The following is a 72,089-nucleotide window of genomic DNA, read 5'->3' as shown; positions in this document are numbered from 1 at the left end:
TTCTAAAAAGTGATAACCAAAAATAATAAATTGGAAATAAACCCAATGATAAGATAAAAGAACACCTATATGGTTAAGTGCAAGGGTGTGTGACTGAATGGTTAATCTAAGGGCATGGTGTGTGACCTCTTGATTGGAGTTGATATTACCACACAAACATAGCTTGGGATTCTTGATTCCAAGAGATTTACACTAAACTATATTCCCTACATAGTTACCCCATAGAGTGTCTAACCAATGACATGATGTACTACATTATCTTCGTGAGCATATAGATGCTAGTATCATATTTTTCTTATCATGTGTAAGCCATAGATGATTGTCTTATGTGATTGTGGCAAGGTAATTATCTCCATAGGCATGGCAAGAGTGGGCATGTAGGTATCATGTGGTTGGGAGGCATAGCTACCTATACCACTACTTGGGACCAATGTACAATGATGACCTACTTCTAGTTTGAGGCCGGTGCTAGATATTCACTTGGTACTTCTATGTATATGGAGTATGTTCACTTGTGATTTATGCTTTACTTTAGATATATTTAATACAATTTTTAGATGATTCTTAGTATGGTACTTGATGCATTATTTTATCATGATGTTGTATCTTATTTCTTAGTTCATGTTCTAACCACTGCTTGAGATTAGCAATACTACTGGTAGATTAGCATGTTAAATATACTTGTTTTGCATGATATTATTGATGGTTTATTCGTAATAAAATATCATAAGGAATCTATTATAATAAATATTTATGGTATTCTTTTGGGGGAATATCCATGCCTTGATGGATACATGACTCAAAAACTATATGTTGCACTCAATTAATGTCAACATACTGGTTATTTTGTGAAGACTAGCATAACAACAGACAATGATTGGCTTTGTGCAGTTTGAAAATTGATAATAAGATTATGCACAATTGGGTATATGTTTTAGATTATTTATAGATGCTACAACTAAAAGTGTGTGTGGAAATATGAACATTGAACAGAGTTATGAACAATTTGGTGAAGGCAACTTTCAAACAATGTTTCTGGAAAGTGGGTATTATTGTTTGGATTTTATCTCCTAATAGAGATTGACTCTAGTTAAGTAATATAATATAGAGGTTGAATACATGTTGAACATGACTTGGTTCAATGTGCATGATTAGATGTTCATCGTATAGAAATTTATGAAGGCTATGAGCCGAAAAATTTCTTGTAATTGTGAAAAGGTGTAATATTGCAATATAATGTGTAATGTAATATATTAAGTTTATCCTATATTATTATTGTAAATTGGAAAAGCCTCAAGGCCAACTCAATAATTTTTTTTAGGACTTGGTATAAACGAAAGGTCATTTCCTTGTGGATAGGTATCCATTATAGATAGAGTGATATGCATTGTATTGAGCAAACTTGAATAAAAATATCTTTTGGGGCAAAGCAGAGATTGGAGTAATTAAGGCATGATGAGATTACAAGGATTTGTATTTGGAAAGATAATTTTTTGTTGGGATGTTGGCTATGTACACTTGTATTATTCAGTGAGAATAGTACTAAAGCTATTTGGACAGTGGGTCCATCTGTTTTCCTTTCAACTCCTAATAGGATTGGAATCTCCTAACATGGATTCAAAGTCTCCTAATAGGTATATGTAATGATTGTATTTCATTGAATCCTAAAAAGTTCCATCCTTTCACAAGGAGATTTTATATTAGTATATCATCTTGCTGGCACAATTCCCACAAGGGTTTTTCTTCTGATCAAGGGTTTCCCTAGATAACAAATCTAGTGTTTTTATGTATGGTTGTTTTTCTATGGTTATTTCATCTACTATTTACATGTTTTATAATTAAGGAAGATATTGAGATTTATTTTAATTGTATAACTGATTCACTACCCCCAGTTATCTCAGTGGACTTTACTTTCTAACATGCTTGAAGGAAAATCTTAACAACTTAAGGAGATCTATGGTGAGTCATTTTAGGAAAGATAGTCCAAAGTTTGATAGAGTTAACTATGACAATTGGAAATGAGATGAAGAAAATAAGATTAAGGAAAGTTTGATAGAGTTAACTATGACAATTGGAAATGAGATGAAGAAAAGAAGATTAAGGAAGGAATTTCCCTACTTATGAAGAGAGAACCTAAAGGTAACAAAAAATTTAAGTGTTGGAATTTTTGTAATACCCCACTCGGAGATCCTTGGAACAAAGATAATTAAAAGCCAAAACTTTTTTTTTTGAAGTAATAAGCATAGATAAAAACAACTACTAGAGTGGGGTTACTGTTGTACCAAAAGATTGATCTATCAATGCTCGATATAACCACTCAACTTATAGTACATAGGAGGTGGTTAAGACGTCTTCACAAATCTCGAGGGAATTGTTGAAAAAATTTATAACAATCCCCCCCTCAGCATTATCCAAGGATTTGAGGATTCAAACTTGTGACCAAGCTCTGATACCACTTGTTAGAGTGGGGTTACTGTTGTACCAAAAGATTGATCTATCAATGTCCATTATAACCACTCAACTTATAGTACATAGGAGGTGGTTAAAACCTTTTCATGAAGCTCGAGGGGAGTGATGAAAAAATTTCTAACAACAACATCAACATGGAATTGATCGAATGATCACAATGGAAGACTTAAAAAAGAAATCTCAACATCCAACAAATCTCCAAGTTTCATTGCTTAACAAAGTGACCAAAACCAACTATGAAAGTTTATAGAAACACGAAATCAATAATCTCTAAATTGTCAAGGCCTAGAAAGGGGAACAACCCAAGAGAGTACACAAAACACCATTCGAATCTCAACCAAAAATTCTGAAGATAGCTATTGTTTGCATGAGAAAGTTTTTTGCAAAGAAATCAGGCGATACTTTTCTAGTGTCATACAATATTTCATAGTACTACCACGCGATAATTTTCCAGTATTGTACAGTACTTTCTATAACTATTGTTTGATACTTTTAGGCAATACACAATAGACCTTACTATTTCCATGCGATACATTTCCAATGTCACATGATAGAACTTAATACTGCTAGATGATACTTTCCAATATTGTACAACATTTCTCTCCAAGGCATGTGATACTTTTCCAGTATTGCCCAGTACTAGCCTTCTGTCATCAAAGTATACAAGGAAACAACCTGACAAACAATTTAAAAGGGGAAAAGAGTTAGAACCTCCACAATGGGGAGTATCAGATCCAAAATAATTGAGTAAACACTTGAAAGCATAAGGAAGATTGCATAAGTCTAACATCTAAACCGTAACATCTAATCCAAGAATCTAATGTAATCATGTAAAAAGAATTATCACAGTGAACATACATATGCATAAATAAATTATCTCTATGAATTGAAATAACATAAAACACATGGAAACATACTTCGGAAGATATAGAGAACCATGTGAGCATCTAGCTCTGAAACTAAACATGGAGGAAGGTCAACTTTGTACACTGATCTCTAGTAGTGGTAAAGGTAGCTATGCCTCCCAACCACATGGAACTTGTAGGCCCACTCTCACTATGCTAATTGATATAGTGATCCAATCTCAAACACACATAAATAAAATCATCCATGGCTAAAACTCATGACAAACAACACAGAGGACTAAAACCAAGACCATGAGACAATGCAATACACAGGTCCTAGACATACACTCTATGGGTCTATTATGTAGGGACTCTAGTGGAGAGTAGATTGCTTGGCATCACAAAGTCCAAGATAGCACCTAATGGAAACACTCCCTTGGGACGCCATAGTGCTATGCTGCTGGAAAAACTATGCAAATATTAGGCCCTCAAATAAACCAACGAGCACATACCTTTAAATGAGCCATACATTTAGGTAGTATTTTCTTATCTTAGTTGATTACCAATGAGTCTATTTAGTTATCACTTATTAGAAACTTCTACATGTATACTTTGTCAAGAACACAACTTGGGGTTACCTATTTTAATCACTCACTACATCATAAAACATCTCAAAACAAGAATGAAGTAAATAGCTATAGCATCAAATCAAAGTATCTAGAATCTAGTAAGTCCATCATATAATCATAAATAGAGTATATGTTTCAACCATATATCATCATATATCATCTTGTCACATTAATAAGTATCATTGTGTAGATGTGATCAAACTGAATAGCATAGCATCTTAAAATCTATGATACTGGTAAATAAAAATATAGTATCCGACCATCAAGTCATCTCAAATTTCTTCCAATACAAAATGAAAATGTGTGAGGCACTACATCCTCCCCCACTAGGTATAGGCTTACTCTTGGAAGCTTGCAAAAAGATAAGGGTACAAATCTCTCAACCATGTAGAATCTTCCCAAGTAGTAGAAATTTCATTGCTTGGGTCCCACAGTACCTTTCCTTGCTCTACGTCCTAACCTTTGATGGTCAGTCTCTAATGCTGAAGTATATAGATGGGCTCCAACGAAAGTTTCTTGTCCTCCACTTGTAAAGCATCCCAATCAAGTACATGGGTCAGATTGGGAATATACTGCCTCAAAAAAAAAGCATGGAAAAAATCATGGATGCACAATAGGCTTGGTGGCAATGCTAGTCAATAAGAAATAGGATTGATCCTCTCAAGGATCCCAAATGGTCAAACAAAATGTGGCAACAACTTAGAGCCTTTTCCATAACAGATGGGGCTCTTCCTTAGATGCCCTCTCAAAAATAACTTGTCACCAACTAAAAAGTGACAATCCAACCTATGGGCATCTTCATACTTCTTCTAAATATCCTGAGTAGTAACCAAATGTTTTCTAATATGAATAACTTTCTGCTCCATATCCTGAAGCATTTATGGACCTAAAATCACTCGATCCTCTAGATGATCTCAACTCAAACGGGTATGACATGGTCTACCGTACAAGGCTTGAAAACATGAAATGTTAAGAGAACCATGGTACCCATTATTAGATGTAAACTTCATAAGGTATACATAATCCTCCTACTTCACCTATCTTTCCATCACATACATGCAAAGGATGTCTTCCAGAACCTATTTTACTCTCTTTGTCTAACCATTAGTCTCTAGGTGGTAAGCCAAACTAAAATTGAGTTTTAGTCCTAAAGCATGCTAGAGAGATGTCCATAGTGATGAGGTAAACACTAGATCTCTATCTAATATAATCTATCGAGGTATTCCATGCAAATGAACAATGTCTTCCAAGAAAACATGTGCTATAGAAGAAGATGTGTAGGATGCTCTCATGGGTGAAAAATGTGCTACCTCAGACAACTTATCCACTGTCACCATGATACAACTGTGTCATCATGATAACATAGGAAACCCCATGATAAAATCAATGGATATAGTATCCCAATTCCACTATGGAATAGTATGCAACTGCAAAAGGCTCATCAGATGTTGATTCTCTGCCTTCACTATCTGTCACTCCAGATATTGAGAAACAAAGTCAGCAACATCGTGCCTCATCCCTACCCAAAAGTACAAATGTATAAGGTTACCATGTATCTTCTTGATATCAAGATGTGCAAAATATGGTGCATGATGTGCTTATGACAAAATTAAGGTACAAAGATCCCCAGACACTGGCACATAAATGCACCCCAAGTATCACAATAATCCATTGGACTCTAGAAAATATCCTAAAAACCTCCCCTCAAGGGTATGTTGAGACTCAATCTCTACCCTCACCTCTTGATACCATGCGTCACTAGGAAAGGTCTCCAAGATATGGCCACATAAATCCACTTCCAATGACAAAACTAATATCTCATGTCACCTTCTACTCAAGGCATCCGCAATGACATTTTCTTTTGCTTTGATATAGTGAACATCAAAATCATATTCAAACAAGAACTCCATCTAGTGATGTTGTCATGCATTTAGTTTGGTTGAGTAAAGATATGTTGCAAGCCATGATGATCACTATGCAACTCAAACCTATGTCCCAAAAGGAAGTGTCTCTAGCACACAAGTGCATGCACAACTGCACTACAAATTCTAAATCATGAGTGGGGTAGTTAAGCTCATGGTCTTTGAGATTTTTAGACTCATATGCAATCACATGACCATCCAACATCAACACTGCACCCACACCCTCCAATGAAGCATCTATGCAAACCATAAAATCACCTACAGGATTAGGCACTACAAGGACTAACACACTGGTCAATCACTCCTTCAGAGCCTCAAATTCCAACTCACACTAGTTTGACCAAACATACTTCTTCCCTTACTACTAAAGAGAAGTGATAGGATAAGCCACTCATGAGAAGTCCTTCATGAATTGATGGTAGTAACTTGCACATCCCATGAAACTTTGAACCTCTAAAATATTAGTGGGCATTGACCAATCTAAAATAGCTAAGATTTTTTCTGGGTCCACTACAATATCATCACCTATGATGATATGCCCCAAATACTTCACCTCAGACTAGAAGAATCTACATTTACCCAAGTTTCCATACAACTGACAGTCTTGTAAGCACTGCAATACCTAGCATAAATGGACCTCATGCTCCTCAATAGTCTTAGAATAGATCAATATGTTGCCTAAGAAAACAAGGATACACCAATCGAGGTACATGTGAAATACTCCATTTGTCAAACTCATAAACATCGATAACACATTGGTTAACCTAAAGGGTATAACCATAAATTCATAATTCCCATAGCGTGTACGCAAAGCTGGCTGATGAATTTCATCCTCATGAATCTAAAGCTAATGGTATCTCAACTTAAGATCAATCTTCAAAAAAACTCTTTCTCCCATCATCTAATCAAACAAGTCATCTATTCTCGGCAAAGGATACTAGTTCTTCACCATCACCTTATTCATTTTTCGATAATCAATGCATAAGTGCAATGACCCATCTTTCTTCTTTACAAAGATGACTAGTGCACCCCATGGAGATACACTAGGATGAATATGGCCCTTGGCCAAAAATTCCTCCAACTACAAATTGAGCTCACTCAACTCCTGAGTAGTCATACAATAAGGATCTTGTGAAATAAGCTCCACTCTTGGAATGAGATCAATGTAAAAATCAATGTTGTGTTCCAGTGACATTCTTGGTATCTCATTATGGAATACATCAACATACTCATGATGGAGTGGGTGATCATCCAATATCACGTCATGACTCAAACTCTTCTAGGTCACTAAAATAGACTATAAAAACCTATCATCAATGTTGTACACTCTACTTTAGCTACTTAGCTAAGATCATCCAAAGTGAGATTGGCCTCTAGACCCCTACAAGTTCCACCTACCCACTAGTGTCATCCACACACAGTACCAACTTACATTGGTAGTCTATAGTTACCTAATGGGAGGCTAACAAATCCATACCCAGTACAATGTCTTAAGACCCTAAGGATAGAATACAAAGATCAACTGTGTTGGTGAAGGTGCCCAAGTCCAACATAAAACCACTGGCTATGGAATTTACAGTCACCTTGGAACTTGTAGCTAACTCAACCTGCCACCTATCAACCTGTCGTGTAGCCACTAGCCCACATCGCTAAATAAGGGATGGTGAAATAAAAGAATATGATGCATCAAAATCTATTAATAATACAAAATATTTACCATGCAATGTACCTGTAATCTCAACTATGGTACCTTGGTGCTTAGCTTGATAGTCTTCAATTGCTGCAAATACTCTATGGGATCTTCTTGCATCACCCATGGTAGGTTCTGACATGGTCATACCTCTTTTAGGTCCTGAAGATGTCTTTATAGGACACTCCACTAATTAATGGTTGAGCTAAACACATGAAAAAATGCTCTTCTAAAGTTAGAACTAGACACACCCAACTTGGGAAGCACTAGAATATGGTGCACTACCTCTACTAGAGTACTGCTGATTACCCTAGGATGGAAGGCTCTGTTGGGACTACTAACCTTGACTTTGGTCACACCCCTTTCTTGATGTGGTACTTGAACCCTGCCCACCTTTCTATGGATGACATTGGCATCGTTGATCCTAACCACTGCAACCACCCTATGAGCGTGCTGACTGAGCTTGACCCTGCTCATCAACCTATTTCTAAGGGTGTGGTACACTCTCTCCTATGGATTGTATACCATGGCTCTAAGAGCCTGATATAACACTAAGCCCCCTAGCCACATTTCTCTCAATAATCCTTTCCTTCTCAGTGATGAGTGAAAGTGTACTAGGCTAATGAAGAAAGACATCCCCAATGATAGTCTTTATAGCCCCTAACAAAATTCCATTGTAACAGTAACTTGAGTACTGTCTTAGCCTAAAGAACTACCTCTCATACTGATCCACTATCAAGTTCCCTTGTTTGAGCTCATAAAACTCATCAACATGAGCCTCACAATACTATGGAGATAGGAATATCTCCCTAAACCTCTCCTCAAAGATATCCCAGGTGAGATCTACTATACTAATCTAGAGCTTCTCACTCTCCATATCCTACCACACAGATCCATGTTTTATCAGCTATGTAACATCACAACAGGCCTTCATGTTTCTTTGATATGGATGTAAGGATAACCAATGCCCCATATCTAGTAATCATGTCTCAACCTTGAGACCTCATCATAGGTCATCAAACAGTGGTGGTTTAGACCTTTGAAGGTCTCTCATCATGTCTATTGGGATGGAATATACATCATCCCAACTATGGCCTCTCTTACAGTCACCTCTACTACCAAGTGGTGTGCAAGAATGCTCACGTTCATGCCCATGTTCTTCTTCACCTCCATGCTTTGACGTGTGGGAGTCTCCATGTTGGGATCCCTCTTCCTAGCCATGGTCCTATAAGTTTTCCTCAAATTGAGGTCCCAACTGAGATATAAACTCCTATAACAAGGGAAATAGTGCCCTAACATCACCTTGATTGTTATAACCTTGTCCTCCTTCAACTCCCTATCATTCTTCCTTATTGTGTTCTTCTTCATTGTTATTCCATTAGTTGTTACCTCGACCACAAGGTCTACATGCAGGAAGCATCACTTCAGGAGTAACAAGATAAGGGTCAGAGCCATACATAACAATCATAAGTATCACAAGCATAGGCTAAAATAAGATACCATAGTACACAATTAAAAAAATATCACAGTGGGAGCATAACACAGAGATCCCAATGTTGCAACATGGGCTCTGATACTAGATATAATGCCCCACCTAGAGATCCTTGGAACAAGGATAAATAAAAGCCAAAAAACTTTTTTTTTAAGTAATAAGAATAGATATAAACAACATCAACATGTAATCAATCAAATGATCACAACAAAAGACTTAACCAAGAAATCTCGACATCCAACAAATCTCCAAGCGTCACTACTTACCAATGTGACCAAAATCAATTATGAAAGTTTACAAAAACACAGAACCAATAATCTTTGACTTGTCGAGGCCTAGAAAGTGGCACAACCCAAGAGGGGACCTAGAACACTCTTTAACTTTCAACCAAAAAGTCTGGAGATACCTATTTTTTTCTTGAGTAGGATTTTTGCAAAGAAATCAAGCGATACTTTTCTAGTGTCGTATGAAATTTCACAGTACTACAGGTGATACTTTTCTAGTATTGCACAAAAATTTCTATAACTACCGTGTGATAATTTTCGGTAACACACGATAGAACTTACTACTACCATGTGATACTTTTCCAGTGTCGCATGATAGAACCTAGTACTATTGGGTGATATTTTCTAGTATTGTGCAACATTTCTCTCAAAGCTGTGTGATACTTTTCCAGTATTGCCTAGTGCTGAACTTCTATCATTTAGGTTTACAAGGGAACAAATTGACAAGCAATTTAAAAGGAGAAAATATTTAGAACCTCCACACCAGGGAGTACCATATCCACAATAGTCAAGGAGTAAACACTCGAAAGCATAAGGAAGATCACATAAGTCTAACATCTGAACCATAACATCTAATCCAAACATCTAATTTAATCATGTGAAAAGCAACATCGTAATGACAATACATGTGCATAAATAAACTATCTATATGAACTAAAATAACATAAATCTCATGGAAATATACTTCAAAAGATATGGATAACCATGTGAGCATCCAACTTCAGAACTAAACATTGAGGAAGGACAACTCTGTACGCTAGTCCCCAGTAGTGGTAAAGGTAGTTGCACCTCACAACCACGTAGAACCTGTAGGCCCACTCCCATCATGTTGATGGAGATAATGATCTAACCTCAAACACACATAAAGACAATCATCCATGGCTAATACTCACGCCAAAAATATAGAGGACTGAAACTAAGATCATGAGATAATGCAATACACAGGTCTTGGATAGACACTCTATGGATCTACTATGTAGGGACTCTAGTGGAGAGTAGATTGCTTAGCATTGCAGAGCCCATGCTAACACCTAATGGAAACACTCCCTTAGGAGGACATAGCACTATGTCACCAAATAAACCACACAAACATTAGGCCCTTAGATAAACCAATAAGTACATACCTTTGAATGAGCCATACAGGTACATAGTATTTTCTTATCTTAGTTAATTACCCATGAGTTTATTTAGTTATCACTTATTAGAAACTTCTATATGTACACCTTGTTGGGAACATGACTCAGGGTTAAAAGAGAAGCCCCTTCACTAACTTACCCTACATACCCATGCTCATCACATAATGAGCCCTCATAGGCAATGCAGTTTCCCAACCCAGCCCCAATGAAGATAACTTAAAACTGACAAGAAATTAGGAGCTCAGGTCTCACAAGATTGACAAGTGCACACTCACGTGCTCATGTGTGGGCACATCAACTACATGATGATCATAGTAACAAGGGTTGGATGAGAAACATATAAAACATCAATAAAATAGATCACTCAACCGACCTCTATTTTGGGAGTATAGATTCAACACAAATCCCAATGCAAAAAAATACATTAAGGGTCTGATAGATATCCCTACAGATAATTTTGATCCACAACCAACTTCCATGCTAAGAAAACTCAAGAAAACTAGGCAACACACAAATCAAGGTGATAACTAAAAATGACAAAGACCTCAAAATTAAAACCCATTATGCTGTTGGGTATAAAAGTCACAATGATCAAATAAAATCTTGGTTCAAAGTCCATATGCAAAAAGTGCCAACACAACAACATGAAACCCAAACCCTCAAGTCCAAAAAGGAACAAATGCTCATACCTTCCCAACCAGGTAGAGCTAGCATGCAAAAAAGGAGGGGAACACTAGTTCTCTGCCTCCAAATAATTTACTACCATAAATAGAAAATCAAACAAAGAAAATAAAATAAAATGGGAGAGCCCTACCTCACAGCTAAAGGGCTAAAATAGGAATGCGTGCAATAAAATAATCACCCTGCAGTCACTACTAAAAATCCTGGCAAACAAAGGTCTCCTCGAGCTAGATCCAATGAGCTCAACCTTGTGATGATCTCACACCTGTAGATCCTATGATGAACAAAACAATAAATCCTTCAAAGATGATTTTGGAATTTTCTCTCCAAATTCCTATTTTGCAAGTGAGAAGTAAGGAAATAATTCCCTTTTGGGATATATATTTACTTGTAAAAGTGGAATATAATATTAGGGAATTAACTAGCTCACTAAAACAACCCCTTTTCAACCTAGACAAAATTAGGCAATTCCAATTAAATGGAATTCAACTACAGAAAAGCTGTCAGGAATTAAAATAATTCAATCAAACATAAATTTCCCTTAAACTATTTAAATCACAAAATTCCTTAATAACTTTTGTGACAATTGTGAACCTCTAAATGCATAGATAATCTCACGGGTCTAATCACATAATGAAAATGAGTTTGGATTTATTAAATCACTATAGGGTTTACTTAATCAATTAAATAGCATACGTCTACCATACATGGATGACATTAGCTAGGTAAGAACAACCAAATCACTAACTCCATGTGCCACTGTCAGGGATATAAGTCTTGCACACTACACAACATGATCAAATGCAATTGCATAGAGAAGTGATAAATGTATTAAACCACATTAATAAACATTATTTAGTCATATTAAAATCATCTATTTAAATCACTCACTACATCATAAAACATCTCACAGTAAGAATGAAGTAAATAGTCATAACATCAAATCAAAGTATCTATAATCTAGTAAATCTATCATATAATCATAAACAACGTATATGTGCGAATACAAAATAACTAGATATCATCATATAGAATCATGTCACATCAATAAGCATCATCATGCATATATGATCAAACTGAACAACATAGCATCTTAACATCCATGATACTGGTAAATTAAAATATAGTATTTGACCATTAGGTAATCTTGAATGTCCTCCAACATGAGTACCAAATTATCTCTGAAAAAAAACATAACAAGGTGCACAATGCAAACATAGGAGGTGCTATAATTTTAATGAAATTGGTCATTATTCTTCTAAATGTCCCAAGAGAGTAAAGAAGTTTAAGCCTAGAAAGCCATATAAATCAAGAGTACCTAAGGATTTATTTTATGTTGATGAAGATGATGATCTTAATTTCAAGATGGTAGACTTCTTGCCTGAAAGTGATGATGAGGATGATGCAATAGGATTTGTTTCTTTAAGGAAGAAAGTCCTAAAAAAGAAGAAGGTAGAAAAGAAAAAGCATTAGTATCACAAGTTGAAAAGAACAAATCTGATCGAATTAAAAATAGTGGTTTTTCCCATCACATTACTAGAGATATGACTAAATTTTTTGAGTTCAATAGCTATGATGGAGGAGTAGTTAGAGTTGGAAATAATGTAGCCTATCATATAGAAGGGAAATAATCTATTACACTTGATGGAAAAAAATAACATTAATGATGTTTACTTTTTGGATGGTTTGAAACATATTTTTTTGAGTTGGATAGGTAGTGGACAAGGGATATAAGTGGTAGTTTATAGAGAAGACTTGTATAATCAAAGGTAAAGATGGCAAGCTGATTAGTACTAGTACAAGGACAAGAGGTAATGTATTTCAATTGAATCCTATTAAGATGACATGTTTAGTTGCAAAGGTCAATGATAGTTGGTTATGAGATAAGAGATTTTGTTATATCAACTTTTATAACATTTGAATATTAGTACTACATTTGTAGTTAAAGATTTTTCTAAGATTGTGAAACCTACTAACATGGTGTGTAAAGAATATGCAGTGGGAAAAAAAGCTCATTTCCAAGAAAGAAATTTACCACTTCAACAAAATTGGAAACTGTGCACACATAATTGAGTGGTCCTACAAATACAAGAGAATTCTATGGTGGAAGGGATTTTATGATTCTTGTTGATGATTTCGCTAGAATGATGTGGGTTGCATTTCTTAGAGAAAAATATGAAGCTTTTGAGAAATTCAAGATATTTAAGAGTAGAGTTAAGAATGAATATGGTTAAAAGATTAGATACTTGAGATCTGACAGAGGAGGAGAGTTTACTTCAAATGAGTTAATTTTTTTTGTGAAGATAATGGCATAAAGAGACATCTTTCATCCCCTAAGACACCTGAATAGAATGGGATAGTAGAAAGGAGAAAAAACTAGTGATAGAGGCAACAAGAGCAATGATACTTGGAAACAATGTATCAAAAATCTTTTGGAGAGAAGTAGTAAATACAACAATATATACTTTAAACAAAGTACAAATCAGATAAGGCATTAGTAAGACACCTTATGAACTTTGGTTTGGACATGCACCTTTTATAAAGTATTATAGAATCTTTGAAAGTTAATGTTACATTAAAAGAGATGATGATATTCAAAATTTTGATTCAAGAAGTGATGAAGGTATGTTCCTTGGATATTCATTGAAAAGGAAAGCCTACATATGTTTTAATAAGAGATCTAAGACTATTGTTGAGAGTGCTAATATGAAAGTTGATGAAAAGTTTAGAATTAAGGAAAGGATACTTGATTATAATTTTGATGAATAGACTAATCCAATAACTAAAAAATAAAGTGTTGAGTAACCTAAGTTATTTTATGAGACCGGCATTGATGTGTAGATTGAAATTTAGAGAGAAGAACCTAGATTTGAACCTAGAATAGAAGTCATAATTGAGACAATGACACCTAACAAGAATATGCAAAAGAATAACCCTACTAAATAGATCATTAGGAGTAGAGATAAAGGAGTGATGGCAAGAAGCAAGGTACAAGAAGAACTATTTTTTATTTCTCTATTTGAACCTAAAAATGTCGATGAAGTTTATAAAGATGGTTATTGGATACAAGATATGGAAGAGGAACTAGAGAAAATTAAAAAAGAACAAAACAAGAGAATTGGTTCCTAGACCTAAGGATTAGAATGCTATTTGAAATAAATTGGGGTTCAGAACAAGATGAATGAACAAGGTGAAGTTGTAAGAAACAAAGCAAGACTAGTATGTAAAGGTTATTCATAGAAAGAAGGAATTGATTTTGAAGGAACATTTGTAGTACCTTTTGCTTGATTAGAAGTAGTAAGAATGTTTTTGACATATGCAGCTAACAAGAGCTTTTTAGTTTATAAAATGGATATCAAATCATCTTTTCTAAATTAAGATCATAAAGAAGAGGTATACATTGAGTATCATGATGGGTTTCCTTTGATAGAGAAAGATGGTATGGTTTGCAAATTAAAGAAGGCCTTGTATGGACTAAAACAAGCACCAAGAACTGGGTATGCAAGATTGGCTAAATACTTGACAAATTTGAGAATTGTGAAAGGTAATGTTGATAGTAACATGTCTCTAAGATAGAATGATAAAAGAGAAGTGGTCTTTGTAAATGACATAATTTTTGGAGGTAATGATGAAGCAAGTTAGGCATTTGCAGAGAAAATGAAGGAAAGAATTTGAAAGGAGTATGATTGGTGAGATGAAATACTTCTTGACATTGAAGATTGTACATAAAAAAGATGGTATCTTCATATCACAAGATAATTATCTAAAATATCTATTAAAGATATTTGGATTGGAAGGTTGTAAATCTATTGGAATACCTATAGTTATTGGATGTAAATTGTCTAGCAAAGATAAATCCCTTACCATTGAACAAAAAAAGTACATATCTATGATTGGTAGATTGCAATATTTGACATGTATACTAGACTTAATATAGATAATGCATTCAAAATTGTGGCAAGATTTTAGGAAGATCCTAAAGAGAAACATTATGTAGTAGTAAAAAAATTCTAGTGTGACAGATCAACATGATTTTTCTCTATGTGCATACACTAATGTAGATTGGGCAGAAAGTGTAGATGATAGAAAGAGTAGTAGTGGTGGAGAATTATTCTTAGGAGGAAAATTGGTTTCTTGGCTAAGCAAGAAACAAGATTGTATCTCACAATGTACAAAAAAAGAATATTATGTAGCACCCACAAACAATTGTAATTTGATTATTTGGATGAAGCAGATGTTGAAAGACATTGGGATTGATTTTATAGAGCTTATTATCACACATTGTGATAACATGAGTACAATGAGTATGTCAAAGAATCCAATATTGAATTCAAAGAAAAATCATATATCTATTAAGTATCACTGTTTTAGAGATAAAGTTGTAGAAAAAGAGATTAGATTGGAATATATTAGCAAAAAGGAGAATATAGAAGATATATTCACGAACCTTTGGATAAGGAAACATTTGAGTACTTGAGAGGTATTATTGGGGTTATGCCCCAACCTACTTTTGAGTAGATGTAGAGATTGTATCAGTCCATTGGTAGGAGAGCACTATTTCTTTATTTGGACTGGATGCTTGATGCTTCACCTATGGGGGAGAATCTGTGTTTAAGTTGAGTCATAAAGGACTCTTGATACTGATATTTAATAGTATCTTTGGACACTTGAGTTTATTGTAGATCATACTTAGATAATTGACATAATGACACCTTTTTCATTAATGTCAATGGGAGAGTTATATTTACATGAAAAACATCCTTTGATATGCATGTTTGGGAAGAGAAGAGTACATTATACATGATACATTCTATGTGTGAGAGATGTGACACAGTGCAAGGCATGAGAATCCCCAAAGGAGATATCTTATCCCCCAACAAATAACCACACAACGTAAACACAACAACAAAGCAAGATTTGATACCAAATCACAACACTTAATTCATAAAATAACTGATTACATGCAATGTGTCAGACTGTAAGGCCTTCTTGATTACAACTAATTAAAAAGAAAGTAATAGTTCTACAAGATCCCTCAAGGTCCAATCCAAACCCTAGCTAGTCTAGATCCACAATTGGATAAGAACACCAAGAAGAGTCTACACTTGTACCCTCAATTTTACCAAGAAATCCTTTGGTTCTCAAGCTCCTCAACTACTAGCCCTACTTACAAACTCACAACTCCACCACAATCCTATTGTAAACTACTTCACATTTAGTGCTCTACCCATAGACTCAAGAAAACTTGCCCTTCAACTAGCCTCGCTGAACTCAAGATCCAATCCTCTGAATGAATGAATCAATGCCCAAAGACTCCATAAGACCCCCTTACTTATACCCAACTAAGCCACAAGTTAGCCCGGTTCAATAAAAATTAAATTAAATCCTTACATTAAATATATGTTGAGCCACAAGTTGGCCTCTAATAGATATTAAAGACCAATTTTACTTAGAAGGCTTACAACAAAAATTAAATGCACATAGGAGAGACAACCAAGACCCAAATAGGTCCACAAAAACTCCTAGATCAATCCAATCACGATAACATGCTATATGCATTAAATGCTCCAAATTGATCAAGAAAACCTACAAGAACTCCAATCAGCACCAACACACTGCTAAGTGTCAACAAACTCCCAAGAATTGTCGAGAAACCAACACATGCCAAGTAGCCAATACGTGTCAAGAAACCAATACATGTCGAGCACACAGTGAGTGCCAAGCAACATAAGATGTAAAGCTCCAACAATGACCGAGCACCACAACAACTGAGTACCTTTAGTGACCAAGCACCTTGACCAACACTACACCCAATAACGACCAAGCATCCACCCTTATTCTTTGATTGAGCACCAAGCTTATCCACCAAGCACATTCGGTCAAGCTGCCAACTAATAAACACCATAGAGATGACTGAGCACCTCCAACTTTCCATAAAAATGCTTGAATTTTCAGGAACCTCAAATGCCCCTGCATCAAGATGTAATTAAGGGAGAGATTCATATTGATTGGTGAGGAGGATTTGAAATATTTTGATGTATGGGGGAGATTAACACATTTCTTGTGTATGTTTCTTACTATATTGTTATACTCATCGGCAACATGAATGGGTAAGCAGATGCAAATATATTTGGTATTCATGGAACTTAGATGTTTTTCACCTATGTTTCCATTAATGCCAAACAGGGAGATTATTAGCATGAATTCTAATGGTATTCCTATGGGGGAGTATCCTAGTAGTGTTGGAGACATGAATTAGAGACTATATGTTGCATTTATGATAGAGTTTGTCATTAATGTCAACATACTGGTTATTTTATGAAGTCTTTCAAAGCAACAGACATAGATTGGCTTCACACAGTTTGAAAATTAGCATATGTGAACTTGGGATTATGTTTCAAAGTATGTCTAGATGCTATAATTAAGAGTGTGTATAGAAATATGAATATTGGATAGAGTTATGAAGAATTTGGTGAAGACAACTTTTAGACAATATTTCTAGAAAGAAAGTATTGTTGTTTATATTTGATCTCCTAAGAGAGATAGAATTTGGTTGAGTGAGATAAGACAAAGGTTGACGACATGTTGAAGATGACTTTGTCAAATGTGCATGATCAGATGTTCATCATATGGAGGATTATGAAGACTTTGAGTTGACAAATTGCTTGTAATTGTAAAAATATGTAATATTGTAATGAAATGCATAATGTAATATCTTATGTTGGTCCTATATTATTATTGTAAATTGGGAAAGCCTCAATGCGGACTCAATAACTTTTTTAAGGACTTGGTATAAAGGAAAGGTCCTTTCCTTGTATAAAGCATAGGTATCCAATGTGGATAGAGTGATATGTATTGTATTGTGCAAGCTTGAATGTGAATATGTTTTGGATCAGAGAAGAGATTGGTGTAGTTGAGGCACAATGAGCTTACAAGTAACTATATTTAGCAATATAAGTTTTTGTTGGACAATTTTTGATGTACACTTATATTATTTGGTGAGAATAGTACTCAAGTGGTTTGGGTAGTGGGTCCATTTGTCCTCCTTTCAACTCCTAATAGGGTTGGAATCTCCTAACATGGATTCAATGTCTCTTAACAGTGACTCATATGTACTAATTGTATTTCATTGACTCCTAACAGGGTCCATCCTTTCACAAGGAGCTTATATATTAGTACATCATCTTGTGGGTATCATTCCCATAGATTTTTTCCCTCTGATCAAGGGTTTCCCTAGTCAATAAATGTGGTGTTATTGTGTATGTTTATCTTTCTATGGTTTTTTATATATTTATTTACATATTTCAAAATTAAAGAATATATTGAGAGTTATTTTAATTGCATAACTAAGTCAACCCTCCCCCTAGTTATCTTGGTGGACTTTACTTTCTAACAACAACACCAATGATCTTGTTGGCAAGTTGAGATTTCATGCTTGGGGTAAGGTTAGGTCCCTTGAAGTCTCATGATGTCATTATGGTAGGGAGGTAATGAGCATGATGTTTTTAGTTTGGTTTCTTCTTTGTTTGTACTTTTCCATCACTGTGATGTTGCTTATGTACATTTTATATTACAAGGATGTTTGTTTGATGGTTAGATGTTGTTTGGGATCCATAAATTGGTATATTAGGGATGTTAAATTTCTTCTACACTCTTGAGCGTTCATTCCTTAATTTACATGGATATGGTACTCTCAAGTGTGGAGGTTTTCCCTTATTTCTTGCTTTCATTTGGACTTTGTGATTTTATGTTGCCCTGAGGTTGTATGAGATTGCAAAGTCTTGTACTAGGTAATAAATCACTCGTACAAAGATGTAAAGTCTTGTATGAATCTTTGTTGAGACATAAAATCTTGGAAGGTCACTCATATAACTTGTTAGGAAAGCTTGTACTAGAGACACCCTTGATTCGTACGAGACTAACAAGTTATTTGATCATATGGAAAACAATGAGTGTTTTCATGCACTTCAAGAATATACAACTTTTAATTTAGATAGCCTTTTGGGACCCACATATCCGGATATCATAACATATCTAATATCGAGTGTGTTTCAAAACTTGGCCTTTGGTTTTTTTCATCATTTTAATTGGAATGAACTTGTATGTTCTCAATCATTTAGGAATTGTGCTTTGGGTTTTAAAATGAATGAGTTGTAAGTGACAAACACTTGGGGATGTTTGGTTGATTTGTTAGTGAAGTCTTCCATTCCAATCTTTGGAATATTTTATTTGATCATAGTTGCTTGTGTTTATGCTTTATCCTAAAAAAAACATATGTTTGTCTTTGTTTATCTTTGTTTCCAGGTATCTTTGAATGGGGCATTATACCCATGGAGTGACACAATTACCCCTTGAGAGGCTTTATATGAAGACTCTTTGAGTGAAGCCTGCCCAAGGGCTTCCTTCAAAGGTTCCTTTGCACAAAGGCACCAAAAATGAAAATTTTAATAGAATCCCTTAATTTTACATCAATTTTTTCTCATTAGAGGGCTCAAACAAGGGCTAAATAGGTCCATATTCTAAAACCAAATTATTGTACTCTAAGAAAGTTTTGAAATCTAAAAGATGTGTCATATTCTATGGTTCACCTACTACAATTAAATTAAAAAATAAATAAATATGGTAATATTTTGAATTAGTTAAGGTGGTAAGACACAAGTATATTTTTATTTTGAAAACATTGTAGTATAAAATTCATAATTAATTATTTTCTTGGAATAAAAATACCAAAAAATATGCATCACATCTGGGCATGAGTCTCTTTCTTATATCTAGACAATTATAAAAATGCTAGTATTTGATTTTGATGAAGGTGGTCAAACATACACCTACTTCTTATTTTTGTCCTGAATTTTTTGTACTACAAAATTAAAATACAAATTTTTAACTGATCAGATTAAATTATTTTTAGATAAGGCCTAGTATTTTAGAAACTAAATTCAATTTTCTACAAATTATATTCTTACAAAATTTTTAATTTTAACTTCATAACTAGCTCAAAACTGCACATCAAGTTGACATAAACTTGATTTGGTGATTTTACACTGCCACTTAAAGACATAGTTTGACACACCATGATCCTACACATACCCTAAGGTAAACCCTTTCCTTTTTTTTTTCACATTTATCTATGGGTAGAAGATAGGTGACACTCATATAAAAGAAGCTAAAAAAAAAAGGATACAAATTAATGGGGTTTTCATAGAAAAGTGAAAGGTCAAAGTTGACTAGAATTTCTCTTGATCACTCCTAACTTCTTGTTTTATTCTAAAAGTTTGTGTGCAATTTAGTCTTTCTTTTTACTTGCAAAATCAAGTTTCAAAATACAGTTATCAATCCATAGCTTCTCTTCATTATAGAAATTTATCTTTCTTTATCTTACTATAGAAATTGTATTATATATTCTCATATAGATAGTCATCACACTTTCAAGGAAAGTATTGAAATATTTATAAGTAAATACATGGAGATTATTTTATTTAAATAAGGATAAATAATAAGGATTACAAGAATAAGAAACCTCATAATTGGACTTATTTATTCAACTTATTCTTGCTTCAAAATTTACTAGTTCTCATAAATGATGTTCTAGAAAAACTTTAAAAGTGTCAACTTAGATTCTCAAGGCTTGATTAGAATATTGAATCTAGGCTTAAAACACTCTTTTAGTGAAGTTGAAGTTGCTACATTGAGGAAGAGTTATTCTTTCAAAATTGCCCTAACATTATTAATGGAGATATGTATATTAGAAATTTAAACCACATAACACAACAATATAAGTAGACATAGTATATCTTTATTGATTTGATCAACTTCTATCTTGAAGCACATTTTACTTCTACCAACTCTTTCACATTGGATTCTATCAACATGTAAGGATGTTTATTATTTGATAACAAATTTGGTAAAACAATTAGATAGCCTGACCATTCATTAGAATACATTGAAGGGGTTACAATAAAAGCATCTTTTTTTTAATCCCATCTTACCTTCAATTGTTGAACACAATTTCATTAGTATGAAAATCATGTTTAAATGACCCTATACAATATTTTAGGTTCAATTTTTTTCTTTATTTTAGAAATACTCTTGGCCAAAATGTGAGCCAAACTTATGACATGATTAAATTTAAGGACACTTCTTATAGATGTCTATAACTATTTGGTCAAAGATGTCTGGACTAATCTAATATGTAAATCTCATTCATGACTTCTTAATAACATCTTAAGATAACTAATACATGAAAGTGGATTCCAATAAATGAATCTTAAATTTAAATTTAATTACACTTCGTCTATAACTATTTGGTCAAAGATGTCTTGACTAATCTAACATGTGATTCCTATTCATTACTTCTTACTAACATCTTAAGATAACTAATACATGATAGTGGATTCCAATAAACGAATCTTAAGATTCCTATTGTATATGACACCATTTCTTTTGCAAGCCTAACACTTATAATACTTTATACATATAGAATAATATTTTAATAACATCAAATGTTATAATTTTTACACCACCTAATATAGAAATAAATTCATATGCTAAATATTCATCCTCTATTAAAATAAATATTTTTTAATAAACTACTGCTGAAGCTGAATATGTTGTTGTTGCTGTAAATTGTACAAAAATTGTATGGATCAAAAAACTACTCAAAGGTATGAAGGAAGAGATCACTGAACCAATGATACTTTATTGTGATATTTACAAGTGTTGAGTCACATACTATGAATGTCGAGTTGTATTAAGGAACAGATGAAATATGGTATATACATCACTCAGTCAAAGTATGTCAAGGAGATATTGAAAACTTTTGGATTGGAGGATTCCAAACCAGTAAGTACATTGAGACACTCTTACAACACAATTAAGTAAGTACATCTCTTATAGATGACTACACCTATTTGGTCAAAGAGTCTTGACTAATCTAACTTGTAAATTTTATTCATGATTTCTTACTAATATTATATGACCATGCATATATGATAGATGATGGCAACAAATGAAGCTTAAGGTTCTTATTGTATGTGGCAATTTCTTATAAAAGCTCAACGTCTAGAACGCTTCACAAATATCAAATAATATTTTAATATAATTAAATTTAATAATGTTTACAACATTGAATCTCGTAGTGATAACTTTATATACTAAACAAGCTATATATAAATTCATTTCTTCATATTTTTACCTCTAAAAAAGATCGAAGTTATATATTAAATATGGCAGATTAAAGAGACATTAACTTATCCATTTTTTTTTGGATTTTTCAAAAAACGAATAATCTATTATATTTGAATTGTATCAATGCTGAAATGTAATCACTTATTGGAAAGAAAACATTCTCACTAGCTCATAGTTGCTTGATGATGGTACCCTAACAATATTTGAGCGATCCAAATGATAAAGTTCTTCCTTTATCTAATATTTCTTTACCTACTTATACTTTGTTAAAACTTGATCTTTTAAATGTCATTTCATCTTTATTTTGCAACATTACTAGTTAGGAAATATTACTAGTTAGGAGCCAATTATGTTTCTACCCCTAGAAATGTTTGGCAAACTTAAATGATAAATATTATATTTTTCAGAAATTTATTAAGCTACACGAACATTCTTAAACTCGACTCTTTAATTCCAACTTTGTTTCAAACATGATGGAATTAGACTTTGTGAAACTAAAAAAGCTTACCATGATACAACAACTAAAAATCCCCTTCTTATATAATTATAGCTTAACTTTTAAGATAATTTAATTTTATGTGAATAATACCCTTCTTCTATATATCTTTAATCTTTATCTTGAACATGATCCAATAATAATTTATGGATATAACTATCAACTACCCTCTTTCCCTTTTTGATTAATACTGTACTATGTGAAATATGAACAAGATGGTTAGATACATTCACTTTATTCACACTTATTATTAGTTCTTGTCTTATAAAGCAGGGTACTAATGTTCCCAGTGGTGGCCCATAATTAATTTTTATAACATATGTCATAGCAATACTAAAGTTTAAAGGTGATTTATTTTTTAATTGGCCAGCCCCCTTTTTGCTAGGGGTAAAATTGATTTTCTGAGATAAAAAATTGGAAAAACAAAACTCTAGAATGTTCTTCAATCAGTCTCATGGTTGATGACAATTTAATAGAACTGTATGTGGCTTCCTCCATCGTTGATGTCAATTTAATAGACTGTATGTCGCTTCCTCCATTGAGTTGAGATTGAATTAGTTCGAACAAAATACCGCTTACAGAGATCAAACATAAACCGAAAAAAAAATAGCAGCAACCTGGACACATACAAAGAAATGACATTCATGGAGAAGAACCGTTTATGGAGAAATGTCATTGCGGAGACAAAACCCCTAAATATGAATATTATTCATTAGAATAGAACCAAAGGTTTTTTTTAGCAATAGCCTTGTCTGCCTGCGGTGCCAATCTGGAGAATCAAAAGACCAAAAGACCATATGATTTGAATCTCCCATGAAACCTGAAAGTGCCCAGCCCTATCTTGCTTGAAATACTTATTTTTCACTCGAAGAATTCTTTCTCTAACTCTTATCACTGAACTGAAATCATGCAAATAACAAGGAGTATCCCTGCATTCTTAATCTACAGATTACAAGCATGTCAAAATTTTGGCCAAAAAATCAAATTGGATTTGCCTCATCAAATCCCCGGAGAATAATTCAAAATAGATGAGTGCTAAACCCAATTCTCACAATGCGATCTCAAGCTGCTCAAAGTGCATTGCAAGGCGATCAACAGGGTTCATAAAAGGCTCGACAGTTTGGCCAGATGAAAAAGACGCGTGTTGCATTCAATCGACCCAAAATGGACAGGTGTTAAAAAAAAATGTCCCAAGGTGGAATATAGCTTCCGGAGCCTTCTTGCCAGAAATGGATTGTACTGTCTGAGGAAGTTTCTACTACCTTAAAGTTATGGCATAGATCAAATAATTTAAGATTATGTAGATCAAACACATTTTAAAAATATTATTTTATATATATTATACCTATATTTTATACTTATTTTTCAATATTAGTAGATCTATACAATTGCTATCTAATAAAATAAATATTTTTATTGTTATTTTATAATTTTTAATCAATAGAATTTAGAGTGTAAATATAATTTACCTATAGTTAAATTTATTGATTGGGTTACTAGATGTAAAATTTAAACAAATATTTTATCCTATAAAATCTAAATTTTTATTTAAAAATTAATAATTTTGTTTACTATTAAATAGTACAACTTATAATTTTTTTAAAATTATTCATATAGTTTTGTACAATTGCATGTGTCATTATCATATTATCTTATGAAAACATAGAAATAAAATCATACCATTCAACTTGAAAATTCTAATTGAAAAATTAATTAATACAAATATTCTTTTGTTTCTTTGTTATTATTTAAATTTTATTTAAACACATTTAATATTTTTTAAAACATAAAAATGGATGAATTTTTAAAATAGATTTTTAAACAGCATTTTAGAATTAAAATGAAGTATTGTATCAGCATAAGAATTAAAATTCATTCTTTAAATAATTCTGAAAAAAGTTTTAAACATTCTTTTATTTATGATTTCCTCATTTTTAATATTTTTTAACCCACACGTCTCCGGTGCTCTTCAAACCTATTACTAAATATTTTATGTTAGACAAATATGATCTTTAAATCAAAATAGCAAAATACAAATTATAGAAACAAAGAAAAATGGTCCCTAAATCCAAATAGCTATGCAATATACAAAGAAAATGGCCTCAAAATTGCCAAATTCATATGTGACAGACTAACTAGAAATGGTATAGATGAATGAAAAATGGTCTAAATCAAAACAACCATACACAAATGCTAGACATAAAAAATATTGTAAATTGTGGAAAACATAAATCCATATTCTATTTCCTTCAAAAGGCAGAGACTTCAGCTCCTCAGAGCTCTTGTTTTTCCTTTACTTATCAAACATCAAAGACGGCTGAAAAATATGGTGGATGCAGAAATCAAGGTAAGGGCAACAGATGCCAAGGCCAGAGAAAGCACTATCCTACAAAACCTCATAACCCTCTTTGTGGGAGGGGGAGCTGTGAAAGATGAGGCCTGGATCATCACCAACACCACCCCCATCGACAAGAAAAAACTGATACAATCCATCACCACAAATATCTCAAACTCACCACTCTCCATGGCTGTTCTCGCCCTTGCCAAGCCAAGCTCCTTTTCAAGCATAGTAGGGACTCTAAAAATACAAACAAAGCTCAAGCAAGCCACCATCAAGGCCGCCATTACAACGCCATCAACGCCCTTCTCCTCACTGAAATCATCCCCAGACTTCATATCGTTGCATTGCAGTAACATGGGAGCTTCAATATCTTTAGGAATGGTCGTTTGCAAGGCATTACAGCTCTTCAAGAAGAGAGACGTTTGACCCATCTGTAGCAAAAGAAAGATCTGATGTTGGGCACACTGTAATCGGTTGATACTATCTGAAAGAAAGATTATATTATGTAATTAGGAAAGGTTGCTGCTGTTTTATAATCAAAATGTATTGATGGGGATGATGAAATCCAGTTTCCATGTAATTTCCCCGAAGCTGCAAAGAGGACAGTGCCGTCGCTCCACGAAATTACGTCTAACAGCGATTGTCACCAAGATAAGACACAAGCTGCCGTATTAGGGATGTGAAGTACAGCTCAAACTTTAACGCGAAACTTCCTGATATCAGACTCTTTTTTATTTCTACTTCACTGGGGTCCGCGTCATGATGGGACAATATCTCGTCGTGAGGAACACGGCAGCTGTCTTTATCTGGGACATTTTTTCGCCACCAGTTACGGTGCAACTTAAATTATTTTGTATCTTCGTGTAATTTTATTCTTTCTTGCAAAGTTAAATTATACGTTACTATTTTTTAATTTGAATTTTTTACATTGTAAATTTTTATTTTTGAATTGAATTTATTAATATAAAATATTTAAAAATAGTAATTTTATTTTTTAATGAAAATAATGAGTACATATAAATACTTATTATTTTTATTATTTAATTAAATTCATTAATATACAATATTTAAAATTATCTAATTTTTATACAAAATCAAAGTTTGATTATATATATGAAAAAAATATAATGTAATATTTATTATTTCTAATTTTGAAAAAATAGTAACATAATATAATTTTAAATGATATAGATATATATTTTATTCCATTCCTCTTTCTATATATATAAGCTTATATATATAGAAAGAGGAATGGAATAAAATATATATCTATATCATTTAAAATTATATTATGTTACTATTTTTTCAAAATTAGAAATACTAAATATTACATTATATTTTTTTCATATATATAATCAAACTTTGATTTTGTATAAAAAATTAGATAATTTTAAATATTGTATATGAATGAATTTAATTAAATAATAACCATTTTATATGTACTCATTATTTTCATTAAAAAATAAAATTACTATTTTTTAATATTTTATATTAATAAATTCAATTCAAAAATAAAAACTTACAATGCAAAAAATTCAAATTTAAAAATGGTAACATATAATTTAACTTTGAAAGAAAGAATAAAATTAGAGGGAGATACAGAAAAATAACTTTAAAAAATAAAAATAACTTAAATTAATAACTTAAAAAAAAAAAAAAAATTTAAAAACTAAAGTAATATAGAAAAGGATAACAAAATCAAGTGATCAAATGAATGGAAAAATTAAGAGAGTCAAAAAGAATATAGATGACTAATGAAAAAATCCAAACCTTAAAAAAAGTCCTACAATAACACATGAAAGAGTACTATACTTAAAATTCATATATATTTGTATGGAAACTAGATGAACATAAAGCTTATATGTAGAAAGAGGAATGGAATAATATATATATCTATATCATTTAAAACTATATTATGTTAATATTTTTTCAAAATTAGAAATACTAAATGTTACATTATATTTTTTTCATATATAAAATCAAACTTTGATTTTGTGTTAAAAATTAGATAATTTTAAATATTACATATTAATGAATTTAATTAAATAATAACTATTTTATATGTACTCATTATTTTCATTAAAAAATAAAATTACTATTTTTAAATATTTTATATTAATAAATTCAATTCAAAAATAAAAATTTACAATGGAAAAATTCAAATTAAAAAATAGTAACATATAATTTAACTTTGCAAGAAAGAATAAAATTACACGAGATACAAAATCCTTTTCATTTTAAGAAAATAGAAAGTGTCACATCGTTGTACAATGCATTTAATAATGTACATTGTTGCCCTGCTTGCTGCTTGGCCCGGTGCAAATAAGTTGCATTGTAGCCAGTGCCCATTTTTTCACACCCGTGGCTAAATAGCAAAAAAATTATACCAGATGTGATAGTTTTTGAAATTCATCAAATTCAATGTGGTTTCGGCTAGTAGTTATCCTTACACATCTGGTGTCTATTTGTTTGCCAGAATTGAACTAGAATAGGGACAAATTATGGAAAACTATTAATCTTTGGTTTGGATGCATCAAACTGAAATTGGAATATGAGTTTCAAATTTCTATTTTAGTTTGAAATGAGAATTTATCAATTCCTCCTCAAAAAGTGGAATTGAAATTGAAATTAAATCAAATTTAAATATTTTTTCTCCCTTAACAAAATTCAATTCTAAATTAACAAATCCAACATTTGACATATTACGAAAGACCCTATGATTCTAAAAGCTACCACCTATAGCTTCTATAATCCCAATTTATAGAGACTCAAACCACTCACAACCCTGTTCTCCCTCAAGCCCTAGTTTCTAGGCTATCTTTTAGGCCTCTGAACTAGTTTTCATCAAAAGACCCCAAAAACCCTTTAAACGTCAATCCAACCTTTACAACCATTTGATTAATCAAGGTAAAATCCTAGGGCATCTAACTATCTATTAGGTTTTCCATGTCAGATCATGGGTGTGCTCAACAACTTCTTCTCATAGTCGTGGCTTACTTACTCCCAACAATTGTCCTAGGGCATCACTCTAGAGCTTGGAAACTAGTCATAAAAGTGCAAAAGAAAGATAGAAAAATATTTACAAGGTCTAACCTATCATCCCACAAGGTTTCATACATTTTCCATCGTGGATGATTAGGTTAGAGCCATTTATGTGACAACAACCCTATGAATGGGAATCACATGCTAGTCACTAAAAGAACCTCCACAACTCTACAACCCTGCAACTTGAAATTAAATTTGAATATGAAAAGAAAAGGAAGACAATACAATAAAAATTTCTTGAAGTCATATCATCTATCCCAATCCATACACAACTGTACTAGGGCATGAAATCTTTGCAAAACAATGAAAAATATAGTAATAGTCCATACAGTTTGCTCACACATGAGGAATATGATTGGAAATCATTATAACCTTCCAAAATATGCATCACGTGCTCAAATAATTGAGCATTGGTAGTTACAACTGCCCAAACCTTCATTTGCAACTTAAAATTGCAAAAGTTGCTCCAGCAACTTTACAACTTTTGAGCAAGTTTTTCTCTTTTCAACTTTTGATCAAATGGGTATCTCTAGGCCTATTCTAGGACCCTAGTTAGGATTCCTAGGACCTAATAACTAACCAAATACCTCATTTTCTCAACCTTAGCAACTTTTGACAACTCTAGGACCTTATGAGCATTTTTTGCTCTTTAACAGATACATTGGGACAAGTTGGATTCCAAGGACCATTGGAACTTATTAAGCACACACAAACTGTTAAATAACATCCTAACAACTCTTAAAACCAAAAAGGGAGGTGATCTAAATCAATTAGGGATGTTAAATTTCTTCTACATTCTCGAGTGTTCACTCCTTGATTTATGTGGATCTGGTACACTCGAGTGTGGAGGTTTTCCCTTATTTGTTGCTTTCATTTGGACTTTGTGATTTATTGTTACCCCAAGGTTGTATGAGACTGCAAAGTCTCATACAAGGCAATAATTCACTCATATGGGGATGCAAAGTCTTGTAAAAATCTTTGTTGACTTATACAATCCTGGAATGTCACTCATATGACTTATTAGGAAAGATTGTACTAGAGCCAATCTTGACTCATGTGAGACTGAAAATTATTTGATCATATGAAAAACAATGAGTGTTTTCATGCACTTCAAGAATATGCAACTTGTACTTTAGATAGCTTGTTGGTACCCACATCTTCATATATCACAACATATCTAATATCGAGTGTGTTTCAAAACTTGGCCTTTGGTTTTTTCATCATTTTATATGGAATGAACTTGTATGTTCTTAATCATTTAGGAATTGTGCTTTGGGTTTTAAAATGAATGAGTTGTAAGTGACAAACACTTGGGGATATTTGGTTAATTGGTTAGTGAAGTCTTCCATTGCGATCTTCATGATCTTTTATTTGATTGTAGTTGCTTGTCTCTATGCTTTATCTTTAAAAATATATGTTTAAAATAAATTAATTTTTGGATTTGATTGTGTGTTTTTTTTACCTTCAACATTTTGGATCATACTACATGATCCATCATTAGGATGTGAAAGTGTAGGATAGTAAAGATATGTAGTATGATATGAAACATTGAAGGTAAAAAAAAAAAACACAATCAAATCCAAAAAATAATTTATCTTATTTTACAGAAGATTGTGGAAATCTAATAATGTTAAATAAATATATGTTTGTCTTTTTTTATCCTTGTTTCCAAGGATCTTTGAGTGGGGCATTATACCCATGAAGTGACACAATTCCCCCTCAAGGGGCTTCGTATGAAGACTCTTTGAGTGATGCCTTCCCAAAGACTTCCTTCAAAGGGTCCTTCACACAAAGGCACCAAAAATGAAAATTTTAATAGAATCCCTTAATTTTATATCAAAAATTTCCCTTTAGAGGGCTCAAACAAGGGATAAATATGTCCATATTCTCAAACCAAATTATTGTACTCTATGAAATCTTTCCAATGACTATAATTTTAGTATATATTGTGTTTACCATGATATTTTATTTTTAGTTTTATTAAATGTATGTTGTTTGACCATTTCACAAATCTTTGTTTGAAGCTTCAGGAAAAATAGAAAATGAGATGTTTTTAATAATAAAAAGTGCATTGCAAAGGTATATGTGTCATCTTTCTAGCAAAAAACAAAAAAATCAGTTTGATTTAAACAAATCAAATTATATAAGTCAAAATCAACATATGTCTAAATTACTATTAACATCACTTTGTCATTGAATTTTTAAACAAATTGAATGAAACCAACTAGAGTTGCTAGGTATTGATGTCACCATTCTCGCCTTGAAAGAATTTTGTCAAATGTTATCATATTTTTACAAAAAGCTATGTTGATCAAACAAGCCATGACTCATTGAAAATGTATAATTTTTATATAAACCACTTCTCGAAGGAGGAAGAAAAATGGACTTCAATCAATTTGAAAGAAATTTTGAAAAATATTCTTAGAAACTAGAAAGAAAATTCTAAAAATCATGAGTTTACATCATCTTCAAATTCTTTATGGCTTTTTAGTAATACACATTCGAAAGTGAAGTTTTATTAAAAAGATATTTGATTTTAGTGTCAAAGTTGGCCAAAAAGTGGGAACTGTTATTGTGGGAAGCCCAAATGGTTATTTTTGTTTGTATAAATGAATATAGGGTTCTGGTTACATATAATAAGTACACATATATTATATATTTAATTATAGTATTATTAAATTATAATATATATTGTATTATAGTATATATTATAATATTCACTTCATTACTAATAGTACATGTATTCCTAAAAAAATAATTATCCGATTGGTCAACTCAAAAAAATGTGATTTTGTCTCATTTAGGTGACTTCCATACTTCGGGGAGTTACCTAACGACTTTAAATCTCACCAAATTCATTGAAATGAAAATGGTTTTTTGAGGACATAATCACCTTTACAACAGTATAACAGACATCAAAATATGAGTTTGATAAGTAACTATTACTTATTTTTAAACAAAGATATCTTCAAAGTGTTGATTGAGATACTGATTTTTAAAAACTATAACTTTCAAACTGCAAAATATTTTTGAAATTCAAAAGATGTGTCATATTCTATTATTCACCTACTAAAATGAAATAAAAAAATAAATAAATTTGGTAATGTTTTGAATTAGTTAAGGCAGTAAGACACAAGGCTATTTTTATTTTGAAAATGTTGTAGCGCAAAATTCATAATCAATTATTTTATTGGAATAAAAATAGCCAAAAATATTCATCACATTTGGGAATGAGTATCTTTCTTATATCTAAAAAATTATAAAAAATATTATTATTTGATTGTGATTAAGGTGGTCAAACATACACCTACTTCTTATTTTTGTCCTAAAATGTTTCTACTATAGCATTAAAATACAAATTTTTTACTGATCAAATTAAATTATTTTTAGATAAGGCATAGTATTTCAGAAACTAAATTCAATTTTCTACAAATTATATTCTTACAAACTTTTCAATATAATCTTCATAACTAGTCCAACATTGCATGTCAAGTTGACATAAACTTGATTTGGTGATTTTACACTACCACTTAAAGACATAGTTTCACACACCATGATCCTACACATACCCTATGGTAAACCCTTTCCTAATTTTTTTTTCACATTTATCTATGGGTAGAAGATAGGTGGTACTCATACAAAAGAAGCTAAAAAATAGTAGAAAAAGAGATACAAATTAATGAGGTTTCGTAGAAAAGTGAAAGGTCAAAGTTGACTAGATTTTCCCTTGATCACTCCTAACCTCTTGTTTTAGTCTAAAAGTTAGTATACAAATTAGTATTAGTTTCTACTTACAAAATCAAGTTTCAAAATTCAGTTATCAATCCATAGCTTCTCTTCATTGTAGAAATTTATCTCTCTTTATCTTACTCTAGAAATTGTATTCTATATTCTCATTTGGATAGTCATCATACTTTGAAGCAAAGTAATCAAATATTTATAAGTAAATATATGGAGAGTATTTTATTTAAAGAAGGATAAATAATAAGGATTACAAGAATTTAAAAACTCATAATTGTACTTATGTATTCAATTTATTTTTGCTTCAAACTAGTTCTCATAAGTATTGTTCTAGACAAACCTTAAAAGTGTCAACTTAGATTCCCAAGGCTTGATTAGAATATTGAATCTAGGGTTAAAACACTCTTTTAGTGAAGTCAAATTGTTACAATGAGGAAGAGTATTCCTTCAAAATTTCCCTAATATTATTAATGGAGATATGTATATTAGAGATGTATCATTATTGATTTGATCAACTTCTATATTAAAGCACATTTGACTTCTACCAACTCTTTCACATTGGATTCTATCAACATATAAGGATGTTTCTTATTTGGTAAAAAAATAATATAGCCCCACCATTCATTAGAAACCATTGAAGGGGTTGCAATAAAAGCATCTTTTCTTGAATCCCATCTTACCATCAATTGTTGAGCACAATTTCATTAGTATGAAAACCATGTTTTAATGAACCTATACAATTTAGGTTCAATTTTTTTTTTGAAATTACTCTTGGCCAAAATGTGGGCCAAAATTATGACATGATCAACTTTAAGGACACTTCTTATAGATGTTTATAATTATTTGGTCAAATATGTCTTGACTAATCTAACATGTAATTCCTATTCATGACTTCTTACTAACATCTTAAGATAACTTGTTTTCAATCAGGATTGTGCCTTTAGCAAGATGAAAAATCTAGCTATCATGTTGAAACATGGAAACTCTCTCAAGTGGTTGGTTGTCCTAAAATGAGAGACGAATCTTTGGATATAGTCAGTTCCTAAATAGTGATCACCTAAAAACTTAATTGTATGCGGGAAATGAGATGACAAGTGAATGATAAAATGAATACTAAATCCTAAATGAGGTGATACACCAATTATGTGTATGTAACTTCAATTTAATTAACACCAATTATCCAAGATACTAATGATTCACAATACCCAGACAAGCATGCAATGTAATGCCCCGCCTGGAGATCCTTGGAACAAGGGTAAAAAAAGCCAAGATAGTTTTTTTTTAAAAGTATGGATGCACACAACAATCAAAATACAAGGATCACAAAGATCTTAACAAAAGACTTAACCAACATTCCCAACTACCAACAAATCTCCAAGCGCCACTACCATCTAACATGCTCAAATAGAAATATGAAAACCAAAGATGACAATAGAACATAAAATCTCTGATCTATCAAAGCCTAGAAAAATAAACAATCCTAAAGGGTACTTGAAACACCAAGTTGCATTCTTTGAAAAATAGTGGAGATACCCCTTGTTTTCTACACGAGAAAGCACAATTGATAGTCTCGTGCAAGGAAGTGTGCTAAGCCACATGAGGAACAACCTTCTCGTGCAAATACATGCTTGGTCCATCTACCAAATCTACTGTATTGGTGTCGAGGCTCACATGGGGAAGTGCATGAAGCCACACAAAGAAATGCAAGGCACCATGTGAAACAACAAACTCTCGTGCGAAAGAGTACAACCTCACATGAGGAATCACATCAATAAGAAAGGAAAACAAAAGATGAAAAGATAGGGAAAACATTTCCTCCACACCGAGAAGTACGGGATCCAAAAATTGAGGCTTGAACACCTGAACATGAGAAAGGCATAATAGAAAAGAAGCCAACCATTTGAAACATAGAAGTAAAGGAAACATATTGAAATCAACATCGCAATGAATGAACATAATAAAACACATGCATAGTTCCTCCCAGCCATAATAAGATCATGAGACCTCGAAGGCCCTAGCCATCCCCTGCGTGTAACATCCCAAACTGCCAACTAGATAGTCGAAGCTATCTTATGAGGGCATCACTATTAAAATGTAATAACATCATAAGAACAAGGAAATCTAGCATGCTACTCTAGTAAAGCAATAGATACTCCAACAAGTAAATCACATCATCTAATCATATGCTAAACATCTTAATGTAGGAATGTTTCAAATAAACTAACATCATCTAAACATGATATCCAAGCATTCCAATGAAAATATAAATCACAAGGAAGCATATTCTAGAATCCCAAATATACTAAGTGAAACATCAAGCATCAATCACACTGGAATAGTAGACCATCTTTGTACATTGGTCCCCAATAGTGGTATAGGTAGCTACCCCTCATAACCATGTAAAACCTATAGGTACACTCCTTCCATGTTGATGGAGATAATGATCCAACCACAAACACATATAAAGAAACGTCCATGGCTAACACTCACACTAGACAATAATGATGATTGAAACCAAGACCATGAGACAATGCACATATAATAGGTCTTGGTCAGACACTCAAAGGGTTACTATCTAGGGACTAACATGGAGAGTAACCACTTAGCATCAGGTAGCCAAAGCTATTATCATGTGACATCAACTCCCCAATGGAAGGCACATGCACTGTGTCCTTGGACTAACACCGAGTACTCACATATCATTTTAATTATCTTAATTTATTACCTAGTAAATTTATTTAGTTATCACTTGTTAGAAATCCTTCACACCAATCCTCTAGGCAATGGTCACCAGGCTGTGAGATAGAAGCCCCCCTCCATGCTACCCTACCCTACCCATACTCATTTAATGACGAGCGCTTGTAGGCATGCATATTCCTAACCCAACCCCATAGAACATAACTTAACTGAAATGCAAATAGGAGATCAAGCTTTTCAAGTGACCTGACAAATGCATGCACACGTGCTTGTGTGTGGCACATCACCATCATGAAGATCATAAACAAGGGTTGGATGGGAACAAAAGCAATAAAACTCATAATAGAAAATAAGCTTAGGAGTATGGATGAGACATGCACCCAATGCAACATAAAAGTGAAACAATGACTTGACTGACATCCTATCTATAGTCCAAGTCCATGACCAACATCATGGCAAGAAAGCTTGAGAAAACTGAGTGACACACAAATCGAAGTAAAAATCTCAAAACTTAAAAACTTCAAAATTAAAACCCATTTGGTCTTAGGGCACAAAAGACACAAAAATCTAATAAAATTTAGCTTAGGAAACTGTATGCAAAAATGACCAGCATAACGGTGTGAAACCCCAAACCCTCATCTCAAAAATGGGAAAACATTCATACTTGACCAACTAGGCAGAACCAACAATTATAAAAAGAGGGGAACACTAGTTCTCAGCCTCCTAACACAAAAATACTAGAAAAAAAAGAAGAAACAAAGCTAAAATACAAAAATGAGAGGGCCCTACTTGACAACCAAAAGGGCTAAAGTGAAAATCAGCCAGATAAAATAAATATCCTGCAAAAGCTACTGAAAGATGCATCAAAGAAAGGTCTCCCTGAGCTAGATCCAACAAGACCAATCTTGCAAAGATCCCATGCCTGTAGCTCTCACAATGAACAAAAACATGATCCTCCAGAAGAGGATTTTGGAAAAAGCTCTCAAAATTCTAATTTGCAAAAGTGAGAAGTTAGGAATTAATTTCCTCTTTGGATACTTATTCACATTTTGAGTGAATAATCAATTAGGCTAAATAACTAGGTAACCTATTTAAAACCTAAATACCCCCAAACAAAAATAGGCTATTCCAAGTAATTGGAATTCATCTATGGCAAAGCTGCTAGAAATTATAATCAATAAAAATAAAGCCTGAAAGCCCTTAAACTAAAATCATAGAATTCCTTAACAACCTTTGCAATAATGCGAACATCTAAATGCATAGGCACATTCACAGGTCTAGTCACATAATGCAAACGAGTCCAGATTTAATCAAATCATCAAAAGGTTTAATTTAAACACTTTAAAAGATATGCCAACCATATAGGGATGAAATTTGTTAAATATGATGGTTGAATCACTAACTCCATGTGCCATTGCCAAGGATATAAATCCTACACAATAAAATACATGATCAAGTGCAATTGCATATAATAACATAACCAAAGCAATAAATGCATTAAATAACCTGATTTAACCATTTATTTAAGTATACTAAAGTCCATTTACATCACTCACGTTCGCATAAAGCATAACTAAGAAAGAATGAAGTAAATAACAATAACACTAAGTCCACATATAACATAATTACAGATATGTCCAAATACCGGATAACCAAATATCATTATAAAACATATTGTCATCCCAAAATGGCACCATCATGCAAATATGATCAATTGAACAACATAGTAATCTAGCATCAATGATATCAGAAGTCAAAGTATAACATCTGACCCTTAGGTCATCTCAAATGTAAAAAAACATGAGTAGAAGTATCTCTCAGATCAAAATAAAACAAGATACAAATTGAAAACATGAGAGGCACTAAATGCAACTACAAAAATGATTCTATGCAAGGACCAGAATCTTTTTCTTTGAAAGGAAAACATAGGTTTTACCAATTTTTTGCAAAAAGAATAAGGATACAAACAAAGACCTGCAATTGCAAGTATCGATATTTGAATATGCAATAAGGAATATAACTTAAATGAAGGCTAAACACAACATAAAAGAAAAGAACCCAGAATATTACATGAGAATCAATGAGAAGGAACCATTGAATCTATCTAATCAATGTTGAAAAATCTCTGCTACAAAGTGATGCTACAATCAACTCAAAAACTTTCAATGTGCAAAAAATCTGAGTGAGAAAGAAGAGAGCTCATAATAAGGCGATTTTACATTAAATAGGGCTCAAAACTCTAACTTGGATTTGAGAAAAAATGCATGAAAAATAATGCTCAAAACTGCTCCAATCTGTGAAGAAACCCATCAAATTTTCCCTCAAGTACCTATCCAACTAATACCTAACTAAAATATGCCTCCAACTTCTCAAAAGTCCATGCAAAACCCCAACATGGATCTCAAATTCAACCCAAAATATATCATGTCAAACTCCTCAAAAACATGTGAAAACTACATGAAAATGGAATCCTAAAGTGGTCTGCATGCATAGCTGGCATCAACTGCTCAATAACTCACCAAAAATAACACCTAAGTGCATGAGAAAATTAAACTACCCCTTTGACTAAAAAGGAACTCCTTGTGACAAGAAGTTATCTCAAACAATCTTCCTTGACTGAAAAATAGAACTCTGAGGTCAAACTGGAAGAGACTTTAAGTTTTTGAAATAACACTGCCAACTATAGTCACTTATGTTTTTCATTTAAAATAATTAATTATATTAAATGCTTTATAATCTTAGTAATCTTATAGATTAATTTACAATAATATTATGCAAAGATTTAATGATTTCCTTTTATTTATTTATTATATTTATCTATTGAACAAATATAGATACTTTCAACAAATTTGATAAATATAATTTAAAAAAAAAAAAATCAAATTCATATATGTCGAATGATAAAAACAAAATCACTTAATATATATGAATTTATAAATATTTGTGAAGTGCAATAATTTTTTTTTCGCTTAAATGGATTTCATAATCATTAGGCTTGAAGCAATGAAATTGGGGACTAACCCTAAATCAATCTTATTTTTCATTTTCATTTTCTGGAAGCATCTGTGAAGCAATCGGCAAGGCAAAAATTCTTTGATATATTCTCCTTGTAGTAACTAGTAAGCTTAAGCTCAAGAATCCATCCTTTATATGTTTATTTGTACTTCTTGTAGCTGTTGTGTTTTAAAGCAAAAAAGTTATATTTGTGATCTCAGCCGAAATGCAAGTAAGAAAATGTTATTCTTACAAAATTATTAAAATCTCTCTTCTCCACTATTGTCTAAAGTTTCTACCCACAAAAGACCTAAACAAACATGCTTTGGACAAAACCCACAAATTCTTTTTTGAGATTCATTTGTGTTTGCCTAGAAATTGCCACACAATATTACTAGTTACTCTTTAATATTTTAAATGATACAAAGTCCCTGCCAACTATCACACCTTTTCATCCTATCTATTTAGGCCAATACATGAGTTTCTTTTGCATACATTTATTTGTGCTTTGGTTGTGGAAATATAGACCTTTATACCATGATCCTCTTTGTACATTCTATATGCCTTTTCTAGGTACATCCATATCCTAGGGTTTGAGCCTTCTTCTTTACATCTTTCACCTTGTCAGGCTGAATTTATACAATGATTGATCTCTTCATTAGAATATTATGCCATTGAGATATTTCATGTTATTGATGAGTTTTGTTACTATGCATAACAAGCTTTTCAATTTTGCTAAAACTAAGATTATACTCATGAATTTTGTGTTAGGCTATGAGTTTTCAATTTCTTTATCCTTGTAAAAACCACTATAGGCTGCTCACACTTTGTTATTGTACTTTAGTTGCAAAGACTTTGATACTATAATGAATAATTCCTTTTACTTCCCTGGAATATGCCTTTTATATGTATCATGTTCTATTGTTTATAAGCCTTTTTTATATTTCACCTCCATTTATATTGAAGTTGCACATGGAGATAACTCATTGGATAAAACATGGTAGTGATTAGTACTTCTCCATTCCTCTTGTAGCTATCTGCAGATTTGCATGCTAATCTGAGCAGATGCACTTTAATGAGCATTAACATTCATGATGTTATGATATCTATATGCATTGTAGCCACACTTGTCATAAATATTTACATCTCTCTCAAATTTATCTTTTATCAAATTTTAGTTGCTAAAATGAGGCTTTTACTATTTGACATTATCGATAATCTTAATATTGATAGTGCATTTTTTTATAACAACCATGTAAATGAATTGTATTGTTGTTGTCTATATAATTTGATTACTCTTTTCTTATTAAAACAAGTTGAAAAATATGAGAACCTTGGCATGGTTGTTTGAATATGTAAACCTTATATGCACTTGTAGCTTTTATATTCACATGAATGTTTATGTAAGATTCATAGTGAAACCTATAAAGCTAGAAAATTTCACAATGTGAAGTCATGTCCTTTCAACAACTATAATATAGTCTTCTTATCAACTTCATGATTCAGCTGAAAGGTTTCATACATGTAACTTATGTATTCCCCTTCAACAATTTCCTCATTGCCTTTAGTCTTTGCCCTTTCTTGATTTGACTAGAAATTTTCACACTTATAATTTATGCATCTCCCTTCTATGATCTCCTCAGTGTCTTTAGTCAACTACTTTGGTTCAACCAGAAGATTCCATACATGTAATGAATGTATGCCCCCTCAATGGTCTCCCCAAATTATTCAGTCTTTATACCTGAATCTACACATGAAACAAACTTATTGATATAAAATATGTTTCACTTTCTCCTTCTTTCCTTTATGCATGTGGTTGATGTACGCTATTTTTGTTCAACTAGAATAGATAACATTGATTGATACGTCTTTGTTTCTCAAGCTTAGTCATTTCATGTGACTAACATCATTTTTCTTTTCTCTACAAGTTGTAGTGAGGATGTCATGCAATGATAGGACCATTGATCTCTTTCAATGTCTTCTATTCCTTGTTGAATGATCAATGTTTAATGCTTATTTGCAATTTTATACTTGCTTGAGAATGTATTCAAAAGAATCTAATGTTTAAGAACTTTTTTGTTTTCAAAAAGTTACCATGACTTGTGTGGAGAAAACATTATGTGTTTTTCCTTTAATGAAATAAAAATCTCTTTAATACATTTATTCTTTTTTATTTTATGCAACCTTTAGACCTTCTGAATATCTTGAAATTAACAATGTTCAAAACCATTTAATAATTCAACTGTGTATGCAACCATGATTTGTTAATCTGTTACTTAACCAACAATATTGTATTAAATCAATTTGAACTTACTTTCACATAGGCAATAAAATTAGGCAAACTTTAGAAATTTTGCATGTAGTGAAAATAGTTAACATAACTTTAATACGTGATAGTGGATTCCAATAAATGAATCTTAGATTTAAATTGAAGGACACTTCTTATAGATGTCTATAACTATTTGGTCAAAGATGTCTCAACTAATCTAACATGTAATTCCTATTCATTACTTCTTGCTAACATCTTAAGATAACTAATACATGATAGTGGATTCCAATAAATGAATCTTAAGATTCCTATTGTATATGACACCATTTCTTTTGAAAGCCTAACACTTAAAATACTTTATACCTACATAATAATATTTTTAATAACATCAAAATTTTTATAATGTTTACACCACCTAATATAGCAATAAATTCATATACTAAATATTCATCATCTATTTAAAAAAATAAAAATTAATAAATATTTTGGCCAAAAGTGGGACACTTTTATAATACAATTAAGTTTAAGTACATCTCTTATAGATGACTACACCTATTTGGTCAAAGATGTCTTGACTAATCTAACCTGTAAATTTTATTCATGATTTCTTACTAATATTATATGACCATGCATATATGATAGATGATGCCAACAAATGGATCTTAAGGTTCTTATTGTATGCGATGATTTCTTATAAAAGCCCAACATCTAGAACACTTCACAAATATCAAATAATATTTTAATTAAATTAAATTTAATAATGTTTACAACATCGAATCATAGAAATAACTTTTTATCCTAAACAAGCTATATACAAAACTATTCCTTCATATTTTTACCTCTAAAAAAGACCAAACTTGTATATTAAATATGGTAGATTAAAGAGACATTAACTCATCCATTTTTTTTGGATTTAAAAAAAAAAAAAAGTTTATTCTATTTGAATTGTATCAATGTTATTTAGAATGTAATCACTTATTGGAAAGAAAACACTCTCTCTAGCTCATAGTTGTTTGACAATGGTACCCTAACATTGTTTGAGTGATCCAAATGATAAAGTTCTTTCTTTATCTAATGTTGCTTAGCTACTTAGACTTTGTTAAAACTTGATCTTTTTAATGTCCTTTCATATTTATGTTGCAATATTACTAGTTAGGAGCCAATTATGATGCTACCCCTAGAAATGTTTGGGCAACTTAAATGATAAATATCTTCTTTATCAGATACTTATTAAGCTACTTGAATGTTCTTGGACTCGGCTCTTTGATTCCAACTTTGTTTCAAACATGATGCAGTTAGACTTTGTGAAACTGAAAAAAAAGCTTACTATGATACAAATAGTAAAAATCCCCTTCTTATTATTATGTAATTATACATTTAATCTTTATCTTGAACATGATTCAATAATAATTTATGGATATAACTATTAACCACCCTCTTTTCCTTTATGATTAATAATGTACTATGTGAAATATGAACAAGATGGTTAGATACATTCACACTTATTTTTCCTTTTTATTTCTCCTACTTATCAAACATCAAAGATGGCTAAAAAATATGTTGGCTATAGAAATCAAGGTAAGGGCGACAGAAACCAAGGCTAGACAAAGCACTATCCTACAAAACCTCATAACCCTCTTTGTGGGAAGGGGAGCTATGATAGATGAGGCCTAGATCATCGCCAACACCACCTCCATTGACAAGAAAAAATTGATACAATCCATCATCATAAATATATCAAAAACTCATCACTCTCCATGGCTGTTCTTGCCCTTGCCAAGCCAAGCTCCTTTTCAAGCATAGCAAGGACTCTAAAAATACAAATAAAGCTCAACCAAGCCACCATCATGACGTCTTTGATGTTTAGTATGCACTAATCTCTCTACTATGACTCGGCACCTACATTGCTTGGCATCCATTATTTACTCGGCTCTTGAATCACTCTGCATGGTCTATCTACTTAGCACTTAAGTGACTCAACACATGAGTGGCTTGAAACTCTCTATAATAGGACATGGTCTAATATTTACATGTTGTGCTCGGCATGTATTACTAGTTTGGAATGAACTAAGTAAATGACTTAAATGTGTTGACGCTCACTTGTCAAAATGAATTTGAGATCAAAGCTTTTTAGATAGTTTATGGAATGCATCCAAGGGGTTTATGTGAATTGAGATGTGTTGGTGATATGGATCAAAGAAGTGGACAAGCTGAAGACTTTGTTCAAACCATGAAGGAGATTCAAGAGAAAGTTAAGAGGACCATCCAAGATAACACTAAAAAACTCAAGGCCAAAGTAGATGAAAAGAGAGCAAATGTTCAATTTGTTGTTGGTTACTGTGTAATGGTCCATTTGAATGAATCAAGGCTTCAAGAAGGTTTTCCTACCAAGCTTTAGACGAAGAGTTTAGGGCCTTGCAAAATCTTGGAAAAGTATGGAGAAAATACCTATAAGGTAGACTTACCTTTAGATTTAGGCATATCCCCTATTTTCAATGTACAAGACTTGGTGGCATACAAAGGTACCTTAGCTCAGATTAGTCTAGATGTTAATGCTAATGTTAAACCTACTACAACACCTAATATCAACAAGTTGGAAGCAGAGAACATGTTAGACTCAAGGGTGAAGAAGTCTACAAGGCACAAGGTGTATATTGAACATCTCATTCAATGGAAGGGAAACCCAACTTTAGAGGCTACTTGGATTGATGAAACAAATTTCAAGAAGGTTGGAATACCCTTAGACATGTTTCCATCAGGTGGGACTTAATTTTTTTGATGGGGGGAGTATGGTGCAGAGCACCTAGGTAGGGTAAAGGGTAGACCTAGGGCTTCTTTGGTGTTTTTGGCTCGTAGTAATGCTAGCCACATCATTAGAGTAATAATATTATCAAATTGGTGCTAAGGTGGGGTTAAATAGGTTTGAAGAGTCCTACAATGCAATATTGCTCCTAATTGCTCAAAAAGTGCTCATTTGCCTCCATAGAGAATTTTTTGGTTTTGAGGGCCAAATAGGGAAAGAAAGTGTTTTAGGGTCCTTATTAGGTGTTTTTGATCCATATTAGGCCTATTGGAAAGTTTGGTAGCAAGTGCAACAAGTTTGGGTAGATAATTTATAAAATTGAAAAAATTCCTCATTTCTTGCAAAGTTATCATTGACAACTTTTGCAACTTTTATGCAAAAAGAGAAACTTCTTCATATGAGCCCTTCAACCGCTTAAAGTAGTTGGAAACGTACATTCCAAGACTATATAAGGTCAAAATAAACCTTTTCAAGAGGTTGGAAGAAGGAGAAATGACATTTTATGGAATGTAATCAACATTTTCTTTATTACAACAATTTCTTGTTTTGAGTGTTCTATTATGCTTTCTATAGATTAATTTTTGTGTTTTCTATGTTGGAAGTGTTAGTGGAGGTTTTCCTTCATATCTTGTTTTAGTTTGTGTGTTGTTTCAGAGAACTGTATGTGTTCAAATAAATTATTTTGTAAGTTAGCAAGTTGTTGTTCTGAACTAGGCAGCTAGCATAAAATGGGGTCTTAGGGCCATTTCCCACCGTATGAAATGTGTGGCCTTTTGGGAGATGGAAATAGACTCCTTGTACATTGTGTATAGAAAAGGAGGGCCCATGGGAATCACACCAAGCATTTTTAGTGTGATGCTCTAGGCAAGCAAACCATGTTTGGTTAGGGATCACAAATCTAAAAAAGAGCATTTGGAGTGGATTGAAAGATCTGATTCTTCAACCCAAGAATGTGGTGAGTAAGGAGATGGTAAGGGATAACTCCAATCTAGAGGATGGGTCTTGGTGAGGACTTTTAGGATGCTTAAAACCCAAACAACACCCAAATCCTTGAAACCCTCAAATTAAGCCTAAAATTGTGCTTGGGTTGTATGTACAATTTGGGGGCTTAAGAGTTACAAAATATTCAAGTACTCTGAAAAGGGTATCTAGAAAAGTGATTTTTTTGGGCTGTTGTTAAGGGATTTTTCAAAATATCTTAGTTTTAGTATGATTGGAGGGCTAATTCTTATAGCCTTTTTCCAAGCAACTAAGTACAAATTGACCTGTGGATTGCAATTCAAATAGGGTGTTGCACTTGTTTTGGGTGTAGTATGTTGAGCAATAGGGTTTTGAACTTGTTCTGGGTGTAGTATGTTGAGCAATAGGGTGTTGCACTTGTTGTGGGTGTAGTATGTTGTACTAACCTATTGATGTGCACCGGTTAAAGAAGTGGGATCTCTTTGATAGAATCCTCAAAGGCATAGGGTGTGAAAGAAGCCATATTTTATTAGGTGGAAGACCTAAGATGACCCTAGAGAGCTTAGGGTTTGTGAGCAAGATTGGTTGTCAGATCACTTGTTAAGAGCAAAAAGATGGGACAAGTGGAAGAATCTAAAATAAATGTTTATGTTTAACATAACATTTATGGTGTGAAGGTGAGACTAAGGTTAAGGAGGTTGTTCGTGGCTTAAAGCCAAACAATTAAAGTGATGGAGTGAGCTAGTGATCTCTTTAATCATGGAGTCATACCATGTCTTTGATGCTTGGTATGCATTAATCTCTCTACTATGACTTGGTACCTACATTGCTCGGCATCCACTATTTACTCAGCCATTGAATCACTCGACATGGTCTATCTTCTCAAAACTTGAGAGACTCGACACATTTTTTATTATTTTTCTTTTTCTTTTTTCGGAAGCATTTGTGAAGCAGTCGGCAAGGCAAAAATTCTTTGATATATTCTCCTTAGAGTAACTAGTAAGCTTAAGCTCAGGAATCCATCCTTTATATGTTTATTTGTACTTCCTGCAGCTATTGTGGTTTAAAGAAAAAAAGTTGTATTTGTAATCTCAGCCAAAATGCAAATAAGAAAATGTTATTCTTACAAAATTATTAAAATCTTTCTTCTCCTTTATCGTCTAAAGTTTCAACCTGCATGAGACCTAAACAAACATGCTTTGGACAAAACCCATAAATTGTTTTTTGAGATTCATTTGTGTTTACCTAGAAATCGCCATGCAATATTACTGGTTACTCTTTAATATTTTGAATGATACAAAGTCCCTACCGATTGTCACACCTTTGCATCCTATCTATTTAGGCCAATACATGAATTACTTTTGCATACATTTATCTGTGCTTTGGTTGTTGAAATATAGACCTTTGTACTATGATCCTCTCTGTGCATTCTATATGCCTTTTCTAGCTACATCCATATCCTGGGGTTTGAACCTTATTCTTTACATTTTTCACCTTGTTAGGCTAAATTTATACAATGATTGATCACTTCATTAGAGTATTGTGCCATTGAGATATTTCAAGTTATTGATGAGTTTTGTCACTATCCATACCAAGCTTTTCAATTTTGCTAAAACTAAGATTATAGTCATGAATTTTGTGTTGGGTTATGAGTGTTCAATTTATTTGTGCTTCTGCTCGTAGTTTGTTATTGTACTTTAGTTGGAAAGATTCTGTTACTATAATGAAGAATTCCTTTTACTTGCCTGGAATATGCCTTTTTTATGTATCATGTTCTCTTGTCTGTAAGACTTTTTATATTACACCTCCATTTATATTGAAGCTGCACATAGAGATAATTCATTAGATAAAACATGGTAGTGAATAGTACTTCTTCATTCCTCTTGTAGTTCTCTACAGATTTGCATGCTAATCTAAACAAATGCACTTTAATGAGCATTAACATTCATGATGTTATGATATCTATATGCATGGTAGCCATACTTGTCATAAACATTTACATCTCTCTCAAATTTATCTTTTATGAAATTTTAGTTGCTAAAATGAGGCTTTTACTATTTGACATTATTGCTAATCTTAATACTAAAAGTGCATTTTTTTATAACAACCATGTAAATGATCTGTATTGTTGTTGCCTATATAATTTGATTGCCCCTTTCTTATTAAAACAAGTTGAAAATATGCAAACCTTGGCATGATTATCTAAATATCTAAACCTTATATGCACTTGTAGCTTTTATATTCACATGAATGTTTATGTAAGATTCATAGTGAAACCTATAAAGCCAGAAAATTTCACAACGTGAAGTCATGTCCTTTCAACAACTATAATTTAGTCTTCTTATCAGCTTCATGATTCAATAGAAAGGTTTCATACATGTAACTTATGTATACCCCTTCAAAAATTTCCTCATTGTCTTTAGTCTTTGCCCTTTCTTGATTTGACCAAAAAGTTTCACAATTATAATTTATGCATGTCCCTTTTATTATCTCCTCAGTTTCTTCAATCAGATACTTTGGTTCAACCAAAAGGTCCCATACATGTAATGAATGCATGCCCCCTTAATGGTCTCCCTAAAATATTCAGTCTTCATACCTAAATCTGCAAATGAAACAAACTTATTAGTATAAAACATGTTCCACTTTCTCCTTCTTTCCTTTATGCATGTGGTTGATGTACGTTGCTTTTATTCAACTAGAATAGATAACATTGACTGATACATCTTTGTTTCTTGAGCTCAGTCATTTCATGTGACTGACATCATTCTTCTTTTCTCTACAAGTTATAGCAAGGATACCAGGAAATGATGAGACCATTGCTCTCTTTCAATGTCTTATATTCCTTGTTGAATGATCAATGTTTATTGCTTATTTGTAGTTTTATACTTGCTTGAAAATGTATTCAAAAGAATCTACAGTTTAAGAACATTTTTGTTTTCAAAAAGTTACCATGACTTGTGTGGAAAAAACATTATGTATTTTTCCTTTAATGAAATAAAAATCTCTTTTATACATGCATTCTTTTTGATTTTATGCAACATTTAGACCTTCTAAATATCTTGAAATTAACAATGTTCAAAACCATTTAATAATTCAACTCTGTATGCAACCATGATTTGCTAATCTATTACTTAACTGACAATGTTGTATGAAATCAATCTAAACTTACTTTCATATAGGCAATAAAATTAGGCAAACTTTAGAAATTTTGCATGTAGTGAAAATAGTTAGCATAACTAATACATGATAGTGGATTCCAATAAATGAATCTTAGATTTAAATTTAAGGACACTTATTATAGATGTCCATAACTATTTGGTCAAAGATGTCTCAACTAATCTAACATGTAATTCCTATTCATGACTTCTTACTAACATCTTAAGATAACTAATACATGATAGTGGATTCCAATAAATGAATCTTAAGATTCCTATTGTATATGACACCATTTCTTTTGAAAGCCTAATGTACTTATAATACTTTATACCTACATAATAATATTTTTAATAACATCAAATTTTATAATGTTTACACCACCTAATATAGCAATAATTCATATGCTAAATATTCATCCTCTATTAAAAAATATATTTTTTAATAAATATTTTGGCCAAAAAGTGGGACACTCTTACAACACAATTAAGTGTATCTCTTATAGATGACTACACCTATTTGGTCAAAGATGTTCTCTAACCTATAAATTTTATTCATGATTTCTTACTAATATTATATGAACATGCATATATGATAGATGATGCCAACAAATGGATCTTAAGGTTCTTATTGTATGCGACGATTTCTTATAAAAGCCCAACATCTAGAACACTTCACAAATATCAAATAATATTTTAATATAACTAAATTTAATAATGTTTACAACATCAAATTTTAGAAATAACTTTTTATACTAAACGAGCTATATACAAATCTATTCCTTCATATTTTTACCTCTAAAAAAGACCAAACTTGTATATTAAATATGGAAGATTAAAGAGACGTTAACTCATCCATTAACTTTTTATACTAAACAAGCTATATACAAATCTATTCCTTCATATTTTTACCTCTAAAAAAGACCAAACTTGTTTATTAAATATGGTAGATTAAAGACATGTTAACTCATCCATTTTTTTTGGATTTCTCCAAAAATAAATAATCTATTATATTTGAACTGTGTCAATGCTATTCAGAATGTAATCACTTATTGGAAAGAAAACACTCTCACTAGCTCATAGTTGCTTGATGATGGTACCCTAACAATGTTTGAGCGATCCAAATGATAAAGTTCTTCCTTTATCTAATATTGCTTAGCTACTTAGACTTTGTTAAAACTTGATCTTTTTAATGTCATTTCATCTTTATTTTGCAATATTACTAGTTGGAAGTCAATTATGATGCTACCCTTAGAAATGTTTGAACAACTTAAATGATAAATATCATCTTTTCCAGACATTTATTAAGCTACTTGAACATTCTTAGACTGGCTCTTTAATTTTGTCTCTGTTTCAAACATGGTGCAATCAGACTTTGTGAAACTTAAAAAAGCTTACTATGATACAAATACTAAAAATCCCCTTCTTATGTAATTATACCTTGACTTTTAAGACAATTTAATTTTATGTGAATAATACCCTTCTTCTATATACCTTTAATCTTTATCTTGAACATGATCCAATAATAATTTATGGATATAACTATCAACCACCCTCATTCCCTTTTTGATTAATACTGTACCATGTGAAATATGAACAAGATGGTTAGATACATTCACTTTATCCCAAACCTCATAACCCTCTTTGTGGGAGGGGGAGCTGTGAAAGATGAGGCCTGGATCATCACCAACACCACCCCCATTGACAAGAAAAAACTGATACAATCCATCACCACAAATATCTCAAACCCATCACTCTCCATGGCCGTTCTCGCCCTTGCCAAGCCAAGCTCCTTTTCAAGCATAGCAGGGACTCTAAAAATACAAACAAAGCTCAAGCAAGCCACCATCAAGGCCGCCATTACAACACCATCAGCGCCCTTCTCCTCACTGCAATCATCGCCAGACTTCATATTGTTGCATTTCAGTAACATGGGAGCTTCAATATCTTTAGGAATGGTCGTTTGCAAGGCATTACAGCTCTTCAAGAAGAGAGATGTTTGAGCCATCTGTAGCAAAAGAAAGATCTGATATTGGGCACACTGTGATCGGTTGATACTATTTGAAAGAAAGATTATATTATGTAATTAGGAAAGGTTGCTGCTGTTTTATAATCAAAATGTATTGATAGAGGCGATGAAAACCAGTTTCCATGTAATTTCCCAGAAGTTGCGAAGAGGACAGCGGTTGTCACCAAGATAAGACACAAGCTGCCGTATTAGGGATGTGAAGTACAGCTCACTCTTCAATGCTGTCTTCAACGGGGTCCGCGTCATGATGGGACAATATCTAATCGTGAGGAACACGTTGCTGTCTTCAACCGGGACATATTTTCACCGTATTCAATGTGGTTTCGGGCAGTAGTTATCATTACACATCTGGTGTCTGTTTGTTTGCCAGAATTGAACTAGGATGGAGACAAATTATGAATAAAATATTAAGCTTCAGTTTGGATACATCAAAGGGAATTGGAATATGAGTTTCAAATTTTTATTTTGGTTCGAAATGAGGATTTGTCAATTCCACCTCAAGAAGTGGAATTGAAATTGAAATTAAATCAAATTTAAATATTTTTTCCTCACTTAACAAAATTCAATTCCAAATCAACAAATCCAACATTTGACATATTCCAGATATAAAACAAATGCAACATTTGCTAATGTGAGCAGGGCACCCCAAATGATGTCTACAACTGTTTTATTTTAGTCTTTTATTGATAGGAAGCAAGCATTTGGTATGATTTATTTTAGTCTTTTACTCTTTAGAGAGAGGATTATAATTTATTGAGTGATATGCTATAAACTTTGAAGGCAAATCAAGAGTTGAGGCCACGATCAAGGTTGCTTATAGTGGTAGTTGAAATCTTTATAATCTCTTGAATGATGTTCAATAAGTTTTTATTCCCATTCCAACTAAATCAAGAGTTTTGTAGGATGTTCACCATAGATTTAGCTATGAAAGAAAATAAAAGCTTGCAAATAGAGAGCTACACAAAATAAAAATCTATATTGATCACATTGGCTACAAATACAAGAATAACTATGAATATATAAAGACCAAAGCATAAATTAAGCATATAATATCAGAAGAGGTGGAGACAACAAATTATTGTTCTCTTTAGTTAGCTTACAAAACACAAAGCATGCACTATAATTTATTTGTAAACCACACCTAGCAACAAAAAGATGTTAACTATCATCTACCATAAGTCATGGACGAAACAAGAAATTACATGTGAGATGTCATGTCTTGTCCACCATAAATCATACAATGAACAAAGAGTTGCATGTGCTAACAATTTGAACTCACACGTGGTCTAGGTTTTCTAAAGTGATACTTAGAGCCTACAAAATGTCTATAAATTAAAATAATGAATTGTAAGAGAAACTCACAAACGAGCTATGGGAAATATGGGTTCGATACATTCTATTGTTGAAAATAAGGTAAGACCCCCATGAGTTTGCAGAATATAAGCCTAGAGACAAGATGTAGCATTGGAAGTGGGCTTTTTGTTGGTTTGTAATGAGAGTATACCACAATTAATTTAGTGTTCCAACACTCTTGAGTGATGTGCAATAAAATCTTATTCACATTGAGGGTAAACAAAGTATTGAACCCATGATCTAACATTGCCTAAAGTGGATGCCAAATCTTTTATAATCTCAAGTGATATGTAGTAAACTTTCATTTACATCAAGAGGTAATCAAAGTTGAATCCTATGATTGAGGTTACCTCATATAGTCGTCAAGACTCTCAACTCACCTCAAGAGTCATTATTTTATTTAAATATTAAATAGTCACATACTAAAATATTTAATGATAAAAAAGTGGGTGTTTTACTAAAATATCAAACTAATATAGAAATTTGTAATACATTTACAAAATTGAAGAGATGTCTGATTTGAAGCAGCTTTAGTATACTTTAGAAATATTATATTAAATATCCATGGATAAATTATTTGTTTCTTATTTTAAAAACATTTCATTCATTATGAAATTTTATTTGTGTCAAAAGGCACATTTTTCCTAAATCACATGACTTCATTTTGCATAGATCTATAGTCTGTAGTGTTGGAGAAAGATGCATGGTGATGGAAAGAATTGTGTGTTTTCATCTTTCCCTTACGTTTCAAAATTTACTTTTTCTATTGGTTACATTTTTCCGTTCTCATTCACCAATGTGCAATAGTTATTGCCATACCATAGAAACGTGCATGAATTTAAGTGAGAATGCCATGACTCCCAAACCATGCTCATTTCTTTGCGAAAGAAAGGACAAATAACTCCATCTATAGTTTTCATAAATTTTATGTTTTATTTTCTAGAAACAAAGACTTCCCAGATTCTTCACATTTTTATTAAAGAAACTTCAAAAACATTTTTGGAGAATAAAGATTTTCTAAGTAAGAAGAGTTTTATGATTTTACTAAGTTTTGTTCAAGGTGTTTAACTTAGTTGGTTGAAGCAATGAGTTCTCATTGTGGACACCTTGGTTCAAATCCCAAGAAGGACATCTTTTGTGGAATTCTAAGTTGTGACTCTTGTTCTTCTATTGGTTGTATTTGTCTCATTTGTAAGAAGTGGATTCTAAGTTATGACTCTTGGTCTTCCAATTGTTGTTTCTAGTGTGATTGCTCGAAAGGAGCTTGAATAAGTTGTAATTGTTGCTCTTAAGGAGCACCCAACATGTAAATGATCTTAATATAATAATTTTTCCAAGTTTCTTTTGTGTTAAAGCATAATCTCTTGGTGATTATGGTTCCTCCAAGAAAAAGACACCAAAAATTCATTCCTAAATTATTTCATAAGGTAAGGCTTTGTCATACCTAATGTTGTTTTGTCATTGTTAGATTTTTCTAAAGCTTGTGAATGAATATAAAAATTACTTTAATTGAATATTTTTTCAGCCATGTCCACTCTAAAAATTTGTTGCAGGTTTAAGTCACCAGGGTTTGGCTCCCTATGGGGTATGCCTTGATGGTGTCCAAAACTTGACCAAATGATTTTTTCTATCCTATTTTGGGAACCCTTTACATGTGGAAGGTGTTCTAAAAAATGGCTCTTGGTTTGTCTTTTCTTGTCATCTTTTCTTTTCAACCATGGTCTTGAGACTTCATTGCCTTTGTTGACAAAAAGATTAAAGATCCAATTTGGATCAAATTTCCTAGCTTTTGGGCTTACCAACTTTTTGGCCCAATTTTACAAAATATTGCCTAGGGTTTAGCTTAGGTAGTTTTTATGGAGCCTAAGCACTTATTTCATGTTCACCCTTAGAAAATGGGTTTGTGTCAAAATTTATCATGTTAAAGAACTTAGGGAAACCATTGATATTAAAATTAGTGGGAAATATTTCTCTCAATGTGTCGTGTATTTGAATTTTACCAATACATATTTTTGTAGTTACTCCATAGACCATAAGATAAAGGATTGCCCTTTGGCCACACCCAAGACTAAACCTCCTCCTAAGCATCATATTGCTTCTTGTGGAACAAAGCCCAATAAGAAAGAAGAAAGTTGGACAAATGTTATCTATTAGGGCAAGAAGCCTTTAGATACTTCACCTAAAAAAGCCCCACCTTCTCCAATTTCACCATCATAGAATTATCCATCTTCCAAAGCTTCAAAGACTATCTCCCCTATGCAAACTATTTAAAACCCTATTTTATAGGGGAACTCCCTGTCATCTATAGATTCATCCACTGTTTCACATGGCTTTATCTTGGAAGCTAAGTCTCCACAACTAGATTAATTGGTTTCTAACACTTTTTTCCTTGATTCATTACTCTCGTAGACCTCTCAGGTGAGAGAAGTTTGATGATAAAGGACTGGGTAAGAGGGAACTGATTGTAGGAGACCTTTAACATGTTTTCTGTTTAGGACCATAGTTTTTGCATAATAACATTTCCTCTCTTAGGGACAAGGACAACATAAATGATGATTTTTAATGAAATTACTCTCTTGGAATGTTCAAGGTCTTATATATCTCTCTCCAAAATATTCAGTTTGAGATGTTCATCATAGGTTTCCTCATATTGATGTATTTTTCCTTTAGAAGATCAAGATAAATATTTTTTTTTGTGTATTGTGGCATGTTTTATTTGGCCTCCCAATTTAATTTTTTCATCCATCCATTAATATGGAATGATGCAAGAATTTCATTGGGTTGTTGACTATCTTACAGCATCAAATTTTTTTTTGCTTTATTTTATGTTTTCTAGTTTCGATCTAAGTGTGTTGCTATCATTAGATCACATATTCTAGTTTATGATAACCTGGTTTCTTAATGGAGACCTATCATAGATCATCTTCCTAAGATTGCATCTATTTATATTTTGTATCTATGGATATCTAATTCATTATTCTTAGATAGTGTATTCTTTGTTGGCTTGTTAAGAAATGCATGGAAATCTTTTTATATGTGATGTTTGTCTCTTATGACAAAATTTCTATTAGATAACTAAGAGGAGGGGTGAATCAGTTATGTCTAGATATCCTATAGTCCCTTCAAACATTTTATTACCAACAAAACTTCATAAAATTCAATGGAAATAACTCGATGATCTCATTCAACTTCACAATTAACTCTTATAATCAATTTACACCAAACAGTTAACTCATTGCTCATTACTTTACCGACTATCATAATTATAACTTTACTATCAACTAGTTGATATCGAGTTGTAGTAAAAGTAAATACCATGAAAAATCAACTTGCAACATAACAACACTGCCACATTTGACATCAACAATTTTAATGTTGAAACCCTGTAAAATGAAAAACCACTTTGAATCGACACCCAAATGATTTCACTCTTCTGAAGTGAGCTCTACAAAGAGCCAACCTTGTTAAAAGTTTACATACACATTGTTGATGTGACTTGGTTAGAGGATTTATGCCAAACAATCATCTAGATCTTATGGGTATGTGTAGGATCATGGTGGGCCAAAAAAGTGGCAATGTGAAAAAAAAGGTATAAAAACGTCAAAAGTGCTTTAGAAATCATGTTGGCTTTTTCACCCCAATCCTAGTAGCAAAGCAAAAAAACCATTACTTAAGAAAATTATATATCCATTATATTGGATATCCCTTATATTGGGCATCCAATATATCGAGTACTCGATCCTTTGCTACCCATACTAGAGGAATCTCATGGAAGATGGAGGTTTTGGATTCAAACTTAGTCAAAGGTTGAGATTCTCTGCTCATTGATCCATGTGATTAAAATTATATTGGTGAACTTTATGCCTTTTTGGTTGTTATAGAATGAGACAAATAAACAATTTTTTCTTCTAATTCTCTTTTTAGTTACAGATTGTTGCATATATTTAATATTATGAGTTTATAACATATACTATATAGGATAGTATTATATTATATTATACATTATATAGGATATAGAATATTATATACTATTGTATATAGTATATATTTTTGCATACACAGTAATTATATAGTATACATTTAATATACTATCTATATTTAATATACTATATAAAGTTATCATATATTATTTTTATTCAATTATAATATATATTTAATTACAGTGTATATATTTAGTATATATATTGTATTATAGTATATATTAAATTATATAGTATATATTATATTAGTTACAACTTAGTAATTATATAATATATATTATAATAATTATATATGGACATATCTCATTTGTTCAAATAGATCAAAAGGGGTCATAGGATAACTCATGACCCCTTTCGACCCATTCCATAACAACATACGTTCCTAGGGGTCAAAGGACCCCAGGGACATATATAATATGACTGAATGGGTCAAAAGGGTTCATAGGGAAACCTATGACCTCTTTTGACCCATTTGATGAAAAAATATGTCTCTAGTGGTCATAAGACTCCTAGGAACATATCTCACATGTTAAAAATGGTTGAAAGGGGTCATAGGGAAACCTATGACCCCTTTTGACCCATTTGATGACATATCTCACATGTTCAAAAGGGTTGAAAGGGGTCATAAGGCAACCTATGACCCCTTTCAACCCATTTGATGATAACATATTTTCCTAGGGGCCCTATGACTTATAGGGACATATTTCTTATGTCTAAAAGCATTGAAAGGGGTCATAGGTTATCCTATGACCCTTTTTGGCCCATCCGATGATAACATATGTCCCTAGGGATCTTAGGAACCCTAGGGACATATCTCATATGTTTGAATGGATCAAAAGGGGTTATAGGGTAGCTTATGACTCTGTTCGACACATTTCATGAAAACATATGTGCCTAAGGGTCCTAAGACCCTTAGGAACATATCTCATTTGTTCATATGGGTTCAAATGGGTCATAGGATATCCCATCTCCTTTTGACACATTTCATGACAACACATGTCTGGACCCCTAGGGACATTTGATTTGTTCATATGGGTCGCAAGGGGTCATAAGATAACCTATCACCCCTTTTGACACATTTTGTGACAACATATGTCTAGGGACATGTTTCATTTGTTCATATGGATCAAAATGAGTCATAGGATAACCTATGACCCCTTTCAACACATTTCATGACACCATATGTTCCTAGGGGTCCTACCCCTAGGGACATAACTCATTTGATCATATGGGTCAAAAGGGATCATAGGATAACCTATGATCCCTTTTGACACATTTCATGATAGCATATGTCCCTAGGGGTCCTGTGACCCCTAGAGACATATTTCATTTATTCATATTGTCAAAAGGGGTCATAAGATAACCTATGGCCCATTTCAACACATTTCATAACAACATATATCCCTAGGGGTCTTAAGACCCCTAGGGACATATTTCATTTATTTATATGGGTCAAACCCTTTCAACACATTTCATGCCAATATATGTCCCTAGGGGTCCTATGACTCCTAGGGACATATTTCATTTGTTCATATGGGTCAAATGGGGATATAAGATAACTTATTACCCCTTTTGACACATTTCATGACAAAAATGTCCCAAGGGGTCTTAGGACCCTTGGGATATAATTCATTTGTTTATATGGGTTGGAAGGGGTCATAAGATAACCTATGACCCCTTTTGACATAGTTTATGACAACATATGTCCCTAGGGGTCCTAGGACCACTAGGGACAAATCTCATTTGTTTATATGGGTCAAAATGGGCCATAGGATATAACCTATGACCCCTTTTGACATGCTTCATGATAACATATGTGCATAGCACTCATAGAACCTCTAGGGACATATTTCATTTGTTCATATGGGTTGAAAGGGCTCATAGAATAACCTATGACCCCTTTTGACACATTTCATGATAACATATGTGCCTAGGGGTCCTAGGACCCCTAGGGACATATCACACTTGATCAAAAGGGTTGAAAGGGGTCATAGGGAAACATATGGCCCTTTTCAACCCATTCGATGATAATATATGGCCATAGGGGTCCGGTGACCATTAGGGGCATATTTGACATGTTCAAATGGGTCCAAAGGAGTCATCAGGAAACCTATGATCCCTTTCAACTGCGTGTGAGTTGGAGACTCAAGTGTACAATACTTAATGATCAATTGCCACATGTCTCCATGTCTTCACCCATCATCAAATCTTCCAAAGATAGCTCTTACGCATCATAGGAATCCATCATAACCATTTCAGCCATGATCTCCTTACACATAATTCAAGATGCTAACACATACAAGTGGAGTGACACATCAACATGCCAGCTAGACATGTACACTCACACTTAATTACATTATCTGCAAAAAATACATTTACAAAACAAATAATAAGAATAGGAATTATCCAAGGTTGAGACACCTTATTCCTAATACCTATGACCCTTTCAACTCATTCAATGACAACATATGTCCCTAGGGGTCCTTAGATCACTATGGATATATCTTGTATATTTGAATGGGTTGAAAGGGGTCATAGGGTACCCTATAACTCCTATGGACCTTTAAGTACATAGATAATGTCATCCAATGGGTAAAAATAAGTCATAATATACCAAATGACCCCCTTTGACCCATTCAATCACATTATGTGCACTTAGCGGTTGTAGGACACCTAAAAACATAAATAATTTGATCAAATGGGTCATAAGGGGTTATAGGGTACTGCATGACCCTTTTTGACCTATTCAAATATTATGTGTTCTTTGGGGTCTTAGGATCCCTAATGATATTAATAATGTGTTCAAATGGGTCATAGGGTAACCTATGATCCCTTTTGACCCTTTTGATCACATTATATATGCTTAAGATTTTTAAGACCCCTAACGACATAGATAATGTGTTTGAATGGGTCAAAAGGGGTCATAGGGTACTCTATGACCCCTTTCAACCCTTTTGATCCTAGGAACCCCAAGGACATAGATAATGTGTTTGAATGGGTCAAAAGGGATCATATGACACCCTATGACCCTTTTTAATCTTTTTGAACACTTATATGTGTGGTTAAGGATTCTATGACCCTATAATATAAGTACATATTAAGGGATTTAAAAAGAGGTCATAAGTCATATTATATAAGAAAAATTAATTATTTTTTTAAATATTATTTTTTAACGAGGAAAAATGGGTTTTCAATATATTAGATACCTGATTTAGGCTTGCTAGTGCTTTGGATATCAAGCATACATGGTCAATGCCAAAAATGTCCCAAAAACATGTTTTTATCCTATTTCCTCGAGTTTTTGACTTTGAGCATGTAGTTGATGACTTTTTTTTCACTTGTATTCGATGAAATGAAAAGGGTTTCTTAATAATATTCTCAACTTTCCATCAATATAATGTCTTTCAAATTATGAGTTTAGTAAGTAATTTTCACTTATTATCTTATAGAGTTATCTATAAAGTGTTGATTGACATACTGATTGAAAAATACCTATGACTTTCAAACCGTAAAACATTTTTGAAATCCAAATGATGCATCACATTCTATGTTTAATAAAAATAAAGTCAAATTAAATTTGATAAATTTTTCAAATTAATTAAGGTGGTTAGACACAAGAACTTTTTTTTTCTAAAAATGTTGTAGTAGTAAATTCATATATAATTATTTTATTGGAATGAAAATACCCAAAATATGCATCACATATGGGCACGAGTCTACTTGTTATATATAGAATCTTAAGAAAACATATTATTATTTGGTTGTGATTAAGGTGGTCAGACATACACCGACTTCTTTTTTTTGTCCTAAAATTTTTGTACTACTTCATTAAAATAAGAATATTTGATCAATAAGATTAAATTGTTTTCAGATAAGACCTAGTAGTTTAGAAACTATATTCAATTTCCAATAGATTCTATTCTTACATTTTTTCAATATAAACTTCATAACTAGTTCAAAATTGTACATCATGTTGACATAAACCTAATTTGCTAATTTTACACTGGCACTTAAGGGTATAGTTTGGCACACCATGATCCTAAACATACCCTTATTACTCCTTGATCCTATCTAAAGAGTGACCTACTATAAAGGACATATAAACACCGCTAATCAATGTTATCATAGACAATTTCACATACCTTTTAGGTCCACTCAGTTAAAAGATTATTATATTACAATTGTTAGAAAGTAAAAGTCAAATGATTTGTTAGGTTTAGCACTACCTTGCTTGTTCAAATATATGTTCTTCTTGGTCTCTTTATGATCTCTTTCTTCTAGCTAATTCACTCCTTTACACTTTCACTTTGCACTTAACTCTACTTGACCTTCCATTTATTGTGCTCTATTCTCCTTGATTCTTTCAACTTTAAAAAAATTGCACTTTGATATGCTTTCTCCAACAATTCCACCAATGATCAACAACTTAATCAAAAACCAAAAAATTTCTCAATCATCTCATTAAAAAATAGTTTCTCTACTTCTAGATTCTTCCATATTTTGCCTCTTACCACAATTGTTTATCTCAAATTAATAAAAAATATAATAAACCTAGAATCTCAACAAATAAAACTTTCATAGAACTTTGTGCTCCTCCTTATCCTTCTTCATTCTCCATCATCAAATTTTCATTTTATTTTTCCAGTTGTAGATCTTGTAACAACCTTTCACTTTAGACCTCAAACTTATTAAATATTCTTTATTTTCATCATAAGTCAGCCTAATATTCCATCTTTATAAACTTGTTCTTCTAGTTGCTACTCAGTGAGCATAACACTTCACTTAGGTAATATATCATTCAGTTAACACTAAACTTTCTTAGTTAACACTAAACTTTCTTGGTTAATATTGATCCTTAACTTTCTTTGCCAACAATTGTAGTCACTCGGTGACACTATCTTCCTTCTTTCACATTGTTACTTGGTCTAGCTTGTATAGCTCATTACATTACAAGATTACATGATTTTAAAATAATCAAACCAACATTACATTATAACTATGCAACTCATTCAAGTGCCCATTGAATACCATACAAATCAATACTTTGATATCAACATACTTTCTTCAAGTCCTCTTCATCAATCAAATCATCTTCATCAATCAAAAGATATGGCAATCTATTGAATTAGCATAATGTCTAATCAACCAAGACTTGACATCAATGACAACATAACAACTGATATAACTCTTTCACATACATTCATAGCATTCTGAGTTACATCATTAGTTAGGGCTAACAATGTCCCCCTTTGGGATTGATGGAAACACATAACATATGATTTTTACATTACAAAACAATACATGGGATAATAAAATGTATGCATTGACAATAATACAACTATTTAGCTCTTTGACTTCATTTGGGTTCTCTCTAATACATTGCATCATTAGGTGTACTCAGTCTGTATCTTCAACAATAACAAACTTTTTCAACATTTCCCCCCCTTATGATATGATCTTCTATTCAACACCATCATCATGTATTTATAGATTCTCTCCATATATTTTCCTACTTACTCTCCCCCTTTCATTTAATTTTCCTATGCATACTCTCACTTACCAAATCTTTTCCCCTTTGATAACAATGCCAAAGCTAACTATAAGTTCCAATGTGAAACTTATAAACCTTGTAGTTATCCTTGTACCTTGCATGTATTGTTTACATCAATTTCATCACAGTCATTCACAAAAAATTTGAAAACTCCTAAAGCGTGAACTCTTGCATCAACTCTACAAAGATATTTTTGTTCATCCATGAATTGATGCAACATGTATCTTTTCTTAGTAAAATTTTGGGTAGGGTCAAGACCCCCAGTTTACCTCTTAGACACTCAAAAGTATCCTTAGGTAATGGCTTAGTAAACATGTCTTCAATTTGCTCTTTAGACTTCACAATTTCAAGCCTAACTTGTTTGTCTTTTACCTTCTCCCTTAAATAGTGATACTTGATTGATATATTCTTTTTTTTTTAAACACATCACTAGATTCTTTGATATATTTATTGCACTAGTGTTATCACAATAAATAATAACCGGCTTAGTTATCTCTTCTTGCATACCTTCCATCGATTTCTTAATCCAAACAATATTTGAACAATTGTTTCTAGTAGCAACATACTCAATTTTAGTAGTAGATTGTGAGATGTATATTTTTTTCTTGCCTAACCATGTTATCAATCTTTCTCCTAAAAAGAAAGATCCACCACTTGTGCTTTTTCTATCATCAACATTACCAACCCAATCTACATTGCTATAGACTTTAAGTGTAAAATCACCATCTTGTTTATACCATCTGGACCAAAATCTTCAGTTCCATTAAGATATTTGAATATCCTCTTGATAGGAGTCATGTGTGTTTCCTTAGGATTAAAGGAATACCTTGCAGCAGTTCTAATAACATGTGTAATATCTAGTCTACTATGCACAACATACTATAATTTACCAATCATTGATCTATATTATGTTTCATTTATCTCTACAATAATGTCCTCCTTTGATAATTTTACTCCAGTCACTATAGGTGTACTGACTATTCTAGACTCACCCATTCAAAATGTCTTCAAGATTCCCTTTACACACTTAGATTGAGTCACATATATATCATTCTTTATTTGATGAACTTGTAAGCCAATGGAAATTTGGATCTCACCAAATATTGACATCTAAATTCCTTACTCATTTGATCAAATAATGTCTTACATAACATTTTATTTCCCCCAAATATAATGTCATCCATAAATATTTCAACAATCAACATTGTGCATTTAGATTCACATTTCAAATACAAATTATTTTTCTCACTTGTTCTAGCAAATCTGATATTAATCAAATAAGAGTGTAGACTTTCATATCATGCTCTCGGTGCTTGTTTCAGTCCATACAATACCTTGTTCAATTTGCAAATCATGTTCCTCTAATCATGTTCAATGAATCCTTCTGGTTGTTCAATGTAGACTTCTTCAAGTATTCCATTAAAAAATGCAGATTTGACATCCATTTCATATACTTTAAACTTCTTGTAGGCAGGTAGATAGACAATGTTCTTACACCTTTCAATCTTGCTAAAGGTGCAAAAGTCTCGCCATAGTATATTCCTTCTTGTGCATAACCTTTGAAAAATACTCTTGCTTTGTTTCTCACCCCTTCTCCATTTTCATTTAGCTTATTTATAAAAATCCATTTTGTTCCTATGACATTTTTGTCTACAAGTCTTGGTACTAGAGTCCATTTTCTCTTCTTCTTTATATGATCATTCTCTTTATTCATATAGTTTATCTAGTCTTCATTTTCAAGTGTAGCCTTAACAATTCTAGGTTCAAAATCAGCTATCAAACACGTATTGTCTCTCAACTTCTTGTCAACACTCTAGTGCTTCTATCTCCAATGGTTTGTTCAGGTAAATGATTCTTGCTTACATATTTTGCTAATCAGGCTTAGATCACTGGTTCACAACATTTTCTTCACTCAACAAGGGTTCAACTTCCTTCTCATGTTGTATTGTATGATGCTCATGTAATACTATTTAGTGCTTGGTATCTCTTTGTTTTAACTCAGGTAGTGTGTCTTGTAATGCCCCACCAAGGGATCCAAAAGAAATAACCTAAAGTTTTACTAAGTTTGGTAGCATTTTTTTTTTCTGAAGAAATTTATATCATACACATCAACACATAGTAGCAGAAGCAACAACATACAATCAACTATAAGCATACATAATAGGTACATTTCTTAAGGATCCCATGATGTTGAATCACATTTAAATTTAATTAACATTAAGTCTAAAAATACCACATCCATATGAAATAATAATGAAAAGTCCAATATCCATTTAAATAATATACATTTGTTTCAAATGCCTCTTGGTAAAAGAAATTCAGAATGCTCAATCATCCACTGTACATGTCATAGGGTATGAAAGGCTTAAAAGAATATACATATATAAAAATAGAATTTACATCATCCTCTTTAGATCCATGATACAAGGTACAATAAAATAAATGAAACCATTCACCATACATGATAAATCCATCCATCATAAAAGATATAAAAATCTATTGTAAGATATAACCATCCATCAATGATATAAAGATAGAATGAAAGGAAATGTAGATAAGGAAGCTCTAGCCATGGTGGCAACAAATGAATCTCAATGGTAAGAGTGAAAAAGCACTACCACCCGACTGCATGGAACCTAAATGGCCCACTCCCACTATGCTGAGGAGATAGTCTCAAGTCCCAAACAGGATATCCAACCACATAACACAAGTACTCTCTAATTCCAAGAAATCCTATAAGTATTCTAACTCAAAGGTTTCAAAATAGATTGATATCTAGACCTAGAGGCACACAAGACATGCAGGAAACCTACTATGTAAGCGAGCAAGTGTCATTGCATGAATCATGCTAGAGTTACCCTAATAGTCACTCAAGACCCCAAGCCCCTAGTGATCCATATGCATCCACTAGTATCCTCTTGTATTGACAAGGCATACTACGAATGCAAGCTCGCAACCAAGCATTCTCTCTACTCCCATCTTGGTATGTACTAGCACTCGAGGCATGGGTGAGAATATACAAAGACTCTTAGGGTAAGTACACCAAGTTGTGGTGCCAAAAGGGGGTTATAAGTGGGAAGCTTTTTTCTGAAATCGTCAATTTCTAAATGTCAACAAGAATTCGAAGATAGTTATGCTCAAAATTTTAAGATATGAGAAAAACAAAAGTAGTAGTCCTTTGAATCTAGTTTCTAAACTACTAATTTTTTTTCAAAATGGTTTAGTTTTAGGTCCTCAAAAAAGGGGGCCACAGAAAGTGGTACCATTTATTCCAAAAAATAAAAAGCACAGTACAAAGTGTGGCCCCCCTAAAATTTTAACTTTTTTTTTTGAAATTTTGTAATTGCTCTAGTCAAAAGTTACTTAACAATATGTAGTTTATCCCAGATTTTTCGAGTAATTTTATAATGTGTATTTTAATTTTTATGAATTTTTTTAAGTAGACACATCCCAAAAACGTGAAATAAAAGTGTGCTCCCCTAGAAATGATTGAAAACTAATCTAAAATCAAAACTTCCTTTTTTCAAAGTGTGTAGAATGGAGTCTAGTTTCTAAAAGACTAAGTTGTTGCAAAATTTGATGAATGAGCTAAAATCTACAACCCAATTAGTACATGTTGGTTTTTGACAAAAAATGGACATACATTCAAAATAAATTATAGATGGAAGTCTTGAAATACTTTCAAATAAAAAATAAACTATATGGTTATATAGTTAACATAAAGAACTACAATGTCATGTAACCTGATCTTATCGATGCTCAACCATGAGGAATCTTGAAGGAGAGCACAAAAGCAAAATCAATTATTTCTTCTACATTTGCAGCAAAACATGTCTCAGACCAGTTTATAGACTTCAAACCTTTGGGTTGGATCCCCAAGGGAAAACCAAGCCTTAGGCTTGATAGAATGCAAAGGTTTGAATAGTGCGTATGCCCTATAGTGTGTGTGCACTATAGTGCACACATGCTACTTAAAGCTTTTAAAATTTGGATCTTAACAATGTGTGCGTGCTATAGTGCACATGCACTATTGAGACCTAAATAGTGCATAGAAAGGGAAGAAGAGAGGCAAAGAAAGAGTGAGAGAGAGAGGGGGGATGGATGTGTGTGTGTGTGTGTGTGTGTGTGTGAGAGAGAGAGAGAGAGAGAGAGAGAGAGAGAGAGAGAGAGTAGGGGATGGGAGAGGGGAGAAAGAGTAGGGGATGGGAGAGAGAGGAAGTGAGAGAGAGAGAGTAAGGGTGGCATAGAGAGTATAGGATGGGAGAGAGAGGAAGTGTGAGAGAGAGTATAGGATGGGAGAGACAAATTGAGAGTAGGGGATGGCAGAGAGAGAGTAGGCAATGGGAGAGGGAGTGAGAGAGGGAGAGAGAGGAGGATAAGAGTGTGTGAGAGAGAGTAGGGTATCATAGAGAGTGTGAGAGTGTGAGAGAATAGGGGTGGTAGAGAGAGAAAGTAGGGAATGGAAGAGGGGAGAGAGTAGGGGATGGGAGAGAGAGTAGAGAGTGAGAGAGTGAGAGAGAGAGATAGTAGGCAATGGGAGAGGGAGTGGGAGAGGGAGAGAGGGGGATAGGAGTGTGTGTGAGAGATCTAGAGAGTAGGGGATGGGAGAGGAGAGAGAGGGGGGTGGGAGTGTGTGGGTGTGTGAAAGAGAGAGAGTAGGGGATGGGAGAGAGAGAGTAGGTGGTGGGAGAGGGAGTGGGAGAGGGAGAGAGAGGGGGAATGGAAATGTGTGTGTGTGTGTGTGTGTGTGAGAGAGAGAGAGAGAGAGAGAGAGAGATAGATAGAGAGAGAGAGAGAGAGAGAGAGAGAGAGAGAGAGAGAGAGAGAGAGAGTAGGGGATGGGAGAGAGAGGAAGTGTGAGAGAGAGTATGGTTGCAAAGAGAGAGAGTACATGATGGGAGAGAGAGATTGAGAGTAGGGGATGGGGGAGAGAGAGAGAGTATGTGGTGGGAGATAGAGTGGGAGAGGAAGAGCAAGACAGAGAGAGGAGGACGAGAGTGGATGTGTGTGAAAGAGAGAGAATAGGGAATGAGAGAGGGGGGAGAGAGAGAGTAGGGGATGGGAGAGAAAGAGTAGGCTATGGGAGAGGGAGTGGGAGAGGGAGAGAGGGGGGATGAAAATGTGTGTAAGAGAGATTGTAGGGGATGGGAGAGAGTGTGAAAATGTGAGAGAGAGTAGGGGGTGGTAGAGAGAGTAGAGAGGGAGAGAGAGAGAGAGAGAGAGAGAGAGAGAGAGAGAGAGAGAGAGAGAGAGAGAGAGAGAGAGAGAGAGAGAGGTGGGAGAGGGAGTGGGAGAGGGAGAGTGAGTGAGAGATAGAGTAGGGGATGGGAGAGGAGAGAGATAGGGGGGATGGGTGTGTGTGTGTGTGAAAGAGAGAGAGTAGGGGATGGAAGAGGGGAGAGAAAGATAGAGAGAGAGAGTAGGGGATGGGAGAGAGTGGGAGAGGAAGAGGGAGGAAGGGGGATGGAAGTGTGTGTAAGAGAGAGAGTAAGGGATGGGAGAGTGTGAGAGAGAGTAGGGGTGGCAGAGAGAGTAGGGGATGGGAGAGAGAGAGTGAGAGTAGGGGATGGGAGAGAGAGTAGAGAGCAGGAGAGAGAGAGAGAAACAATAGGTGATGGGAGAGGGGGAGGGGGGGATGGGAGTGTGTGTGAGAGATCTAGAGAGTAGGGGATGAGAGAGGAGAGAGATAGGGAGGATGGGAGTGTGTGGGTGTGTGAAAGAGAGAGTAGGGGATGGGAGAGGGGAGAGAGAGAGTAGGGGATGGGGGGGAGAGAGTAGGTGGTAGGAGAGGGAGAGGGAGAGGGAGAGAGAGGGGGGAATGTGAATGTGTGTCAGAGAGAGAGTAGGGTATGGGAGAGGGAGAGTGAGAGTAGGGGATGGGAGAGAGACTAGAGTGAAGAGGGAGAGAGAGAGAGAGAGAGAGAGAGAGAGAGAGAGAGAGAGAGAGAGAGAGTAGTGGGAGAGGGGGAGAGAGAGGGGGATGGGAGTGTGTGTGAGAGATCTAGAGAGTAGGGGATGGGAGAGGAGAGGGGGGATGGGAGTCTATGTCCATGAAATAGAGAGTAGGTGATGGGAGAGGGGAGAGAGAGAGTAGCCCAAGAAAGAGAGAGTAGCAGATGGGAGAGAGAGAGTAGGTGGTGGGAGAGGGAGTGGGAGAGGGAGAGAGCAAGTAGGTGGTGAGAGAGGGAGTGGGGGAGGGAGAGAGAAAGTAGGTGGTGAGAGAGGGAGTAGGAGAGGGAGAGAGAGGGGGGGGATGGGAGTGTGTGTAAGAGAGAGATTAGGGGATGGGAGAAAGTGTGAGAGGGTGAGAAAGTAGGGGGTGGCACATAGAGAGAATGGGATGGGAGAGAGAGTGAGAGTAGGGGATGGGAGAGAGTGTGAGAGAATGTAGGGGGATGGGAGAGAGAGAGAGTGAGAGTAGGGGATGAGAGAGAGAGAGAGAGTAGAGAGGGAGAGAGAGTGTGAGAGAGAGATAGTAGGTAGTGGGAGAGGGGGAGAGAGAGGGGGAATGGGAGTGTGTGTGAGAGATCTAGAGAGTAGGGGTTGGGAGAGGAGAGAGAGAGTGAGAGAGAGAGTAGGGGATGGGAGACTTGAGAGAGAGTGAGAGAGAGTAGGGGATGCGAGAGAGAGAGAGAAAGAGAGAGTAGGAAGTGGTAGAGGGAGTAGGAGAGGGAGAGCGAGAGAGAGTAGGGGATGGGAGAGAGAGAGAGTAGGTGGTGGAAGAGGGAGAGAGAGGGGGGATGGGAGTGTGTGAGAGAGAGAGAGTAGGGTATGGGAGAGGAGAGAGGGTGTGAGAGAGTAGGGGATGGGAGAGAGTAGGCAGTGGGAGAGGGAGAGCAAGAGAGAGAGAGAGTAGGGGATGGGAGAGGGGAGAGAGAGAGTAGCCCAAGAGAGAGAGAGAGGGGTATGGGAGTGTGTGAGACAAAGAGAGTAGGGGATGGGAGAGGAGAGAGGGTGAGAGAGAGTAGGTGGTGGGAGAGGGAGATTGAGAGAGAGTAGGGGATGGAAGAGGAGAGAGAGTAGGGGATGGGACAGGATAGAGAGTGAGAGAGTAGGGGATGGGAGAGAGATAGTGAGAGAGAGTAGGCGATGGGAGAGGGAGAGTGAGAGAGATTAGGGGATGAGAGAGTAGAGAGAGAGTAGGGAGAGAGAGAGATAGTGGGGGATGGGGGATGGTGGGATAGGGAGAGATGTGTTTTGACATAGTAGGTATGTGCTATAGTGCATGCGCACTATGTGAAATCATCTAAAAATGATAAAAAAAAGTTTGGGTCCCTTGTGATCCATATTCTGCTTTTTGTCTATTATACATTCTATTGTTCCAATACAAAACATGGGTTTCAAGCTATTGGAAGTTAGAAAACACTATTTGAAGACTTTTTGAAGCTAGCAAATACCAAATTCAATCATCGGATCAACTTTTTGAATATTCTTTCTATAGAAAAGTTTAGTGCAATCCTTTTTAAATATTGTTTGTTGATATATAGAGACAAATTTGATTATAATTTGACATGTTTAATATACAGTGAATTCATTGAAATTTGTATGTTTGAATGAATTTTTATTTGGAAGTGGTTAGAAATTTGGTAAGTTGTTTGATATATATTGTGTATTCATTGAAATAATTGTAATTTTTATATGTATTTGAATGATTTGTAATTTACTAATAGTAAGTAATTCAAATGTTTGAATAATTTGACATGTAGAAATCATCATCATGTCAAGGAAGAAACCAAAAACTCAAACAAGTGAAGATAGGGAGAGAGATTTGGAAGAGATTATAAAACCTTCTAGAATTCTTCTTAGAAGACCAAAATATTTGATTGATATTGAAACTAACATTTTGAAATCAATGCCTGAGAAGATTAGCAAGCGTACTTGTCAAAGAAAAGTTAATCGTATGTGGAGATTATTCTTTGAAGAATTAAATATTACAGGTCAATGCCAATTATTTGTTGAACTAATGAGAAATTTTAAATGTAGGCCTATCATGAAGATTCTTGGGCTAAGAATGATGGATGATTCAAATGAAAAAAGTATTGTAAAGAATTTAATGAGTTCTTATGACAAAGTGGGTTCTAAATCACACACCAAAGATAGTAATATCACAAGATGAGTACTTACATTGACAATAGTAAGTACCCAAATCAAGAAAGCTTGACTCATGAGAAAGACAAGTAAAAATTTTAAAATTGGTAGAGGCACTCTAAGGAGAGCCATGCTAAGGCATGAGAGATTGGAAGATCCAATAAAAAATGAGTTATGGACATTTAGCGATAGACTACCACGAAAGTATAAAGAAATTAGTGAAGCTTTGAAATCATTGATTCAAGATTTTTGGAAAAATAACACACTTGTTTCCCCTAATCAAAGAGATATTGTAAGAAGGAGGATTGGTAGCCAAAATTGTAACCCACATGTGAAACATTTTTGGACTCAACTTAGACACAATTTTTTGGAAAACTTATTGGTATGTATCCTTAAATTCGAGCAAGTCAAGTAGTTTTTGAGATGGATAAACCTTTTTATGTCAAGATAAATCACATAGACACAACTTGTTGTTGTAGGATACATATTGAATTTTTTAACCATTTTGATGTTTTTAGGCATATGTGTGTGTTTTTGCATTCTAAGTTTGTTTTGTAGGATTGTGACATGAATGAGCCACTAAGATCTTCAAGAGAATTCATATCCAACATTTTATGTGAAATAGGGGATGGCCAACAATTTTACAAGACATCATGCTTGGATGGTACATGCTTATTTTGTGGTTCTTTGCAACTTTTATCAACTTGTGAACATATGGATAGTGCACATGCAATTGAAAATGAAATAGTAGATTACAAAAAATTTAAGACAATGACATATGCTCTAACAGATGGGAAACAAGGTAAAAGATGTGATTTAGTCATTGAAAAGATTCTAGTGTATGAGTTCATGAAGATTTTTTGTGAAAAGATTATTTACAAGTATGCAAGGCATACACTTAGAGCTTGATGGTTGGGTTTGCAATTCAAGTTGTGCAAGGATACGTTTCCACTGGATACCATTGTTTTAGTTGTAGACTTCGTAGAGAAATATACACTACAACCACAAAATGAGGTGCAAGCAAAGTATTATACTTTTCAATAGGTTTCCATATTTTTTCACATAACATTCATGCATTCACCTACAAGTACAGAGGATGACAGAAAGATTTTGAGGGAGTACCATTTTTACATCAGCAATGATTGATCACATTCTACAGAGTTTGTATATGGTTGCTTTCAACTATTTCATGGAGATTTGGCTAATAGGGGCATAACATATCATCAACACATTATTTCGTCAAACAATTGCGCACCTCAATTGAAGAATGCACAGATGTTCTATTGGTTAAGCAGGATGCACAGGTTGTGTAGAATTCAATATATGTGAAATTTTGCAAAGGTTGGTCATGGAAAGGGAGAGCATGATGGTGCAGGCACATGCATCAAAAGAGCCTTAGCTTGTGAAGAACTAAAGTACAAAGATGGAGCAATATTGACAGATGCAAAATCCATCATCCAGTGGTGTAATACTACAATGGGTCCAGGTAAGGAAGGTGAGTCTATGGTTTTTAGATGTTTTGGTTGATAGATAATACTAACATTGCACCATATGAGGATTTTTGCACACTGACATGATCCAGTGATACAAGTTCATGAGGTATCCACACACAAAAAATGACATTATATTGTCCATCATGTGTAGAGGAAAATTGGGATGAGTGTGAGTCGACTGAATAGGCGGACAAATGGGATATACAATTTTTGGACCCAATTGACACCTATCATCCCCCACAAGCACTGGAAATGGTAGAGATGGATTTGTCTATTTTCTTTGACTGCTTTTCTGATCTAGTGCAACATGGTAATATATATATTTATATATCTTTGTAATTTCAATATGTAACTTTATAACTTTTACTTAAGTATTTTCTAAATTAAAGACTCCATTTTGTACATTTGTTATTGTAGTGTTTTTTCTATTATTGCACCTGAAGACAATGAAGAAATGATAGATTATTATTTGTGTCATTGTGTCCAAGCCAAACAAAAATTGGATCACTCAGTTACAGATGGTGAAGGTTTAGAGTACCATGTCAGTGTGGTGGTTGTAACCAAGACATGCCTTAGACGATATTCTATGAACAACCCTAACTTGTGGTTATTCGAGGATTAACAAATAGAGAGGAAGAATCTTCATTATTCAAACCTTGTTGTTGCATAAAATGTCCACTTGATAAAATATGGTGGAAAAACACATAATAAGATTCTTTGAAAAGTTCACGAGTCAAACCACGAGGCAATACTTGAGACATTAAAATGTAGAGCATATCCAATTGGCTCATTAGATTGAATAAGGAGAGAGAGAGAGAGAGAGAGAGAGAGAGAGAGAGAGAGAGAGAGAGAGAGAGAGAGAGAGAGAGATAAATTGGATCCAAATACAATGTTGCAACCTCTCCCCCAAGACTGTCCACATGACAAGGTGGGTATTGCTATTATGTGTAAGTGATGAGATAAGTTTAAATCACAGATTTTATGTTTTGATTTGTTTAGAATCTAGATACATTATTTGAATTTATATTAGATTCTTTAATAGGACCCATTTTTAGATTAGTCATTTGAATAAGTGAAAGTTTAGAATTTTTTTTTTTAGATCAAAATGTAATGACAGAACATGAAAATTGTTAGAATGTGAATTCTTTGTGATGTAAAGTCATGATTGTGTGCATGTAACCAGAAACTTCAAACTAGCAAAAACAAGGATACAATGGGAGAAGTTTCCAAGACTCATCAAGCCATTTAGTAAGCCACTTGATCATTGCTAGAAGCTCAAAAAAATAATTCTTTGCATTTGGAAAATTGTTACCAATAATGATATTATGACTAACATTCTTTTATCTTTTATTTTTTGTTATCTGTAATTATTTTAGATAAAATCCAAAACAAATTTATATCCAAATCATAAACATATAAAACCCATCTTATAAATTTTTTAGATGTTGTCTATTTGGAAGCGTTAAGACCAAAGTGTATGATCTTTGGTTCACTCCTAGTCACAAGATTCAAGTTTTTAGCATATGTATGGGATTGGGGGTTAAATCTTTTAAGGATGACCATAGGTTGTTATGTTTGTTTGCTCATAGTCTGAAGATTGCAAGGTTGTGATTGTGTGGAAGAATCTACACCCTTAAGGATAATCATAGGTGATTCATCAATGTTTGATTTGTAGCCTTCCCTTTTCCCTTTAGACATAATCATGTTTATGTTCTCACAAGTTGGCTCAATCATATGTAGTTGATCTTTGCATCCTATTTTTCTTCCTAGAACTTTCTTCTTGTTTATGCTTGGGTTCTTGGGTTCATTGAAAATATTATGATCAGTATTAGTCATGAGTCCATCCACCCCAACTTTCTTATCATCAATGAGACCTTGAATGAGGTATTTAAGTTTCATATAATTTGATGCATAGTGCAACAATGGAAGCACAACCTTAAGACCCAACCCCAAAACCAACACTCAAGATGTTCAAAGGATTGAACGATTGGTTTGTTTCACTTCAAAAAGTGTATACCTCTACAAGGATCCACTATGAGGATTTCAATTCTCACAATACACAAGTATGACACAAAGCAATTTGACCCAAATCAAGCCTTTAAGGACAAGTTCCCTTAATTTGGGTAAAATAGGGATTTTGTGGTTCTAGGCCTCACAACTTCTAACAAAGGCTAGAAACTACTTAGTCACAACCCAACTAAGAAAAATCCATCATTGGTTGCACTCCCAACAACCCACAACACAAATTGCAAGGAAGGACCTAGAATCCTATTAGGTCTCCAATCCCTATTTTTGCCACTAACTTCAAAACTTACCAAAATACTTAAAGAAAAAATTACACTTTTAGATACCCTTTTTCAAGTTCTCTCAAACCCCAAAGTTGTAGAGATTGACTCCACTCCAGCATATCATAACCCTAACTAAATCCATAGGCCTAATTAACTAGGTTAGGCTTGGGTTTCAAAGAAAGAGGTTAGGAATGGGTGCATAGAACCAAAAATCCACTTCTAAGGTGTTCTTCTATCTCAAAAAAGGACAATTTGTTTGATCACCAAGTCCTTAAAGTCTCTCCATCTCTTTATCTAATTTGGTCTCCTTAAAATTGGTCAAATACATGGTGATATTTGACCTAGGGCTTCCTCACAAAATTCAATGCCTTTAATTTCTATTCCAAAACTGCAAAAATCTTATAGTACACATCCCTAACTTGCCTTATACAAGTGGAGTAGAAATTCTACTAATGGATCAGCAAGTTAGGGCCT

This window comes from Cupressus sempervirens, chromosome 6 (genome assembly GCF_028749045.1).
Source record: "Cupressus sempervirens isolate cs-2001-9-10 chromosome 6, ASM2874904v1, whole genome shotgun sequence".
NCBI lineage: Eukaryota > Viridiplantae > Streptophyta > Pinopsida > Cupressales > Cupressaceae > Cupressus > Cupressus sempervirens.
Note: the sequence above shows the minus strand (reverse complement) of the source record.